Source organism: Triticum urartu, chromosome 7A (assembly GCF_056163025.1).
Source record: "Triticum urartu cultivar PI428250 chromosome 7A, HENAU_Tu73, whole genome shotgun sequence".
Taxonomy (NCBI): Eukaryota; Viridiplantae; Streptophyta; class Magnoliopsida; order Poales; family Poaceae; genus Triticum; species Triticum urartu.
Genome location: NC_141879.1, coordinates 599,054,489 through 599,126,314, shown reverse-complemented (window position 1 = coordinate 599,126,314; position 71,826 = coordinate 599,054,489). Strand labels below are relative to the sequence as shown.

At 46.3% G+C, this 71,826-nt stretch overlaps 3 protein-coding genes and 3 pseudogenes across 9 annotated transcripts; 4 read left to right on the top strand and 2 right to left on the bottom strand.

Moving 5' to 3' along the window:
• The first annotated feature begins 14,656 nt into the window (after window positions 1-14,656).
• LOC125531997 (uncharacterized) lies at window positions 14,657-22,552 on the top strand. Of its 7 annotated transcripts, none has more exons than XM_048696182.2 (9): window positions 14,657-15,653; window positions 16,628-16,711; window positions 16,809-16,915; window positions 17,035-19,472; window positions 19,735-19,846; window positions 20,629-20,911; window positions 21,063-21,814; window positions 21,899-22,051; window positions 22,146-22,552. In XM_048696182.2, exons 4-9 carry the CDS (start codon window positions 19,375-19,377, stop codon window positions 22,323-22,325), a joined length of 1,578 nt encoding a protein of 525 aa, XP_048552139.2. In that variant the 5' UTR covers window positions 14,657-15,653; window positions 16,628-16,711; window positions 16,809-16,915; window positions 17,035-19,374; the 3' UTR covers window positions 22,326-22,552. The 7 variants fall into 7 exon arrangements, with proteins under 7 accessions (XP_048552139.2, XP_087388693.1, XP_087388692.1 ...); XM_087532567.1 differs by adding an exon at window positions 15,944-16,074 and having other exon boundaries at window positions 16,628-16,915; XM_087532566.1 differs by having other exon boundaries at window positions 14,657-16,074; window positions 16,628-16,915; window positions 17,035-17,210; window positions 18,925-19,472.
• On the bottom strand, window positions 21,066-25,704 carry LOC125531999 (receptor-like protein 2; annotated as a pseudogene).
• A 375-nt stretch (window positions 25,705-26,079) lies between these two features.
• On the top strand, window positions 26,080-32,589 carry LOC147960612 (uncharacterized). The gene is made up of 2 exons (XM_087536158.1): window positions 26,080-32,252; window positions 32,349-32,589. Exon 1 carries the CDS (start codon window positions 27,046-27,048, stop codon window positions 28,768-28,770), a length of 1,725 nt encoding a protein of 574 aa, XP_087392284.1. The 5' UTR covers window positions 26,080-27,045; the 3' UTR covers window positions 28,771-32,252; window positions 32,349-32,589.
• Window positions 30,783-31,544, top strand: LOC147960613 (secreted RxLR effector protein 161 pseudogene; annotated as a pseudogene).
• A 5,905-nt stretch (window positions 32,590-38,494) lies between the features above and the next one.
• LOC147960611 (uncharacterized) lies at window positions 38,495-39,144 on the bottom strand (annotated as a pseudogene).
• A 6,469-nt stretch (window positions 39,145-45,613) lies between these two features.
• On the top strand, window positions 45,614-58,051 carry LOC147960610 (histone H4). Its single transcript, XM_087536464.1, has 2 exons — window positions 45,614-45,771; window positions 57,855-58,051. The coding sequence occupies exons 1-2, from the start codon at window positions 45,657-45,659 to the stop codon at window positions 58,049-58,051; spliced, it is 312 nt and encodes a 103-aa protein (XP_087392590.1). The 5' UTR covers window positions 45,614-45,656.
• The last annotated feature ends 13,775 nt before the right edge of the window (window positions 58,052-71,826 follow it).

Sequence of the window (71,826 nt, the reverse complement as noted above, 5' to 3'; positions counted from 1 at the left end):
TCAAGTAGGCCTTTATGCTTTCCAAGAATTCTATATCATTTCCCATTAACAGTATGTCATCCACATACAATATGAGAAATGCTACAGAGCTCCCACTCACTTTCTTGTAAATGCAGGCTTCTCCATAAGTCTGCGTAAACCCAAACGATTTGATCATCTCATCAAAATGAATGTTCCAACTCCGAGATGCTTGCACCAGCCCATAAATCGAGCGTTGGAGCTTGCACACCTTGTCAGCATTCTTAGGATCGACAAAACCTTCCGGCTGCATCATATACAATTCTTCCTTAAGGAAACCATTAAGGAATGCCGTTTTGACGTCCATTTGCCATATCTCATAATCATAGAATGCGGCAATTGCTAACATGATTCGGACGGACTTCAGCTTCGCTACGGGTGAGAAAGTCTCATCGTAGTCGACCCCTTGAACTTGTCGATAACCCTTAGCGACAAGCCGAGCTTTATAGATGGTTACGTTACCATCCGCGTCTGTCTTCTTCTTAAAGATCCATTTATTTTCTATGGCTCGCCGTTCAACGAGCAAGTCAGTTAAAGTCCATACTTCGTTTTCATACATGGATCCTATCTCGGATTTCATGGCTTCCAGCCATTTGTCAGAATCCGGGCCCGCCATCGCTTCTTCATAGTTCGAAGGTTCACCGTTGTCTAACAACATGATTTCCAAGACAGGGTTGCCTTACCACTCTGGTGCGGAACGTGTCCTCGTGGACCTACAAAGTTCAGTAGCAACTTGATCTGAAGTTTCATGATCATCATCATCAACTTCCCCTCTAGTCGGTGCTGGCACCTCAGGAACATTTTCTTGAGCTGCGCCACTTACCGGTTCAAGAGGTAATACTTCATCAAGTTCTACTTTCCTCCCACTTATTTCTTTCGAGAGAAACTCTTTCTCTAGAAAGGACCCATTCTTGGCAACAAAGATCTTGCCTTCGGATCTGAGGTAGAAGGTATACCCAATAGTTTCTTTAGGGTATCTTATGAAGACGCATTTTTCCGATTTGGGTTCGAGCTTTTCAGGTTGAAGTTTCTTGACATAAGTATCGCATCCCCAAACTTTTAGAAACGACAACTTAGGTTTCTTCCCAAACCATAATTCATACGGTGTCATCTCAACGGATTTCGATGGAGCCCTATTTAAAGTGAATGCGGCAGTCTCTAAAGCATAGCCCCAAAATGACAGCGGTAAATCGGTAAGAGACATCATAGATCGCACCATATCCAATAGAGTGCGATTACGACGTTCGGACACACCATTACGCTGAGGTGTTCCAGGCGGCGTGAGTTGTGAAACTATTCCACATTTTCTTGAGTGTGTGCCAAATTCGTGACTCAAGTATTCTCCCCCACGATCTGATCGCAAGAACTTGATTTTCCTGTCACGTTGATTCTCAACCTCACTCTGAAATTCCTTGAACTTTTCAAAGGTCTCAGACTTGTGTTTCATTAAGTAGACATACCCATATCTACTCAAGTCATCAGTGAGGGTGAGAACATAACGATAGCCACCGCGAGCCTCAACACTCATTGGACCGCACACATCAGTATGTATGATTTCCAATAAGTTGGTTGCTCGCTCCATTGTTCCTGAGAACGGAGTCTTGGTCATTTTCCCCATGAGGCATGGTTCGCACGTGTCAAATGATTCGTAATCAAGAGACTCCAAAAGTCCATCTGCATGGAGCTTCTTCATGCGTTTGACACCTATGTGACCAAGCCGGCAGTGCCACAAGTATGTGGGACTATCATTATCAACCTTACATCTTTTGGTATTCACACTATGAATATGTGTAACATTACGCTCGAGATTCATTAAAAATAAATCATTCACCATCGGAGCATGACCATAAAACATATCTCTCATATAAATAGAACAACCATTATTCTCGGATTTAAATGAGTATCCATCTTGAATTAAACGAGATCCTGATACAATGTTCATGCTCAAAGCTGGCACTAAATAACAATTATTGAGGTTTAAAACTAATCCCATAGGTAAATGTAGAGGCAGCGTGCCGACGGCGATCACATCGACCTTGGAACCATTCCCGACGCGCATCGTCACCTCGTCCTTCGCCAGTCTCCGCTTATTCCGCAACTCCTGCTTTGAGTTACAAATGTGAGCAACCGCACCGGTATCAAATACCCAGGAGCTACTACGAGTACTGGTAAGGTACACATCAATTACATGTATATCACATATACCTTTAGTGTTGTCGGCCTTCTTATCCGCCAAGTATTTGGGGAAGTTCCGCTTCCAGTGACCACTTCCCTTGCAATAAAAACACTCAGTCTCGGGCTTGGGTCCATTCTTTGGCTTCTTCCCGGTAGCTTGCTTACCGGGCGCGGCAACTCCCTTGCCGTCCTTCTTGAAGTTCTTCTTACCCTTGCCTTTCTTGAACTTAGTGGTTTTATTCACCATCAACACTTGATGTTCCTTTCTGATTTCCATCTCTGCTGATTTCAGCATTGAATATACCTCAGGAATGGTCTTTTCCATCCCCTGCATATTGAAGTTCATCACAAAGCTCTTATAGCTCGGTGGAAGCGACTGAAGGATTCTATCAATGACCACGTCATCCGGGAGATTAACTCCCAGCTGAGTCAATCGGTTATGCAACCCAGACATTTTGAGTATGTGCTCACTGACAGAACTATTTTCCTCCATCTTACAGCTGAAGAACTTGTCGGAGACTTCATATCTCTCGACCCGGGCATGAGCTTGGAAAACCATTTTCAGATCCTCGAACATCTCATATGCTCCGTGTCTCTAAAAACGCTTTTGGAGCCCCGGTTCTAAGCTGTAAAGCATGCCGCACTGAACGAGGGAGTAATCATCAGCACGTGACTGCCAAGCGTTCATAACGTCTTGGTTCTCTGGGATGGGTGCGTCACCTAGCGGTGCTTCTAGGACATAATCTTTCTTGTTAGCTATGAGGATGATCCTCAGGTTCCGGACCTAGTCCGTATAGTTGCTGCCATCATCTTTCAGCTTGGTTTTCTCTAGGAACGCGTTGAAGTTGAGGACAACGTGGGCCATTTGATCTACAAGACATATTGTAAAGATTTTAGACTAAGTTCATGATAATTAAGTTCATCTAATTACTTAATGAACTCCCACTCAGATAGATATCCCTCTAGTCATCTAAGTGAAACATGATCCGACTTAACTAGGCCGTGTCCGATCATCACGTGAGACGGACTAGCCAACATCGGTGAACATCTTCATGTTGATCGTATCTTCTATACGACTCATGCTCGACCTTTCGGTCTTCTGTGTTCCGAGGCCATGTCTGTACATGCTAGGCTCGTCAAGTCAACCTAAGTGTATTGCGTGTGTAAATCTGGCTTACACCCATTGTATTCGAACGTTAGAATCTATCACACCCGATCATCACGTGGTGCTTCGAAACAACGAACCTTCGCAATGGTGCACAATTAGGGGGAGCACTTTCTTGAAACTATTACGAGGGATCATCTTATTTAAGCTACCGTCGTTCTAAGCAAATAAGATGTAAAACATGATAAACATCACATGCAATCAAATAGTGACATGATATGGCCAATATCATTTGCTCCTTTTGATCTCCATCTTCGGGGCTCCATGATCATCGTTGTCACCGGCATGACACCATGATCTCCATCATCATGATCTCCATCATCGTGTCTTCTTGAAGTTGTCTCGTCATCTATTACTTCTACTACTACAGCTAACGCTTTAGCAATAACATAAAGTAATTACATGACGTTTATGTTGACATGCAGGTCATAAATAAATAAAGACAACTCCTATGGCTCCTGCCGGTTGTCATACTCATCGACATGCAAGTCGTGATTCCTATTACAAGAACATGATCATCTCATACATCACATATATCATTCATCACATCCTTTGGCCATATCACATCACAAAACACTTGCTGCAAAAACAAGTTAGACGTCCTCTAATTGTTGTTGCAAGTTTTTACGTGGCTGCTATAGGTTTCTAGCAAGAATGTTTCTTACCTACGCCAAAACCACAACGTGAATTGCCAATTTCTATTTACCCTTCATAAGGACCCTGCTCATCAAATCCGATCCGACTAAAGTGGGAGAGACAAACACCCGCCAGCCAGCTTATGCAACTAGTGCATGTCAGTCGGTGGAACCAGTCTCACGTAAGCGTACATGTAAGGTCGGTCCGTGCCGCTTCATCCCACAATGCCGCCGAATCAAGATAAGACTAGTAATGGCAAGATAATTGACAATATCGACGCCCACAACTGCTTTGTGTTCTACTCGTGCATAGAAACTAGGCATAGACCTAGCTCATGATGCCACTGTTGGGGAACGTAGCAGAATTTTAAAATTTTCTACGCATCACCAAGATCAATCTATGGAGTCATCTAGCAACGAGGGAGATAGGAGTGCATCTACATACCCTTGTAGATCGTGCGCGGAAGCGTTCAAGAGAACGGGGTTGATGGAGTCGTACTCGTCGTGATCCAAATCACCGATGACCAAGTGCCGAACGGACGGCACCTCCGCGTTCAACACACGTACGGTTGGGAAGACGTCTCCTCCAACTTGATCCAGCAAGGGGGAAGGAGAGGTTGATGAAGATCCAGCAGCACGACGGCGTGGTGGTGGAAGCAACGGTGATCTCGGCAGGGCTTCGCCAAGCGTAGGGAGACAGAGGAGTGTCACGGGAGGGAGAGGGAGAGGCCAGGGGCTTGGGTGCGGCTGCCCTCCCTCCCCCCTATATATAGGGTCCCTAGGGGGGGCGGCGGCCAAGGGGGGTGGCTTGCCCCCCAAGGCAAGGGTGGCGCCCCCCACCCCTAGGGTTTCCAACCCTAGGCGCAGGGGGAGGCCCAAGGGGGGCGCACCAGCCCACTAGGGGCTGGTTCCCCTCCCACTTCAGCCCATGGGGCCCTCCGGGATAGGTGGCCCCACCCGGTGGACCCCCAGGACCCTTCCGATGGTCCCGGTACAAAACCGATTACCCCCGAAACTTTCCCGATGGCCGAAACTTGACTTCCTATATATAAATCTTCACCTCCGGACCATTATGGAACTCCTCATGATGTCCGGGTTCTCATCCGGGACTCCGAACAACTTTTGGGTTACCGTATACTAATATCTCAACAACCCTAGCGTCACCGAACCTTAAGTGTGTAGACCCTACGGGTTCGGGAGACATGCAGACATGACCAAGACGACTCTCCGGTCAATAACCAACAGCGGGATCTGGATACCCATGTTGGCTCCCACATGCTCCTTGATGATCTCATCGGATGAACCATGATGTCGAGGATTCAATCAATCCGTATACAATTCCCTTTGTCAATCGGTACGTTACTTGCTCGAGACTCGATCGTCGGTATCCCAATACCTCGTTCAATCTCGTTACCGGCAAGTCACTTTACTCGTACCGTAATGCATGATCCCGTGATCAACCACTTGATCACGTTGAGCTCATTATGATGATGCATTACCGAGTGGGCCCAGAGATACCTCTCCATCATGCGGAGTGACAAATCCCAGTCTCGATTCATGCCAACCCAACAGACACTTTTGGAGATACCTGTAGTGTACCTTTATAGTCACCCAGTTACGTTGTGACGTTTGGCACACCCAAAGCACTCCTACGGTATCCGGGAGTTGCACAATCTCATGGTCTAAGGAATGATACTTGACATTCGGAAAAGCTACAGCAAATGAACTACACGATCTTTGAGCTATGCTTAGGATTGGGTCTTGTCCATCACATCATTCTCCTAATGATGTGATCCCGTTATCAATGACATCCAATGTCCATAGTCAGGAAACCATGACTATCTTTTGATGAACGAGCTAGTCAACTAGAGGCTCACTAGGGACGTGTTGTGGTCTATGTATTCACACATGTATTACGATTTCCGAATAACACAATTATAGCATGAATAATAGACAATTATCATGAACAAAGAAATATAATAATAACCATTTTATTATTGCCTCTAGGGCATATTTCCAACACTATCTGGTTAATCTCCGGTGTCTACTATGAGTTTCATGTTGGGTGGGAAACAAACAGTAAAGAAGACATTATCTGTATTTTTTAACTGAAGCCATCATATGCCTGCTATTATTGGTTTTGGGTCTATCCACAGGTTGCTACCATCACTCTAGATTTCTGCATGCACTCCTTACATAATCTCACTATGTTTTATTCCTATACATGACAGTTATTGTAAATATTGGAACTGAACATGTAGAGCAAAAGAGACGAGCGTTGTGTGGCAATAAATTTTCATGCAGACGTCGCTCCATGGTAGGCGCAAAGGCAGCCCCCCTCCACGCATTTCAGATTGTAATTGAGAGGAAGATATCTGTTCTGAGGGGGATTCAGAAGGAGAAGACAACTCCTATTTACCCCCTGAGGTCTTCGCTCTAACTTGGCATGCTGATGTTGGTTATATCATGCATATGGTGTCTTGCATTGCTTACTTTATACATCAAATATGTCATCTTCTTAGTTTAGACATCCTTTGTGCGAATGCCATCTGTTTAGTTTATTCATCGTTTATGTGAATTATGCAACGCCATCTTGTTTAGCCAGGCATCATATAAGTGAATTTTGCAATGCCATCCTGCTTAGCCAGTCATCTTATATGTAAATTATATCAGGCCATCCTTTTTTTCGTTACATATTACATTTGTCAACAATGTTATTACATTCAGCTGCTCTTCGTGTGCATCAGCCATTTGACACGGTGAAGGCAAATTCTGGAGTGAAAACAAGGTCTTCAGAGCAGACTATGCTATCTGACGAAGCGCATATCTCGCTGGTTACAGATAGCTCCTCAGAGGAGGATTCAGAGACAGATGACCAGTCCTATTCCCCCCCTCCCCCGAGGTGTATGCTCTAACTTGGCAGGGTTATGTTGCTCATATCGTGCGTATGGTGTCTCGCATTGCTATGTCATTTGATTAGTTTAGACATGCTTTGTGTGAATGCCACATGTTCAGTATCTAATTACCATATATGTGAATTATGCATTGCCATCTTGTTGCAAGACATTATATATGTGAATTATACAATGCTACCTTGTTGCAAAGGCATTATATATGTGAATTATGCAATGTCATGCTGTTTAGCCAATCATCATGTATGTGAATTATATCATGCTATCATTTTTTTGTATTACGTGTTCCATTTGTCGACAACGTTTGTATATTCAACTACTCTTCCTGTGCATCAGCCATTTGAAGCGGTGATGGAAGTATCTGGAGTGAAAACAAGGTATTCAGAGCAGACAATGCTACCTGCTGAAGCAGACATCTTGCTGGTTACAGAGAGCTCCTCAGAGGAGGATTCAGAGACTGATGACCAGTCCTATTTTCCCCTTAAGGTCTATGCTCAAACTTGGCAGGGTTATATTACCCATGTCATACATGTTGTCTTGCATTGCTTAGTTTTTACATCATATATGGATTGCCATCTGCTTACTTGCTTACTATACAAATTATATATTTGAATTATATCATGCCATCATGTTTACATAGTACATACACATCATCTATCTGAATTATGGCATGACAACCCATTTAATAAAGACATCATATAGTTATATCATCTCATCCTGTTTAGTGTTTACAGTCATCATATTTTGAATTATGGCATTCTATCTGTGAATGTATGTGAATTATGGCATGCCAACCTATTTAATAAACGCATTATATAGTTATGTCATGTCATCCTGTTTACATAGTCTCATATTTTGAACTATGTCTTTCCATCTTTTTTAGTTAGCCATCATAATGTGAAATTGTGTCATGCTATCCTGTTTAGTTAGCCATCATATATGTGAAATTGTGTCATGCTATCCTGTTTGGTTAGACAACATAAATATGAATTATTTCATGCCCTCTTTTATTCCCCACTATCCATTGCACCTGTCTATCATACAATGTCTATACTTTCAATTACTTTTCTTGTTTATCAGCCATTTGAATTGGAGAGTGTGATGGCAGTATCTAAGGGAGTAACAACACGGTCTTCAGAAAAGATAGTGCTACCAGTTGATGCAGATAGAACCACAGTTGTACTTGCCCAAGGACCAGATCCACCACACATAACCCAGACTCTCGCAGATTGTACCCCTACCCAGTTGGACAGAGAACTAGCTACACCCCTTCTAACCCCAACCCCGACAGATAGTAACCCAGTTCCAGTTGACACATCACCGTCTCCACCACAGAGCACCCAAACACGAGCAGTTAGTAAGGGAACTGCAGTGCCCAAAGCACGAGGACCACCACTCCGAATCCCAACTCAACGCTTAAAGGAGAAGAAGATTTATTCTCAGGTCAGGTTCTGTAGCTATGGTTCATACTCCTTTGCTCTTGCATGACTGTATTTACTCATACCAACTATTTTCAAATTTGAAGGATGGAATTGAAACTCCAATGGCACAACAGGTATGTTTTAAACCTGTTTCTTTAACTGGTTTGCTGTTGTAACTTGCTCTATGTTGATTTCAATTTCAATTGAATAAACAGTTATGTTCTCATGTCATGCACTACAAGTGTTGTTATTGCTCTATAGTTACCCACACTTATATTCTGTCTATTCTACTTTGTCTTGAACAAATATTATTTGAACTGTGTCTCTATCTTGATTTGGCAACAAAAACTAGAATGATATAGACCATAAAGTGACCATGGTACATAGATATATGTTTGTTTCATGCTGTTATCCTGTCCACTTTACTACTGAACTCATTTACCAAAATGAGTTTCATATACAACATGGTAAACATGTGATGTGTCTGCTTGTTTTTCTTTTAGAATGCGGACAAAATATTGGAGAACAGTACCGCGTTATCCAATTGTGAAGGAAGTAATGCAGATAAGGTTCAAGATAGTGAGACATCCCTGTTGGTCTCCAAGAAAGCTAATAAAAACTATCTTGACGATAGTGAGGGAACCCAAAAGTCCTATCTTGATGTAGTGTTCGAGTTACTGGCCACTACTGCTGGCACAAGCTCTTCGAACTCGCTACCTGAATCAGTTCGTCTTCTTGAGTCTCAACTTCAAGTTCAAAGACATCGATCAGATGTGCTGCGACAGGAAGCTGAAGGACTGAGGAAGTCCCTGCAGAATTCAGATGCATATTTTCTGGTGCAACAGCAAGCGCTGGAGGATTTAAGCGCCAAACAAGAAAAAGTTAATAAGCTTGCTAAGCATCTTGCCAGCATTATGGGTACCCAGGATATTGTTTCTTGATATCTTCTGAAGTGGTTTCAGTTCTAGATTTGTTTTGCTGCGGCGTTTATTTGCACTGGTCGCCAACTTTGACAACTAGTGTATATGATATGTTGCTTTGTTCCCTATATTTGCACTGGTGGCGAACTTTGATGACCAGTGGATGTATTATGTGTAATAGCCGTGATAGCCTAGCGTTAGTTGCTTGCTTATTTATTTCCTTGTTGTCTTGTTTATTTGTTTGCTTGTAGTCATTGCAGTTATTTTTCCGCGGTTAGGTAGTGGCTGCAATAACCTATTTTTTTAAACTAGGCCACAATAACCATGGGCTAATATTTACTGTAGTGACACTGGGCCTCCTACAGGCCGTAGAAACAGTGGGCCTTCTATGGGCCGTAGAAACAATGGGCCTTCTATGGGCCATATAATCAATGGGCCTTATACGGGCTGTATAATCGATTGGCCAAACATGGGCCAAGCAGACCGCATTATGGCCGTAAATGGGCTAGAGTTGGAATTGTCCATTCATGGGCCGACCATAATGGGCCATCGTTAATAGGCCGTATTTGATGACGCTATGAAATCGGCCCAACGTATTAACGGACCACAAACGGGCTGACTGTAACCACGGGCTGAATTTGGCCCACAAGCAGAAAATGATAGTAACGGGCCGTAAGTAAACGAATGCTGGAAATGAGGCCAAGAATAAATGGGCTCTGAGAAGGCTGAAAGATAACATGGGCTGGAAACGGCCCAACAGAATAACAAGCCGTTAATGGGTATAAAGTGATACACTGTTCATTACGGGCCAGTTTCACCATGGGCCGTTAATGGGTGTAAAGTGATATACTGTTCATTACAGGCCAGTTTCACCACGGGCCGTTAGTAGGCCAGGAGTTACATAGGGCCTCATATGAGCCGAAAGACGTCATGGGCCATACATGGGCCAGAAGTGAAAATGGGCTGGAATCATATTGGATGGCCCAGATGACGCTACTGGGCCTAATTCGGATAGGGCGTAACGGGCCTTGGGTTAGCGGGCTGTAAATGGGCTATATTCGAACAGGCCGTTAACAGGCTTTCCATGGGCCGACCCGCCAGCTTTTAACCAAGTCAAATGGGCCGGCCTTTTCACAGGAATGGGCCTCTGTTGGGCCGTGCCACGTGTCGACGTATCATAGGCGCCTTCCGTCCAATGAGTGGTTGACATCTGTCCCAACGATGAGCCGACACGTGTTTCCTCCAGCCAATGATGATTTTACACGTGGAAAATCCCCATTGGTCGGGGCTGTTAACGGGTTATCGGATCCAAAACCCGACCCGATAGCTTAACGGCGTTCCGTTACGGTGGATGCCACGTGTCGGTCACCCTTGACGAAAGCACTTCTGTGACACGCGATTTATCGTCATGGAAGTGGACACTTCCGTGATGATAATTTTGGTAATGTCATGGAACACTTCTACGACAGCACATGTGTGACTATCTTCATTCTGTCATAAATTTGTCATGGATGTACATGCATGACAGAAAACGCGACCTACTGTGACAAACACGTATCATCACGGAAGTGTATTTTTTGTAGTGGTGGCATCAACGTTTAGGACATCCTTCTTCGGTCATAGTTAAGCAAGTAGTCAATAAAGGCAAACTTTCTTTGTCACATAGTCCTGTTAGTGATTCGGTTTGTGAAGCTTGTCAATGTGCCAAGAGTCACCAACTTCCTTATCCTAAGTCTAGTAGTGTTTCTCATGCTCCTTTAGAGCTTATTTTCACTGATGTATGGGGACATGTCCGAGATTCTTTTGGCAGAAAAAAATATTATGTCAGTTTTATCGATGATTACAACAAGTTTACTTGGATTTATTTACTTAAGTATAAATCTGAAGTCTTCTCTATATTCCAAGAGTTTCAAAAACTTGTTGAGAGACACTTTGACAGAAAAATCTTGACAGTCCAAAGTGACTGGGGAGGGGAGTATGAGAAGCTCAACTCCTTCTTTCGTAGTATAGGCATTGCACACCAGGTGTCTTGTCCCCATGCTCATCAACAGAATGGCTCTGCCGAGCGTAAACATCGCCACATTGTTGAAGTTGGCCTCTCTTTACTTGCTCATGCCTCCATGCCTCTTAAATATTGGGATGAAGCTTTCATCACTGCCACATACCTTATTAATCGTTTGCCTAGCAAAGTTATTGGAAATTCTACTCCGTTGGAACATCTTTATCATCCAAATTGCCTATAGCAATCGTTTGCCACATTTCTAGAGATGTTGTTTTTGATGAAAATCTCTTTCCATTTGCCAAGCTTCATCCAAATGCAGGCGCCCTCCTTCGTGCTGAAATAGCCCTTCTTCCTGATCACGAGGTGAATTAACTAAAGCTGATCATGTGAAAAATTCCACAGAAAATTGTTTTTCTGCAGATTCTGGCCGTCATTTTATGTGTGCAGGTCCGGACGAAAAAGGCACAAGATCCAACACTGATTTGGCTGGCAGCAACGCCGAATCCCATGCTGATCCCCGCGTCAGAGCTGCTGCACCTGACGGCGCGCGATCCTAGGAGGATTGCTCTGCCCCACGTGCATCTCCTCGCGCGCCAGTGGCCGACCGGGTGGACTCCGCATGTCCCGATGCGCGGTTGGCTGAGGCCACCAGCCCAAGCGCGGGTGCACGCGCGCGCGTGGCCGACAGCCCCCACCGGGTGGAGCCCACCAGCCCAGGCGCAGGCGGGATTCTATCACCGCGCGCCACTTGTCCGCGGGATGACGAGGCGCGGGACACGATGGTTGATTCGGCTGCACCCGAGCCTGCGCCGACAGGATCAGAAGCAGGTGCAGAATCGTCCTTGGATCTGGTGCTGGGATCTTTCGTGGATAATTCTGCATCTCCAAATGCTTCTGGATCTTCTGTGCCTACATCAGCAGTTTGTTCTCAGGCTCCTTGTCGACACACCCGATCACAGTCAGGTATCGTCAAAAATAAAGAGTACAATGATGGTACAGTACGATATGATCGTGTCAAACGTGCTTTTCTTAGTAGTGTTGGAGAACCAATTAATTTGCATGATGCTCTAGATCATAAAGAATGGAAAGAGGCTATGGATAATGAATATGATGCACTCATGAAAAATAGAACTTGGCACTTAGTACCCTCAAGGAAGGGCATCAATGTCATAGATTGCAAATGGGTCTATAAGATAAGAAGAAAATCTGATGGAAGCATAGACAGATACAAGGCTAGGTTTGTTGCCAAAGGTTTTAAACAGAGATTTGGTACTGATTATGAAGATGCATTTAGTCCTGTTGTTAAGGCAGCTACCATTCGAATTGTATTGTCTATTGCTATTTCCAGAAGTTGGAGTTTATGACAGATAGATGTTCAGAACGCGTTTCTTCATGGTGTTCTTGAGGAAGAAGTGTTCATGCGGCAGCCACCTGGATATGAGAATCAAAGCATGCCACATCATGTCTGTAAGTTGGATAAAGCTCTGTATGGTTTGAAACAGGCCCCGAGAGCTTGGTACTCAAGGTTGAGCACGCAGTTACAACAACTTGGGTTTACACCATCTAAAGCAGATACTTCATTGTTCTTTTATCATAAGGGCAATATCACTATTTTTGTGCTTGTTTATGTTGATGATATAATTGTTGCAAGTTCAAGTTCATATGCTACCACTTGTTTGCTTAAAGATCTCAAGTTGGAGTTTGCTCTCAAAGATTTGGGAGATCTTCACTATTTCCTTGTATAGAGGTCAAGCAGGTTAAGGATGGTATTCTTCTTACTCAGGAAAAGTATACTACTGACATACTCAGAAAAGTAGGACTGCAACATTGTAAGCCTGTAAGTACACCAATTTCAACTTCTGAAAAACTTACACTTGAAAGTGGAGAAGCTCTTGGACCAGAGGATGCAACTAATTACAGAAGTGTTGTGGGTGCTTTGCAATATCTGACTCTTACACGTCCTGATATTTCTTACTCTGTGAATAAGGTATGTCAGTATTTACATGCACCTAGAACAATTCACTGGACTGCAGTCAAAAGGATTTTAAGGTATCTTAAGTTTTCTGAAGGACTTGGACTTCAAATTACCAAGTCTCCATCTTTGCTTGTTACTGCTTACTCTGATGCAGACTGGGCTGGATGTGCTGATGATAGAAGATCCACAGGTGGTTTTGCTGTGTTTCTGGAAACTAATCTTATATCCTGGAGTGCAAGAAAACAGGCTACTGTCTCACGATCAAGTACAAAAGCTGAATATAAAGCTTTGGCAAATGCTACAGCTGAAGTAATGTGGATACAGACTTTGCTCTATGAACTTGGAATCAAAGCTCCACAAGCTGCAAGATTATGGTGTGATAATATTGGCGCGACCTATCTTTCAGCCAATCCTGTTTTTCATGCACGCACTAAACATATTGAAATTGATTTCCACTTTGTCAGAGAAAGGGTAGCTCGAAAACTCTTTGATATTCGGTTTTTACCTACTGGAGATCAACTTGCTGATGGCTTCACAAAACCTCTCACCATGAGGAGATTGGACGAGTTCAAGTACAATCTTAACCTTGCAAAAGTTTCTTGAGGTTTAGATTAAGGGGGAGTGTTGAAGATGTTGTATAGGGATAGGAAAGGTGTTTAACTTGTATCTCTTTCTATCTCTTTTTCTGCTCTATCTCCTCGAACCTCTTGCACCGAACGTGATCGATCTCCTCGATCTATTCTTGTAAGCCACGACACACATCATATATATACAACCGCGACCCGAGCAAAAGGTTCAACGCTTCCATCTAGTTTTACAGCTTCTACAGCAGGATGTTCAGTCTGCCGTGCCCGCCCATCTCCGCCAACCAGAGCAGCTTCAACGCGCAGCGCCGCCTTGCCGGCCACGGCCGCTTGGCTGCAACTCGAGCCCAGTCGCTGCGGTCATCGTGCACAGCGCCGCCTTGCCGGCCACGGCCGCTTGGCTGCAACTTGAGCCCAGTCGCTGCGGTCATCGTGCGCAGCGCAGCCTCGTCGGTCGCGAAGTTCCACAACAACCGAGGTAGCCGAGCAGCGCGACACCCCCCGTGAAGGAGACCGCCATGGAGGCCGGGAGGATGGGCTGCGCCACCAGTTTTCCCACAACTTGTCAGCGGCGGCCGGGGTGGCACTTGACGAAGCTGGTGACTGCTGCCGGCATATGGCTCGTGGTCGACAGAGGGGTTGGGGAACGAGGCAAAGAGCTCCTTCCCCGTGTCCCGGTCAATCATGTGGGGAGGGGCATTCTCGAGATTTAACATGGGACCCACTTGGCAGGGGGCAAAAAATCAAAGTCCAAAATAACAAGTGGCAAAATATCAAAGGCAAAGTAATAAGTGGCAAAAAAAAAACCCGTGCTCCCGACCCCGGAACCCCCCCCCCCCCCCCCCCCCCCCCCTGCTCCCGACCCCGACCCAGCTCTTTTGTCTCGCGCAAACTAGGGTTGAGCGCCGCCGCCGTCTTCCTGGTCGACGGCGAGCTTCCACCTCTCCGCCGGCCGCACCCATCCCCGCTCCCTATCTCTCCACGGGAGCTCGACCCCGTCGCCCTCTCCCTCCGCGGGAGCTCAGCCACAACGACCGTCCGTCGCAGGACACTGGTCCTATCCCATGCTGCCGCCTGGACGCCGCGCGGGAGACTCCCGCGGCCGCCGGGAGCCGGGACGCGTTCCTCCACAACGCCGTGATCCCGGGCTTCGCTGACTCGGGCCTCCCTGGCAGCGCTCTGGCCGCCTACCGCTCCATGCTGGCCGCCGTCGCGCGCCTGACCGCTTCACCTTCCCCGTCCTCCTCAAGTGCTGCGCGCGCCCAGGCTCCTCGATGATGGCCGCGCCGCCGAGTACCAGGCTCGGCATAACTGTCTGATCGCGTTCTACGCCAGGCTAAACACTGTCTCAGCATTGTCGGGGACGCTAAGACGGTGTTCGACGGAATGCCGGCCAGGGACATCGTCATGTGGAAGTCGATCGTGGACGGATTCGTGTCCACTAGGGCACTAGGCTCTCGCGCCGCTGGCCCTGTACTGCTTCAGGGAGATGCACGAGGTGCGGCATGACAGAGTCGGGATTATCCACCACTCTTGCCGTTTGCTTCCTGAAATAGACGTTGATGCAAGGGCATGGGCTGGAGGAAGACGTCAATGTTGGCACCTCTCTTCTTGACATGTACTGCAAGTGTGGTGCCATTGCTTCTGACGAAGGTGGCCGCGATGATTGAGGAGGTAGAGGGGATGCTCGGCATGCCAATGGAGCATCTCTGACGCGCTCCTTGAGCTGGATTATGGTCTGCACAGAGACATCCACTCCAAGCTCAAGATGCTCTTCAGCTACTTCGACAACCTCCCTCTAGTGTAAAGGATGCCATTTCCGATTTTATCCGTTCCGATCTTTATGGTACTTCCAACACTTGTGTTCTTGGATTTTTTGGATGAAACAACATGGTACCGCAAGTGATGTGGGTGTTTGATGAGTTAGTGGGGGTTCTCATTTGCCAAGCCTAAGTAACAGGCCATTAGTGTGATGTACTAAACAATTTATGGTAGTGGATAGTTCACTCTGGATTACTCCGATTTATCCATTGTCGAACTCATCCTTTCAAAGTACAATTAGTAGAAGTTTATCTCTGTTTTTCCTCTATCGCTGAACTTTATTTTCTAGCTACTTTTTTCTTTGTCTTGACTTAGGATCCTTGTGATGCATTCAAAGATAGTCCATCAGTGAGATGATATTTAGCCAAAACATGTATGAGACAAAGAGTAGGGTTGAGAAGCTTGAGAAATTGTATGCAAACATGGCCTTGCAAAAAGAACCGAAGGTGCGCTTTGCCGCTTTCTATGGCAAATTGAAATATTTTTTTCTTGGGTGAAGTCTATAGTATTTTTTGTTACTGAACCATATATGTTATGTTTATTGTGAAAATAATATAACCAGTTCACATTTTGTGAGTAACCAAAATCTCAAGAAATCTAAGTTTGTAATCTTTATATGAACTGGTTAGACTGTTATGAAAGGTTGCCCAAGAGTGTGACTATATATGCTTTTCAGATGCTGTGGTTGACAGGAACTGGTTCTCTTCTACAGCCGCAGTGTAGAAAGATGGAACCCAGGAACCCCATGCCGACAGGAGTTGTGTCTTCCCCACATCAAAATCCTTTTGGTTACTGTTAGTTGTGTGAGAAGTGTTTCAGATCCTGTCAGTTAGTTCCAGCAGCATGATTGTTTCTAACTCATGGACTGTAAATTGTGGGACTATTGTTTATTTTTGTGACTTAGTAGTATACAATTGGAATGTGAGTCTAGATCAGGGAGTTACTGCCTTGATTTCCTAGGACCGGAGAATTCAGACTGCCTTTTTTTCTTATCTGCAGGTGAAGAAGTCCGGCAAGAATGAGAAGGCCGACATGTCAGAGTTCACGGCGCAGTCGGACTCCATTGGGTTTAAGATAGTTGAGGTCACTGTGGATGGCAACTGCTTCCTCAGATTTTGTTCAAATACTCATCATCTTGACAAAATAGTGGGATTTTGTGGCTTTCTATGCTGTCTTTTAGGTCATATATGACTAATCATTGTAGTCACTGGGGCAATGGATGACCAGCTGGAGGGCGACAAGGAATGACAAATGAAGTACTGGGAGATGGTCGTGCAGTACATCATGGTATGCAGTGAAACCCCTTTTTTGTGTAGCAAGTTACTCGCGAATTGTAAATCCCAGTTAGGATTTCATCGAGCATATGTTTGACTAATTAGGCGTGTTGCGAATTGTTGATGGTGCAGGTTGCCCATGGGCTATGGCGCTTGCTAATAATCCTTGCCGTGTGCAAGTTGCAGAAACACTGCAAGGAGTTTGAGCCATTCATCGAGAATGAGATGTTATTGAATACTGTGACCGATGAAGAATGGAGTTGCATCAGGCTTCTCTTGTCACGAGAAGAAACGTTTGCATTCACATGGTAATTTTCTGTACAACGATTTCCTTTCTGTACTAGAGGCAGGGTGCCAAGCCTGCTTGCTCCCGGTACATTGTGACACGAAGCGCCGTGAGGAGGGAGGTGCTGAATACAGCTCGTTGACGAACACCAACCGCGGCTGCGCCACTATCGGGTGCTAGATCTTCCACAAGCAGGACCACAATTGCCATTGCAGTATGCTGCTGCCAAGCCAGGCATACCAACCCCTGTTACTGCTGACAAGCGGGCGTACAACCTCCTTTCTGTAGGCCACGCGACCGCATGCTCGTGATCCCCCGCCCCCCCTCCTCACACACACACAGAAACCATTTTGCAGACAACTGTCAAATTGATTCTTCAAGGTCGGCCAGAGGAACTTTTATCGCTGCTTCTTATGCCTTGCAAAAATATGTAAGCAAGCACATGGAATTGTACTGTACCATTTTAGCTCACAGTGTTTCAGGGTACCATTGTCCTTAAGGAAATGTTGATGAGTAGATATATCAACTTGCCAGACATGTGTAAATAACTTCCCAACTTTTTGACACGACAGAAGTATGACTGGTATATGTGTCTGATCTGATACCCACACACCTGCCCAACATCACTATAAATGATAAAATGTAGGTAGGTAGGTAAAGTCTTGTAGCTAATAGGAGTTATATCCATGAGTGTTTGGCTCATGTTGTAGTGATATGGCGATTCTGTAGTACAAAGTACAAACAACATATTGTTTAGTGTTGGAACTGTCACACAATCATTAACCCACTTACTGGAAACCAACTTGTGTACAGTCTCACCAACTTACTCTAAAAGACAAACTGATGGATGCAGGTTGGGCTTGATCTGAGAAGAGCTCTTGGCTCCCACCTATTACCGTCCACTACTGCATGAGTATATAAATTGCTGCATTTAACTAACACCAGGGTAAGCGTACATACTAAGTCGGTCAAGGATCTTTCCAGTGTGCATGGCTGCATGCCTCAAGATATGCCTAGGGGACCATACAAAAGTATGCCGTGCCTGATCTCACAGTGTCAAGCTAACACTATCCACTAGTAGTGGGAAACTTAACAGTGGGTCCACTTTGATTGCCTATGGCACTGCAGCTCACCCTTATTTTGTCACTGGAGATATCTATACGCTCAGGATAGGCACCACAATCGAGACAATAGTTCAGATACTTGAGCACTCCCTTTGTTTCACTGTAACCATTACATGATTCAAGCATCTTCTTTTCTTAACAATTGTCCATGGAGATAATCATGAGTGTAATCAAATGCAATGTTTCCACTCTCTATTTCTACTTTTAGTGTTTTGGAAGAGCTTAAGTGGTCGTAGCAAGTCATTTTATAGGGGCATGTATCGGTCATTTCTCTTAGGTTAGTACTTCTTGGTCAGTGGGCATGGTGGGATGATGACAAATATAGGGAGGTGAATTTGAATATTACTTTTCAGCTAACCTTTATAATCATTGATATGATCTCTATGAAATAAAGCATCAGATAGAAGTTTTTATAATTAAGTAAAAAGTAAAAGAGTAGTAGTAACTAAATAGTTGTAGGGTTTAACCTTCAAATTTTAAGAAGATGGAAACCCTAAGGAAAGGTCTACTTTGGTGCCTTAACTATTATTGTCTCAGTTTAATTTGCACCGCAGACTCCAAAACCATCTAATGTGCACCCTCAGATATGAACCCTTTCTGATTATATCCCAGGGAAGTATTTGTGCATGGTTTGATGTGGTGTGGCATTCATGTCAAAGTATTTTGCCACCTCATTCCCTGTTAGGTGGTTTTGTGTGACATGGCATCCATGTCAAGCTAGGAACACCAGGAACAAACAGAAGCAGACTGAGGTGGGGGTGGGAGAAAAACCGAGGTTCCATTTCCCCCCAATATTTAATATGTGGGGTCTACTGCTCAGTGGAGAAAGACTTATTGCCAGCCATGCCAAGTAACGCTTGTGAAGCCAAATTTGGAACATCCCGATTATAAGGAAAAGGCGACAAACTAGTGTGAACTGTACGCAATGACCTTTGTAATTTTGCGCTGAGCAATAGCTGTCACTGGCGTTACAACCTTTTGCTATATAATAGTCACATCCATCTCCTTTTGGGACACCGGTCCGGAAGGAAGCCATAGTTCGAAGCTTCGAACCCGGTTGTGATGGAGGTGGTCTTTGATGGAGGAGGAGGTGCTGGCGGTGCCAACAACTGGAGGTCCCAAATCAGGGAAGAGTTTCGCAAGTCTCGTATCTCAGAACTGTGAGCAGTCTCTATCCCCCCCCCCCCCCCCTTCCCTCCCCCTGTTCGTTTGATTTGCTAGTTGTTCGCTATTTCTGTAATTTTGGTTTCTACATGCTACTGAGCGTGATAGATCATAGATGTATGTGGATGTGATGGGTTCAGGTTGCTCACTCGGCTCATATCATATATATTATTATGCTATTTTGGGTGTTACTGTTTGAACTTGAAAGTGCACGAGATGTATCACATATCTCATTACTTTTTAATGTTATCTGTACAGATCAGAGGCTCTGATGCAAGCACTGTCGCCAGACGAACCCGAGACATTGACTGATCTTCTGAATGTTGCTGTCAGATTAGAGAGAATGATTTTCATAGTAGCTGTTAGCGAGGTATATTCCATTTCTGTAACATTTCATTGACTTTTTACGGATCTTGATATGCTGATCGGTATGTTAAAGCTTAGAACAGGAGTACTTCCGGCTACTAGTCTATGAAAGTCTCAAGCTCAGCAGCTTATCATATGATCTGGGCTTCACAGCTTATCCAGGGAAATCTCGGATACCAATAGAGTATACTAGGGCATAACTACCACGAACCAATGGCGATGAGGCATTCTCAGCCTAGTTGGCGGCTTTGGTCCGGGAAGGTCCTGAGGGACACCACACTTGATTGATATTGATGGTTGTGGCAATAATGGAACAACTGCACCTTCAGTGGTTCCCAGCCATTCATCCTCCAGTGCAGACTATCAACGACGATGCATAGGCATGGAGTAGACTGGGGGTGAAAGGGGCGTGCATAGTCCTCCCTGGGGTTTAGTGTGTGCGTGCTACCGCTTGGACGAGCGATCATGTGTGCATTTGTGTGCGCTGATTGTTCTTTATCAACCCTACATAGCAATGAAATGATACACAAGCCTTTTGCATTTATACGAAAAATATTTTGAGTACTCGCCATAAGTACAGCTCATTCTTCAGTCAACTATCATTCCATTATGTCTTGTGAATCATAGTATTTAGTATGTTTGCTGCATACCTTGTGAGTACTGGTATTGTATTTCACAGGATGGGAGGAAGGTTTATTTCTTTTAATGTTCTTTTCCCCTGAGCTTTTGAAGGAATGTCTATTTAGACTTCAAGCTAAAAGATTTGGTGTGTTTTTTTATTCTCAGGTTGATTATAATTATAAGCTGTATACGAGATTGGATCATTTAGAGGATGATCATTTTGAGGACATATCATCAGATAATCATTTTGAGGACATTTCATCAGATGATCATTTTGAGGACATCTCATCGGATGATCATTTTGAGGAAATTTCATCAGATTATCAAATGCTTGAACCCTCAACTGCGACGCTTCTGCGAGGAATTTTTAGTGATCCACAGAATCAAAGCATTCAGGTACAGAGCAACCTCCAGAGGGTGCTATCTGGTGATAATACAAAAGCAACAGGTATGCCCCTTCATGATTTTAGTTGTTGTCATTAGGTCCTTCAAATGCGTTTAAAAAAGGATATTTGTTTCTTGGAGTTGCATGTCGCATCATTCATGCAGCTAATAGCAAACTTGTGATTCACGTCTAATCTACCCTTTTGTTTGACAAGCGCCTATAGGAAATGAAGAGAAGCCTTGCTGTGATGACAATGATAGGATTAGCGTCCTTCATGAGAGCATACTCCATTGTATCATGTCCTTCATGCCAGCACAGGACGTTGTACGCACAAGCATGCTATTCCGAAGATCGCCCCCATTATGGACTTCAGCACCATGCCTTGATATCGATATTGATCACTTTGATATGGACAGAGTAAAGTTCAACAAGTTTGCAAAAAGTTTGTTTGAGCGGCGGGGTAATGCTAATACATTGGACAAACTCCGCCTTCACTCTTTTGCAATTGATGCAGCCAAGTATTGGATCGGTGATGCTATCAGACTTCATGAAGTTAAATCGATTGATTTCACTGAAAATACAAGATGGGAAGCTTTTTACTTAGATCCTAAAGCTATCAACTTTAGCTCTAAATATCTGCGAACTGTGAAGCTCACTAATGTTATAATAGTCGCATCTGTCTTTGATCAGCTCAGCCGTGAATGCACGTCTTTGGAAAATCTGCAGTTGGCAGACAGCACTCTTTATTGTCCTGAGATTTCATCAAGTTCATTGAAGACTCTGGAAATAATAAACTGCTTAGTTTTGAATCATCTTCTGATTCGTACTGGCAAGCTGGTCTCGCTATGCTTCAAGGACACTCGATGCAGGTGCACTCCAAAATACATAGTTCGAACTACATCAGCAGTAATCCTATGTGATCTTTCAAACGCCAAGAGCATAGAACTGCCAACACCAGTGAGACATGTATGGGTGCTTCTTAATTTTTGTACATGTCTGAAATATTTGTTTCTTTAGAATCTGTTCTTATTTTGTTTGACATATGTGAAGGTCGCATTCGATAGAATGACTCCAAGGTGCTCAATGTTCATCAGTCTGACAAGTCTCATTCTTGGTGAATGGTGTCTTTCCAACAAATTTGCTCCTCTAGCCTGCTTCCTCGAGCACTCTCCTATGCTTGAGAATCTTGATCTGAAGCTCAAGGTGGTTGAAGACACTCAGTGTTTGTCCTTGTCTATTTTCTTCGCTGAAGACAGGAATTCCTATTAACATGTTCTACTCTTATATAAAATTTCAGTTTGACTGTGAAGAGCAAAAGCAGCCGCTTCAAATGGCTGAGGGAATATCATTCCAAGCCAAAAGCCTTAAGAAGGTAACGATCCACTGCGCCGAAGAGGAGGACAGGCTTCCCGTGTTGAAGGCTATACTGCTTGCCAATGCAAGATGTGTCAAGCACATCGATGTCAAGACGTACTAGGATGCTGCGCCAAGCGTTCTTCTGCATATGGAATGCATCTTTGCATAGCGCTTTCGCTGTGTGACATGTGTGAGACCCGATGTAGCTAGAGATTTGGTTGTTGAATGTTGTGTTACATGGACCTGTAAACATTTACCGCTGTGCGACTTGTGGGAAACTTGCTTGCTACCATTTATCTAGGTTGATCGATGAACATTACAGCTCATATGATATGTTCCTTTTGTTTTTGTGTTGGGGAAGATTTATTATGTTAGCTGAACTGCAGGGTTGCAGGGTGTTCGTGTTGCAGTTGGAGGAATGTGAGGAATGTGGTTAAGCCAAACCTTTGCTGGCTGTGCATCAGGTAGATGCTTTCCTACAGTTGCCAACTGCCATGATCGCCTCTTGCCTCATAGAGCAGATCTCGGAATCTTTTTTCCAAGGTAATGTGAGTCCTCAGTCGTAAGATGTATGTTGCCAGTATCTTGGAATCTGAGTGCACTGACGGCTTATGGGCCTTTGGATGAGAAAGGGAGGGACATGATTTTGCTACAAGGTATCCGATGGAACATTTACAACCTTGCACTTGATCAGAATCAACCTATCAATCAGCCAAGGACCAAGATCGACACACGCATACACACGAAATTATGACAAAGAAGTTTAAAATGCAGTTTCCGCCGGGTTACCAGGCTGGCTGGTGCTATTTCACCTGTGAGCTGGTTGTTCGACAGATCAAGAATTTGCAGGTTTGTGAGGTTGCAGATTTCTTGTGGTATTTCACCAGTTAAGCTATTGGAGCTTAAATTCAGGATGTCGAGCATTTGTAGCTGACCAATCTCAGGGGGAATTACACCAGTAAAATTATTGTTGTCCAGACACAATTTGCTGGGAAAAGCACCGACCGTCCGGTATTGACGTGATGGCGTCCAAAATACAGGCAACTCAAGGAACCTTGTGTCCAACTTGGCAGCATTTCTCTCTGATAGTAACATTGGCATCTTTGTCAATGCAGCTGGTATATCCCCTGTAAGTTTGTTGCTTGATATATCTAGAAAGAACAGGAAGCCCAGTTCATCAATCCAAGATTGTATTTGTCCAGTGAGTTGATTTAATGATAAATCTAGCATCTCCAATATTGCAAGCTTTGATATCCAAAGAGGTATTTGTCCGGTCAATGGGCAATCATCTATCGTCAATACCTGAAGATTCTCAAAACCATCAAATGTTTCATCATGTGGTATGGTCTCACCCTTGAAATTGGTTCCCATCATCAGGGAGGTGAGATCCTTGCATCTCTTGAGCATCTGAAGTGTATTTGTGATATTTGTAAAAGAGTTGCCGGTAATTGAGAAGGAGAGGGACCTGAGATTTCCAATGCTTTGGTGAGAACTGGCCATGAAATTTATTGAAAGCCAGGCGTAACGCAACTAGGTTGGTGCATGAGTAGATACTTTCAGGAATTGTACCAGTGAAGTTGTTCAATGAAAAATCAGCTGTCCTCAGATCCAACATGGTGAAATTGACTTTGCTAAGATCCCTGGTAAAACTGTTGTTTCTGAGGGTAATGTATCCGAGATTGAGCAGTTACCTAGGGCCGATGGCAGTTCACCAGACATATTGTTGTGATCCAACTAGAGTTTCTTTAATCTTCTTAGCTGGCCGACAGAAGCTGGAATCGTGCCACTGAGACCAGCCGATCCAAGATCAAGGACAGTCAGACTGCTTAATTTGAATATATGGGAACCATCAAGAACTCCTTGCAAATCATTGTTTGCTAAAGAGATGTGCTTGAGGTAACATTGATGAGTCCGTCAGGGAGAGCTCCAGTAAGGTTGTTGTGGCCAACTTTGAGCACTCTCAGCATAGAGCAACTGCCAAGCCCCAGAGAAATATTGCCGCTGAATTGGTTATATGAGAGATCAAGCATGGCAAATGATGGGGCATTGATGCAGATAGAAGATGGTATTTGTCCTGTAAAGCTGTTATTGCTTGCATTAAGAGCAACCAGATTCTTCGTCACCTTCCATGTTGTTAATGGGAACTGTCGTGTGAAGGAATTGCTTGAGATATTCAGTACCTGAAGAGGAAGGCTGGGGTTTGAGGATTGCATCTCTTGTAGATGACCTTTGAGGCGGTTGAAGCTGACTTCGAGGCCAATAATGCTTCTGGAGAAAACTAATTCTATTGGTAGACTGCCTTCGAGCGAATTATGGGACAGGTTTAGGTGCAACAAGCCTGTAAGATTGACGAGGGATGGCGAGATGCCCCCTTTAAGACCTCTGGCGGCCAGCAAGACATCTGTGACTGTCCCATCGCTGCTGCAGATGATGCCTTCCCATTTGCAGCAGTCTGTACCATTCACCCGTGAATCGTTGAGATCACCGTTGCCATCTGGCATGAGCCCATCTAGGAAGTTGATGAGAGAGCTACTCTCCTGCTCCGTGCAGAAGCTGGTAGGAGAGGCAAAGAAGAGTAGGAGGCGAGCAGCAAGTCCAAGGAAAGGCATGGATAAACTTTTCTGTTTCTGGGCGAGGAAGGGTGTTCTCATGAATCTCGCCTGAAAACCATCTGGCTAGTTGTACTGCTCTGAACAATACTAAAAGCCGCCTGAGATTTTTAGTACTGAAGCCATGAGGAAAACAGGAATCGGATGATGGTGTGGTACTCAATGGCTCGGCGCCTTATGTAAACTGGATGAACATGTGCAAATAGGTAGCTAAGATTTCCTCTTGTTTTGAGGAAAGCTATACTTTTGGAAGCTGAAGACTGAAGAGGAGCAGTGACTTAGTCTGAAGCCGTGCAAATGGATGCAATCAACTAATTTGAAATTTCTGCAAGTAGTTGAAACTGGGTGTGTACTGCAAATGATAAAATTATAAGTCAACTCTTGAGAGAAGGGTACCTACAAGAATACGCGGGTTGCTGGGTAAGTATGGTTGGTCATGTTGTATTTATTTTATCCTACCACCAGTATGTATTGAAGTACAAGTTTCTCTGCTGTTATAGCAGTCACTGTCAGAAAATAAACAATTTTGGCCATTTTGATTGGAACCATATGTGGAGAGAGCCCTGGTGATATGGACACACTTCAATCTGGGAATGGGGCGGGTTGAACTGGATGTTTTGGTGTGGGTACATGGTCTCGTTTGGATGGGCTGAAATGGTTGCTAAATTTATAATGGGCTGGAGCGGGGTGGACCGAGAAGTTAAGTGGACTGAATCGGGGCGGTTTGGTTTGAGGAGAAAAAAAAAGGAAAATGGATTGAAACCGTGGGTTCAACCTGCACCAGGCCCACTCGACCACACGATGCTCCACCACCCGAAGGGTTCCAAAGTTCGATGGACGTTGGCACTCCGCCCCGACAATAGGAGAAGTAGTGCGCTTGCTTCTGCGATGTTAACGGGTAAGGGAGGCAATTGAGATTGTGGAGTTCAGAAACTGTCTCTGCCCACGATGCTATATCTTTCATTAATCCTATGATAAACATGTCTTATCTCTAATTGCATAAGTAACTGGAAAACAAACCAGCATGGCCAGCAGTTATTTCACCTTTAAGGCTGTCTCTTATCTGAAACCTTAGTGATATCAACTGAATGTACGCGTCAAAAAAAAAATCAACTGAATGTGTGTACTTTACAACTTTATCCTATATGAACTCTTGAGCTGTTGATCTTTTAATGCTTCTATTCTTTTGCTTGGATTGGATGGTTCATTTTTGTAATGTCTCATCTCTAGAATAATATTTGGACTTGCATCTGTGTGACTAAATGACTTCCTGTCTTTTCACATGCAGGAACAATGAATGCTAGATGAAAACGAGCATCCAAAACATCAAATGAGTGAATGCTAGACTTGAAGGACTGGCCATAGTGGTACCTGTAGTCTGTTGACTTCTTGAGCATGGTGAGATGATATTATTGTCCAAAACTCCAAGTGGAGCTCCTCCAGTCTCCCGAGCTGACCTACAAAACCGGCGATCCTGCCGCAAGCTGAAATTCTCCTATAAAGTTGCTGTGCCAGGCTCTGACTGTTGAGTTAAACCTTGTCTCGGGTAACTTCCATGCAGCGGCAGCAGTGGAAATTACTTAGTCTAGAAGTAAAATGGTACAGTTGCATGTCGGCAGTAGTAACTTAGCTACGAAGTGAAAACAGCAGCAGCATAGCCGTACACAGCTGCAGGTCGGCAAGTCGGTAAGAAGCCGTAGCTTACTAGTTAAGGTAAGTCTGTGACGTAAGTGCTTAGCTAAGAGCTAGCAGATATTTTAGCCCATAGTCGGTTTGTAAGCACTATATAAGAGGCTGCACCCCACCCGGTTGTAGCATTCCATTCCGATCAAATCAAGGAAACAAGCCACTTCAGTTTCCTCCTCTACTCATAAGTGTACCAGCTTCACTACTAGTGTGTGTGTGTGAGCAGCACCGTGTGCTCTGCTAGTTTACACTAGCTGTAGTTTAGACTTGGTTGATCCTCAGACAACTAGCTACTCGCTAGTTCGGGCCAACAATTGGCATCAGAGCCTCAGGTTATGCCGAAGCATATGCCGAAAGGAGGCGTCGCCGACGACAGCTCCAAGACCGCCGAGCATAGCTCGGCTGAGGACACCCGTGCGGCGGACGCGCTCGCGCTGCGAGGCAGGCCGGGAGGTGAGCTGGGTGCACCATGCTCCGTGCGTGACGTGGGCATGTCCAGCCTCCTTCCCTCTCCTCACGCGGACCAACTACCCCAGTTGGTCGGTCATGATGGAAGTCATCATGGAGGTGCGGCATGTGTGGAAAGCTGTGGAAACCGGCGATGTCAAGTATGAGGAGGACCGGCTGGCGATGGAGGCGATCTTGCGCTCCGTCCCAGAGGAGATGGTGCTCACTCTTGGCGCCAAGGAGACGGCCAAGGAAGCATGTGACACCATCAAGACTCTGCGCATCGGCGTGGAGCGCGTACGGGAGTCGAAGGCCCAGACCTTGCGCCTCCAGTACGAGGAGATCCGGTTCAAGGCCGGTGAACAAGTCGACGACTTCGTCTTGCGACTGCAAAGTCTCGTCAACGAGCTCGCAACGCTCGGAGATCCCATCGACAACAAGATGGTGATTCTCAAGTTTCTCCGCGTCGTCCCCAGGCAGTACAAGCAACTGGCCTGGTCCATTGAGAACTTGGTGGATCTCTCCACCATGACGACCGAGGAGCTGGTAGGGCGGCTGAAGGTCGTCGAGGAGCGCGGCGACGAAGCTGACAACCATGCTGGCGGCGAACTACTGCTCACCAGGGAGCAGTGGGACACGCAGCTTCAGCAGCGCGGCCGCGATGGCTCTTCCGGCAGTGGGGGAGGCGCCCCCACGGGAAGCAGAGGTCGCGGCAGAGGCGGAGGCCGCGCCCAGAGCGGCGGCGGCAACCGCGGTCGCAAGCCAAGCCAGGCAGGGCAAGGCGCTGGCAACGGTGGCAAGTGCCGCTACTGCAACATGCCGGGTCACTGGATCCGGGATTGCCGCAGGAGGAAAGCCGACGAGGCAGCCACGGCAACGACAAACCTCGTCCAACCTGACGTGGACGGTGGGTCGGCGATGATGCTGGCAAGAGTCGAGCCCGTGCAGGAGAGCACATCATCTCTCGCGACCACGGCTCCGACAACCACCCATTCCGTGCAGGAGGCACGGAACCTGTCCACGGGAACCATCACTCCAGTGACAGGCCACACCTCGACAACGACGTTCTCGGGGCCTGTCGACTGGGAGGCGATGAAGGCTCGGGTGTGGGGGAGCCACACCCCAGCGACGGCGTCCCCAAACTCGGGACCCGATAAGGTCGCGCAAGTTGGCGCGGCAACGACGCATATGGCGGACCATGCTCCGACCATGATGCTGGCGACCATCGACTCCGTGCAGGAGCGCACGGAGACTCAAGTCAGCCACACCCCGACAACAAAGTGTTCGGGGTCCACCGTGTTGACGGGAGATGGCTCCCTGACAACGGCATGTGGGTGCGGCTATGTCTTCCTCAACGAGGAGAGAGCCGTGACCACACCCACGCTTGCAGGCGGCAAGCAAAGTGAGGGTTGGTTCCTCAACACCGGCGCCACGAACCACATGACTGGTTCGGTCAACGCGTTCGCGGAGCTGGACCGCTCAATCACCGGGAAGGTGCGGTTCGTGGACGGATCCGTGGTGGAGATCCATGGGCGCGGGACCGTCGTCTTCGCCGACAAAGGGGGTGATCACAGGGCGTTCACGGACGTCTACTTCATCCCGGCGCTCAAGAGCAGCGTCGTGAGTGTTGGACAGCTCGACAAGGGCTGGTTCGACATCGGCATCCGGCGCGGTGTTCTCACCGTGCGCGACCAGCAGAAGAGGCTGCTCATCGAGGTAACCCGCTCGGCAAACCGCCTCTACAAGCTCTTCTTCGACCCGTGCATCCTGTGTGCCTTACCGTGGGCCATGTCTCCGACGCGTGGCGTTGGCATGCCCGGCTAGGACACCAGCACTTCGACGGGTTGCGGAAGATGGCGCGAGGAAACCTCGTTCATGGGCTACCTCACATCGAGCATGCCGACGAGTTGTGCGATGCGTGTCTTGCCGAGAAGCAGCGGCGCCTGCCCTTTCCAGAAAAGGCACGCTATCGGGCGCAGAAACCCCTGGAGCTGGTTCACGGGGACCTCTGCGGCCCAATCACCCCGGCAACGCCAGGAGGGCGTCGCTACATCCTGCTGCTCGTCGACGACTATAGCAGGTTCATGTGAGTGCTGCTCCTCGCCTCCAAGGATGAGGCGGAGCAAGCCATCGTCAAGCAGCAAGCAGCGGCAGAGGTCGAGTGTGGCCAAAAGCTGCGCGTGCTGCGCACGGACCGTGGCGGCGAGTTCATGTCGGCCACGTTCTACAAGCACTGCGACGAGAAAGGGGTGCAACGTCACCTCACAGCCCCTTACTCGCCGCAGCAGAATGGCATCGTCGAGCGGAGGAACCAGACGGTGCTCGGGATGGCACGCTGCATGCTCAAGGCAAAGCAGGTGCCGAGCACGTATTGGGGGGATGCCGTGCTCACGGCCGTCTTCATCCTCAACCGCTCCTTCACAAGGAGCGTCGATGGAAAAACGCCTTACGAGGCGTGGTATGGGAGGAAGCCCGATGTACGCTTCCTCCGCACCTTTGGCTGCGTCGAGCACGTCAAGATGACGCGCCCACAACTGAAGAAGCTCGACGACAGTAGCATCCCAATGGTGTTCATGGGCTACGAGACGGGCTCTAAGGCGTACAGGATGTACGACCCCGTCTCAAAGCGTGTGCATGTCTCGCGCGACGTCATCTTCGACGAAGATGCGCGATGGACTTGGGAGGCGTCGGGGGAGGCCCCGGCAAGCAGCTCCTTCACCGTGGAGTACCCGATGTACTCTAGGACCCCGGGAAGCAAGACCCCGGGAAGTTCCACCCCGGGAAGCCCGGGAGGTGTGGATCCGGGAACCACAACCCCGAGAACACTGTCCCCGGGTACGGTGTCCTCGGACACCCCGACGTCAAGCAAGGTGGATCCCGGGAGGCAGTTCGTAACCCCGCCAACGGCGAGGTCGGAGCTGTTCGACGTCGACGACAGCATTGGCGCCCCCCACAGGTTTCGGCGCATGGGGGATCTCCTCGGCGAGGCTGCGGCAACACAGCAATAGCCCGAGGAAGAGGACGTTGATGACGACAACGTCTTGCATCTGATGGCCGGTGAGGAGCCGGCCACATTCGCGGAGGCCGAGCAAGAGGACTGCTGGCGCCATGCGATGCTGGACGAGCTGGCGTTGATCAACAACAACGCCACTTGGACACTCACCACACTGCCTGCTGGGCACCGAGCCATCGGGCTCAAGTGGGTGTTCAAGGTGAAGAAGGATGAGCACGACGCCATTGTCAAGCACAAGGCGCGCCTCGTCGCCAAGGGCTACGTGCAGCGTGAAGGAGTGGACTTCGAGGAAGTCTTCGCTCCGGTGGAAAGGCTGGAGTCCGTGCGGCTCATCCTTGCCGTGGCTGCTCACCGCGGGTGGGAGGTACACCACATGGACGTCAAGTCGGCGTTTCTCAACGGCGACCTGAACGAGGTGTACGTCTCCCAGCCACCCGGGTTCGTTGCCAAGGGCCACGAGCAGGGCGTGTATCGACTACACAAGGCCCTGTATGGTCCCCGGCAAGCCCCAAGGGCGTGGAACGCCAAGCTCGATGCAAGCCTCGCATCTCTTGGGTTCTCACGCAGCGCTTCTGAGCACGGCGTGTACTCGCGTGGCACCGCGAACACGCTGCTCATCGTCGGCATCTACGTCGATGACCTGGTCATCGCCGGGGCAGAGCCCGAAGAGGTTCGACGCTTCAAGGGAGAGATGCATCATCTCTTCAGCATGAGCGACCTCGGGCTGCTCCGGTACTACCTCGGGCTGGAGGTGAACCAGGAGGGTGGTCGCATCACGATCACGTAGACGGCCTACGCCACCAAGATGCTCGAGCGGGCAGGCATGAAGGACTGCCATGCCGTGCACGCTCCAATGGAGGCACGGCTGAAGCTCAGCAAGGATAGCTCCGAGAAGGCGGTGGATGCTACACTCTACCGCAGCATCATCAGGAGCCTCAGGTACCTCGTGCACACCCGACCGGACATCACGTTCGTTGTCGGGTACCTGAGTAGGTTCATGGAAGCCCCGGCAAGCAATCATCTCGCTGTCGTCAAGCACCTGCTTCGGTACATCGCGGGTACGCTCACGCATGGATGCGTGTATCGTCGTGGCGACGGCGAGAGCTTGGTCGGGTACAGCAACTCCGACCATGCTGGTGACGTGGACTCCCGAAAGAGCACCTCGGGCATACCGTTCCTTCTCGGGAACAGTCCCGTCAGCTGGCAATCGATGAGGCAGAAAGTTGTCGCCGTATCTTCATGCGAGGCGGAGTACATCGCGGCAGCTACAGCGGCTTGTCAAGGCATTTGGCTTGCTCGCCTTCTCGGCGAGATGCTGAATCAGGACACCGTCCCTGCGCTCATCTTCGTCGACAACAAGTCGGCGATTTCCCTCTGCAAGAATCCAGTGCTTCACGACCGCAGCAAGCACATCGATCTCCGCTATCACTTCATACGTGACTGCGTCGAGAAAGGCACGGTGATCGTGGAGTTCATCCGGACTGGTGAGCAGAAGGCAGACATCCTGACGAAGGCACTTGGCCGCGTCCGATTCCAGGATCTGCGCGACAAGGTCGGGATCATCGACACGAAGCTCCTTCGATAAGGTTGAGGGGGAGATTGTTGAGTTAAACCTTGTCTCGGGTAACTTCCATGCAGCGGCAGCAGTAGAAATTACTTAGCCTAGAAGTAAAATGGTACAGTTGCATGTCGGCAGTAGTAACTTAGCTACGAAGTGAAAACAGCAGCAGCATAGCCGTACACAGCTGCAGGTCGGCAAGTCGGTAAGAAGCCCTAGCTTACTAGTTAAGGTAAGTCTGTGACGTAAGTGCTTAGCTAAGAGCTAGCAGATATTTTAGCCCATAGTCGGTTTGTAAGCACTATATAAGAGGCTGCACCCCACCCGGTTGTAGCATTCCATTCCGATCAAATCAAGGAAACAAGCCACTTCAGTTTCCTCCTCTACTCATAAGTGTACCAGCTTCACTACTAGTGTGTGTGAGCAGCACCGTGTGCTCTCCTAGTTTACACTAGCTATAGTTTAGACTTGGTTGATCCTCCGACAACTAGCTACTCGCTAGTTTGGGCCAACACTAACCGTGACCGGATTGTTCATCACCTCCCACGTTGTACAGGGAAGTTACTCCATAGCCTCTAAAGAAGGTACTCCCGGTTTGACGTGCAGTGTGCGGGCTGTCATAGGGTAAGAACTATTATCAGTAGCGTCACACCGACCGCGATGGCTAGTATTTTGAATGTCTTGCTAGAAGTTTTGAAGTATTGATCGGCAAAATGCAATGGATAAAAACCATGGGTAAGCCCTTTCTCTTTTGTTTCAATTATTGATTCTTCTCCTCCGTGCCACTTTGAAGTATTGATTATTCTCCTCCTTGGTCATGTCATTTCCCAGCGTGTCAAAAATGGGCACTCCTGATTTCGCTGCAGGAGGAAAAAAGCCGCGGATGACGCTTGAAGGTGCCGAGGAAGAGGAAGAACTGCAACACCTGTGAATGTTGCCAAAATTTCCCCTTGTAATTGATTGAAGCTGTTACTATAATTTCAGATTATGTATTAGGCATTGTAAATTCCCTTCTAATCCAGTGGGTTTATGTCAGTGAATATGTGAATTCAGATATTGCCATTGTCGTCAAGTATGCATTTCCTCTGTGACGTGACATGTGGTTTGATTTGATACTGGCACCATTTGTGTGGAACGAAATTTGCCAAATTTGGCAAGTATACATGAGTTGCGGCAAGTATTGATTTGCTCTGCAGTGTGACATGAAACTGTTCTGGCATATACAGCAATTGTACTGAACGAAATTTGCAGCAGTTGCAAAATTCAGACAGCAAGTATACATGAGCTGTTGGTAACAGTGATGCATGTATGATTCAGGAAACATGCATTTTGGCGCCTTCTTGATGCGACAAATAAATTGTGCATTGTTGAGGTGTGTACTTTTCTCAAGGGAGTAGAGCACACATATCTGTTCCTCTCCTGAAATACAGTCACTTGGAATAGTTCACAAAAGAATTTCTTGGTGGAATCGTGTGCATGCTATTATTCATGATAATGTTAATAGGAGGAACATACATCAGATGGAAACATAGAAAGAGATCCAATGGCAAATGCTTGCATACATCAGACTGATCAGATCCAATGTTTTTACATGAAACAAAACCCTTGCATTAATTGATCAATTGTGATCATAATGAACACTAATTGATGGCCAAACTAAGAATCTCACTCGCACTACTGAAAAACATGCCAGTGAAATACTCACACTTGCAACCAAGACTACACTAGCACTAGCACTAGCGAGTCTGCTTCCTCTGCTTTGCTCCGCTAAGCAACACTAGCACTGCAGAGTGCAGACTCTGCTTCATCTGCGTTGCTCAGCTATGTAAGACTACCAACAAGGCTGCACCGCTGATGATTTCTTGCTCTAATTCGATCACTTGGCACACATTGTTAGACTGTATAGTCTCTGTAGTTGTATACGTACACATACGTATGATGTAACTTGTACCCCTTCATTATATATATAGTAACTTGTACCCCTTCATTATATATATATGAGATAGGCCACCCCTAGAGGGTTGAGCCGGTTCCCCCAATTCTATTGTCTTACATGGTATCAGCCTAGGTAAACACGCTTCCGCCTAAAACCCTAACCTAGCCGCCGCGGTTCCTGTCATCTGCGCTGCGCCGCCGCTGTCCTTCAGATCACGCCGCCGCCATGTCATGTTGCGGAGAAGAGCATGATACTCCTGCTCCATAGCCTCTCGCCAATGAGGTATACTCAGAGCAGCCTGATATGTACGAGGCTCAGAGGAAGGATCCGCACGAGCAGCAGCCATACAGGCAGCCAACCAAGCAACAGTCCCATCAAGTTGTCGGCAGACAACTACATCTTCTGGCGTGCGCAGGTTCTCCCGCTTCTCGGGAGTCATTATCTCCTGGGCTACGTCGATGGTTCTCTCCCCTGTCCCCCTGCGCTGGTGGATAGCGTGCACGGCCCGGTCTACAATCCGGCACACCGTGTTTGGACAGGGCAGGACCAGGCGAACCTCTCCTCCATCCAGGGGTCGCTCACTTCGGCTGTTGCCGGACTTGTTGTCTTCACCAAGACGTCTCATGAGGCATGGACCATCCTCGAGCGCTCGTTTGCGGTGCAGTCACAGGCTCGTGTCTCCGCGCTTCGTCGCCAGCTTGGTGAGTGTCAAAAGCTGGATTCCACGGCCACCGAGTTCTACAACAAGGTCAAGGGCCTTGCCGACACGTTGGCCTCCATCGGATAGCCCCTCACCGACTCCGAGTTTAACTTGTTCATTGTCAATGGTCTCGATGAGGAGTACGACGCCTTGGTCGAGATCATGAACGAGCGGGGCAACTCGAACCCCATGATGGCGCATGAGGTCTTTTCCCGCCTCCTTCTCACGGAACAGCGGGTCGAGTCGCGCTGCTCCAGGGGCAGTGGGGGCTCCCTCTCGGCCAACGCCGCCACCAAGGGTGGCCGCCCTTCTTCATCATCGAGGACTACTTCGGGGCTGCCATCGCCGCCTACCTCGGCCCCCCTACTACCGCGACATTACCGGGGGCTGGTGGTAAGCGCGTGTGCCGACTATGTGGCGTTGAGGGGAACTGGTCCTCTAAGTGCCACAAACGCTTTCAGAAGAGCTTTCTGGGTCTTGGCAATGATGGCAAGGACACGCGCAACTTTGCGCGTCAGGTGGCCATGGCGGATCGCCCAGTGTCCACCAAGCAGCAAGGGCACACTCAGTCCTACTCTGTTGATCCCCACTAGTACATGGACTCTGGGGCCACGGAGCATCTGACGAGTGAGATGGGCAAGCTCCATACTCGCGAACCCTACCATGGCTCTGACAAAATCCACACTGCAAATGGAGCAGGTATGCATATATCTCATATTGGTCAAGCATCTCTTCTCACTAGGCATGCAAATAGGAGTCTTCAACTTCGTAATGTGCTTAGAGTTCCCTCTGTGACACGTAATCTTCTTTATGTTCCTAAACTTACACGTGATAATAATGTGCTTTGTGAATTTCATCCTTTTGATCTTTTTATTAAGGATCGGGGCACGAGGGACATTCTTCTTAGCGGGCGGTTGTGCCAGGGACTCTATCGTCTGGAGCATCCTGCAGTCGCTCGCGTGTTCAGTGGAGTTTGGGTATCTTCGTCACAGTGGCATGCTCGTCTTGGTCACCCGGCCACACCTATCGTTCGTCATGTTTTGCGTCGTCATGAGCTTCCTAGTGTGTCTAGTAATAAAGATGTAGCAGTGTGTGATGCTTGTCAGCAGGGGAAGAGTCATCAACTTCCTTTTTCGGAGTCTAGTCGTGAGGTGAAACATCCTTTAGAACTTGTGTTTTCAGATGTGTGGGGTCCTGCTCAGACTTCTGTCAGTGGTCACAATTATTATATCAGTTTCGTTGATGCTTATAGTCGCTTTACCTGGCTTTATCTTATTAAACGCAAATCTGATGTGTTTGACATTGTTGTTCAGTTTCAAAAACATGTTGAACGTCTTCTCAAGCACAAAATTGTTCATGTTCAGTCCGATTGGGGAGGGGGGTGAATATTGCAACCTCAACTCCTTCTTTCAGTCGCTTGGGATAGTTCACCGTTTAGCATGCCCACATACACATCAACAGAATGGTTCTGTCGAACGTAAGCATCGTCACATCGTTGAAATTGGTCTTACTCTTTTGGCCCATGCATCGGTTCCGTTTCAGTTCTGGAGTGATGCTTTCACCACTGCATGTTTTCTCATAAACCGTACTCCCACTCGTGTTTTGAATATGAAGACTCCCATTGAGGTTCTCCTTAATGAACAACCTGATTATACCTTTTTAAGGTCTTTGGGTGCGCTTGCTGGCCACATCTCCGCCCGTATAACAAGCGCAAGCTTGAGTTTCGCTCCAAAAAGTGTGTCTTTCTGGGCTATAGCTCTCTTCATAAAGGATACAAATGTCTTCATGTTCCCACCAATCGTGTCTATATATCTCGGGATGTCGTGTTTGATGAGCATGTTTTTCCCTTTGCCAAGCTTCCTGTGTCCACTGTTGAACCACCCTCTTTGCATTCATCCTCTGTTGCAGCTGACCAATTTGATGATGTTGCATACTCTCCTATATTGTTGCCTAACCATGGTGCAGGCACTAGACGTGGGGCTCGTTTGGAAATTTTAGAGGCGTCGTCGCCTCCTTCATCGGCATCACCAGCGGCTCATGACGATCATGTTGAGCCTTTGCATGGCCTCGGCTCTCGTGCCCATGCACGTCCGGTCGATACCCCAGCAACGCATGCTTCTACGCCCCTGGCCTCTGGGCTGGTCTCGCTGCTTCGGCCCGCCATGACTCCCTTGCCAGTGGAGTCTGGGCCGGCATTGCCCGGGCTGGTTCCCTCGCCATGCAGCCCGGCGCTGCATGGCTCCGGCTCGTCGATGCGCCTGGCTCCGCTGGCCTCGGTGCCCCTGGCTCCTGAGCCGGCCTCGCCACTTCGCTCGGCCACGCCAGTCTCATCGCCTCCTCGGCCTTCCTCGCCGGTTTCGCCTGGGCCGAGCACACCGGCTTCCGGTGTGCTCTCACCGGTCCTCTCTGAGGCCTCACCGTCGCCAACCGAGTCGTCCTCGCCCTCGCCGCCTTCATCACCAGAGTCCTCTCCGGCTCCTGTGCCTACTGTGGTCCCTCAACGACCACATACACGGAGTCGCAGTGGTGTTTTCCAGCCCAAACAGCGACATGATGGGACTGTTGCTTGGTTGGCTGCCTGTATGGCTGCTGCTCGTGCGGATCCTTCCTCTGAGCCTCGTACGTATCAGGCTGCTCTGAGTATACCTCATTGGCGAGAGGCTATGGAGCAGGAGTATCATGCTCTTCTCCGCAAGAAGACATGGACTCTTGTTCCGCCACCACCCCGTGTGAATGTCATTGATTCCAAATGGGTTTTCAAAGTGAAGAAGCATTCAGATGGTTCTATTGAGCGCTACAAGGCGCGGCTGGTTGCTAGCGGTTTTCGGCAGCGTTATGGTCTTGATTATAAAGACACCTTCAGTCCAGTGGTTAAACCTACTACTATCAGGCTTCTTCTTTCTCTTGCAGTTACTCGGAGTTGGTCTCTTCGTCAGTTGGATGTGCAGAATGCTTTTCTCCATGGTGTTCTGGAAGAGGAGGTATATATGCGGCAGCCTCCAGGGTTTTCTGATCCTGATCATCCTGATTATCTGTGTCGGCTCACTAAAGCACTCTATGGTCTGAAGCAAGCTCCTCGTGCTTGGCATGCTCGTCTTGCGACGGCCCTTCGTGCTCATGGATTTGCATCATCAGCTGCTGACTCCTCGTTATTTCTTCTCCAGAGGCCTGAAGTCACCATGTATCTGCTTGTTTATGTGGATGATATTATCCTTGTCAGTTCCTCTCAGTCGGCTGCTGCTGCTCTTGTTCGGTCTCTTGGTGCTAATTTTGCGGTCAAAGATCTTGGGCAGCTTCACTACTTCCTTGGTGTCGAGGTTGCTTCTGTTTCCAGTGGTCTTGTTATGACACAAAAGAAGTACTCTTTGGATCTGTTGCAGTGGGCTGGGATGCTTAAGTGCAAACCGACTACTACTCCTATGTCTACTACTGACAGGATTACTGCTGTCGATGGTGACCTCCTGCCTTCTACTGATGCGACACAGTACATGAGTATTGTTGGTGGATTGCAGTACCTGACGATCACACGTCCTGATATCTCTTTTGCTGTCAACAGAGTATGTCAGTATCTTCAGGCACCTCGTGACACTCATTGGTCTGCGGTGAAGCGCATCTTGCGCTACATTCGTTTCACGTTGTCCTATGGTTTGCACATTCAACCGAATCCCTCTGGGGTCATCTCGGCGTATTCTGATGCGGATTGGGCTGGCAGTCCGGATGACAGGCGATCCACGGGGGGCTATGCTGTGTTCTTTGGTTCTACCTTGATCGCCTGGAGTGCTCGGAAACAGGCTACTGTTTCACGTAGCAGTACTGAAGCTGAGTATAAGGCTGTGGCTAATGCAACTGCAGAAGTTATCTGGATACAGTCTTTGCTTCAGGAGTTGGGAATATCTCAATCACAGCCTCCTATTCTTTGGTGTGATAACATCGGTGCTACATACCTATCTGCTAATCCGGTATTCCATGCCCGAGCGAAACACATTGAAGTGGACTATCATTTTGTACGGGAACGGGTATCTCAGAAGCAACTACAGATCAAGTTCATCTCTTCCAAGGATCAACTTGCAGACATCTTCACCAAGCCATTACCTCTTCCACAGTTCGAGACTTGTAGGCGCAATCTTACTCTTCTAGATTCTTTAGGAAGTGGCTAAGATTAAGGAAGGGTGTTAAACTGTATAGTCTCTGTAGTTGTATACGTACACATATGTATGATGTAACTTGTACCCCTTCATTATATATATATGAGATAGGCCACCCCTAGAGGGTTGAGCCGGTTCCCCCAATTCTATTGTCTTACACACATTGGTGGATTTACATCGCTTGAGCATAGCCCCGTCAACGAGCCATCTCGATGAGGTGAGCTTGATAACGCCATGCTTGCTGTCTTGCTTGGAGAAGCTCCTCAGGGGACTTGGTCACGTCGAAGTGATGGATTCAGGGGTCGTTGAATTGCACGATGTCCGCCATCTGCTCCACCTTTCGTCGGGCCTCCGCTCTGCTGCGCTGGATCTCGCGCCGACGGGTGGCCTCTTCTTGGGAGGCAGAGCGAGCCTTGTCGAGGAGAGCCATGGTGAGGCGAGCTTTCTCGATCAGTTCTCGCATGCTGATCTGCGGCTTCGATTGCGTTGCGCTCGCCGGAGATTCGGCGACCTGGTTCTTGATCCCGGAAGGGTGGAGGCACGTCGGACTCTTTGGATCCTTGCCGCTGCTGGGACACGGAAGCTTGCTGCTCTTGATGTTGGCGGTGGCGGTGACCGCGGCATGGAGCTCGCCTCCCGAGCAGGCACCACGTACGCGCTTCGCCCGCGGTTGCTCGTCGCGCACGGATCCGGGGCGCTTTGGCTTCTTGGCAGCCGCGGGGTTCGCCATCAAGGCGGGATGCACGCGCACGCGGGAGGAGTAGGAGTGCAGGTCGGCGGCGGCGGCGGCGCTACGGCGCGGGAGCATAGACGACGGGAGCACCATGGTGCCGCCCATGGTCGCGGCCGTGCAATCGCGAGAGCAACGATCCGGCGTTGGGAGGGAGAGGAAGATGGATGGAGGGAGGCTGACCGGAGGGCGACGTGAGATGGATCGGGATTTGGGGAAACGGGGGCGAGCAAGAAAAGAAAACAGGGACGCGGAAGACAGAGAGGTGGCGGCAAGGAATTTGAATCCGAGTCGGCCCAGGAAGAGCTAAAACGCGCACTTTCGTTTTTGAATCCGAGTCCAAGACCAGGTTGTCTAACATGACATGTTGGAATCTCAGGGATAATGGCTTCCGATTACTACGTGTAGTCGCTCGCTCTGTTAACTTTCTACCTTCAATTCAGAGTTTTTTTTTAGGGAAAAGCCTTGTGGCATTTTATTTAATTTGGAAAAGTGTTACATCAAAGATTACATGAGGTAATAAGAAAGAAGGCATCTCATCTAACCACTCTTCACATATTTTTGAATCATAGCATCGCCTAGCTAGAAAGTGTGCAACTCTGTTTGCTTCTCTCGGACAATGAGCAAAAGAAATATTCGGGATGTCATGGGCAGATGAAAACACTCAGCAAGGGTAGCTGAGTAGGGGCTTCAAATTTCTGTCTCTCCATTATATGCATGTACCAGTTCTTCACAGTCTGATTCTACTTCAACATTCCTGCACCCCACTGCATAAACCAGTCGTAGCCCCAAGCGAAGAGCAATTGCTTCAGGTGATTGTGCACTAAGAGTGTTATGCCTTCAATTCAGAGCTAAGCATCTTAACCAGTAGGGCGCGACATACTTGAGACGAAACGGTTTTCCTTTTTCCGGGTTTTTTTTTGTTTTCCTAAACCGGGTTTTGTTCTGTTTTATTATAATTTTTTCCTTGTTTCTTTTTCCTTTTTTCTGTTTTTTCAAATGCGTGAACTTTTCACAATAAAAAAACAAATTCGTGGAATTTATCTTGAATTTGAGAATCTTTTTCAATTTCTCAAACTATTGTTGTAGCTTTTTCATGAATATTTTTTAAAAATGTGCGAAAATTTTCAAATCCATGAACATATTTTTTTCAAAACCGATAAACTTTTTTTAGTCTGTGAACACTTGGGCCGGCCCCATAGGCGCCCGCCATGAGCGATGTTGTCGCCTAATTCAGGCAAAGCCTAAGCATTTTTTTTATTTTCTATTGTTTTGTTTTTCTTCTCTTTTTTTGTTAATTCATTTTTCTCCTTTTTAAAATTTATTATTATTTTTTAAACCTGTTCAAAAAATTGAAATAATTATTTGGAATACCAAAAAATGTTCTTGTTTTCAAATATTGTTTATAATTTAAAAAATATTCTAGAATTTCATAAATGTTCCTGTTTCCATTTTTTTCCCACCAAGCCGAGGAATGTTTCATTTATAACATTATTTTTAATGTACATTGTTTGCTATTTTTGTTTGAAATTTTCATGGATTGATGAGAATTTGTTAGCAATTTTGAAAAGAATGTTCAAGTTTGTAAAATTTGCATACACAATTTTAAAGAAAACATCGACAAATTTCAAAAAACGGTTAGGACATAAGAAAATGTTCATGTTGATTGATAATGACAAAAATTACAAATAACAGAAGCATTCAAATTAGGAAAAACTACATGCTCACATATGCACATGTCTAGCACACTCTTCTCAACTGGTGTTTTTTTTTTGGACTATGAATAAATAAATGACCCCAACTTCTTGCAATAGTCTGGCACGAACATATCATCCATGACAGATTTAAACAACTTCCGACAACGTTTATACATTGTGGCATGCCCGACCGTTTATCTGCCCCTTTTCACCAAAAAAACCACATACAATGCAAAACTTGTCAAAAATCTAAACAACTTAGTATGATGTCTTGAAGTGGTCATATAAGCTGGTGGAAAAAACCGAAGGCCATCTAACAGATGTCGAAAAACAACTAGTTTTGAAGCGGACCCTTCTGGCCTAACGGAACACCCTCTGTTAAACATGGTATATTTTTGGACATTCTTGAAATGACTTCAACTTTTGCAAGTAGGTTTGGACGACTTTCGACACTGTTAAATTTAGTGTCAGATGTGTGCATTAATCAGGTCCAATGCTATTAAATTTACCAAAATCCCTTGCATCAAAGGATCAACTGTTATTAGGAGGGAACATACAACAGATGAAAACATAGAAATAGAGCTGGTGGCAGATGCTTGCATACATCAGATCCAATGCTTTTACTATCGGAGAACACCCCCCGCGTCGCCCCGCTCGGGCGACTCGGGCGGGATCGCAACCCTAGCCGCCGGGGGCTCCCCGTCCTTCCATTCCTCCCTCCGCCGCCATCAAAGGACGCCGCCGACCTATAGCCTGGGGGCTGACGGTGGTGGCGGGGGCCTTCCCTCTCTCTTGCGCCATGGGGGTGGTGCGGAGCCCCACGACATGTGGTGGAACGGCCAATCTAGCCTTGGCGTGGCATGGCGGGCCTGCTTTCCAGCGGCGGCCGCCTTGGCCTAGGGCGGCGATGGTGGCGGGTGCGACAGCCGGCCCTGCTTCGGGCAACAGCCTTGGCTGCGTTCGGCGGCGGTGGCAGGGTCTGCGGCGACAGACCATCTGACCTCGGATTGGCGGTGGCGGCATGGAGGGCCTGGTGGTTGGGTCGGCATCATGCGTGGTTTGCCCTCCAGACAGATCTGATCTGGCCGGTGCAGCCTGCTCGATGTGCGGCGGCTCAGATCGGCGGCGACCCGTGCACACGATGCTTGATGGAGGTTCTTCGAGCAGATCCGGGTGAAAACCTCGTTCTCGGCTTGATGCCAATACCGACGTTGGCGGCACTCTTTTGTGTATTACCTTCTTGAAGGCATCGCCGTGGAGAAGCTCCAGACCTCTATCCGCTACCTCCGGGGGAAACCCTAGATCAGTAGATCGGATGACGGCGGCATGTTGGTGTCGCTTCCTCCTTGGGGGCGTCATTCTTGGAGGCGTACACGGGATAGAGGGACCAGTGGGCGGCTTTTTTGGTGGAGCGGTGCTTCATCCTACACATTGATGACGACGGATCTCGGCGGTGTGGCGCAGTGGAGACTCGGCGCCCGATGTGCAGTGATGGACTCGCGCAGGAGGAGGTAGTTGTCTGGCGTCATGGTGGCGTCGATGGCAGAGTGGCCTGACAAGGCACAAGCATGAATGTCTGCTCTGAAGACGGACCTGTGAAAGATGGCGGCGACGACATACGTGAGTGCGTCAAACCAGTTTATGCCCCAGACCCGGTATGTGGCTCGGGTGGGGATTCTGGCTTTTGATGATAGGCTATGGTGAGTGGTCTGGGTATTTGGCCCAGCTATAAGAGTAGTGGCATATGTTGTCAAGACGACGAATTCAGACATATTGTTGTAATACTTTGTAAGGTCCTCGAGAATAATCAATAAAGTGACCGCATGCATCTCCCAGATGTAGAGGTCGGGGGTCATCCTCCTTTTCTAAAAAAAATGCTTTTACTATCTAAAACGGTCCCTTGCATTAATTGATCAATTGTGATCATAATGCACACTAATTAATGGCCAAATTCAGAATCTTACTCGCACTACTGGAGAACTTGTAGCTACACACTTGCGACTAGATTACATAGTTGACAACTTGTATCTTATCCATCCCTTCCTTTGCTTCCTCTGATTTTCTCAGCTACTGGAAAACCGTTGACTCTGCTTCCTCTGATGTAAGACTACCACCAAGAAGCTTGCACTGCTGATGATTTCTTCCTCTGCTTCGATCACCTGAGCACTCATCCATGGAATTTGCATCCGTGGATCTGTCCAGTAGTACAACGTATTCGTTCCGATGGACGGGAAAGGTTTCCCCTTCTCGGCGGCTGCCATGCGTCATTGGTTGGGGGGCTCCCGGTTCTTCTCTTCAGTGGTCGATGTGTCTGCCTCATCTCTCCTCTATCTTTTTGTTGGCGTGCCGCCCCGTACCTTGCAGCTATACCCGGTGGCTTTCCCGCTACGCTCTGGTGTCCAATATCTTTGGCGATGTGGTCGAGTTGGCATGCTCTCTTTGTCAAGGTGATCGCTCTCTAGGGCTACTCCGGGTCTTCAACACCTCTCTTTCTCTCAGGTGAGCATTCCTCATGTCTGACGGTTCGGCGCCTTTTGAGCCAAAGCGAGAGGGTAGGGTCCGTATGCGACATGAGTACATAAAGGTGTCGCCGATCTTCTTTTTCCGGATGTCACCCTGATCAATACCGCATCTATGTTTCCTAGGCAATGCTTCTTCGTGCCTCCTTTGCTCAAATTTCTCGTGCCAAGTGTAGCAGTCTTCGCTTTGCTAGTAGTGATTTTATTCCTTTTATGTTTAGTGCTAGTTTTAGTGTAGATTTAGAGCAACTCCAATCGGGCGACCCATTTCGTCCGCCCATGTCTGTTTGGGTCACCACGGACAAAAACGATGGCCCAACGCGCCGACCCATTCCCAAAACCCATCCGCTTCGCGTACCTGTGGACCCATTTCCAGCCCAAATTTGGGCTTGAAATGCGTCGGCACGGACCACTCGTCCCCTCGTTGTCCATCGCGGCCCCACATGTCGGCCGACCAACAACCCCAAGTGGTCATAATTAATGCGACCACCTACCGAGGGCCCACCTGGCAGTGTGTGGAAGTGTCATATGCCCGTCCTTTTTAATGGTCGTGTGCGGCGGGGCCGGCCTCATACACTCCCCGTCCACATCTAGCCACCTTTGCTCCCTTGCCGGCGACCAAAAAACCCTAGCCAGCTAGCCAGCCAAAAACCCTAGCAAAGCCATGGGCATTTTCAGCGGGAAGGGAGGCAGGAAGGGGATGTTCAAAGCTAGAGCGAGCTCTTCCCACGGGCTCCCTCCTCCACCTCCGCGCGGCTAGAAGTGGCACGCCACCGCGGGAGCGAGAGCGGTTGTACATCCCAGTCCACCAGGCGCTGGCACTAGGAGTACCGCCAACCCCTACCGTATCCGGATGTGAACTTGCCGCACGGCTGGCATCTGGACCCGCGTCACATCCCCATCCCGGCGGCTCCGCGGTCTACGCGGGCACACATAGAGGAGGTTTCCTGGTGGCGCAAGCTCCTTACGCCAGAGCAGCGCGCCATGCATGCCTACACGCCAGACTCTCCCAACTGGGAGCGCTGGTTTGCGCTAGAGCACGATGAGGAGCGCCGCCTCGGTGCCAACATCGACCACGGCGTTCCACCACCGCGAGTAAAGCCAGAGGAAGAGCAGGCGGAGGTGGAGTACCAAGCCGCCCTTGAGCAGGACCAGCAGCACGCGCTGGAGGTGAGCCGGCTTGAGGAGGATGCCCATTGGGATGGGCTAGAGCAAGCCCTTGCTTTGTCCGCGACGGGGGACTCCATGCACACACCCCTGTTCGTGCCGCCACCGCTGCCGGCGCTGCCCCTCGTCGAGCCCAAGGTCAAGCCGGAGCCGAAGCCGAAGCGCGAGCCAACGCCCACACAGAAGCGGTCGCCGCCGCCCCCCACTTGGCCCGAGGAGTCCTACTCGTGGACCAGCGAGCTCCGCGAGTGGGTGAGCGTGCCTCCCTACTACTTCACCTCCACAGCGGCCCACCTTGAGCGTGGGAAGGTGCATTGGATCGTGAAGGAGGGGCCCGACGCCGAGCAGTAGATGTGCCAGGAGCAGCAGCTGCGCCGCGAGGAGGAGAAGGAGCGCACCCGCCTCGCCGCAATGCCGCCGCCGCAACAGACGCCGGAGGAGGCTTCCCTGGAGGCCTATCAAGCCGCGTTCGATTGGGCTGGGCCGCCTCCCGTCTTCATTGACCTCACCGGTGGCTACGATGATGACAAGGGCAAGGGCAAGGGTAATGCGGTATACTAGGGCAGCGTGCGGGCGTTTATTAGAGTTTTTAAATGTTTACTTATGCTGAAATGGACTTTAGCCGGCGTTTGACCGACCATTTATGTATAATTATGCTTAATTAAAGTCAGTTTTGTCGACGTCGACAAAAATGGGCATGCCTCCCATTAGGTGCACCTACCAACCCAAATGGAAAACACACGTTCACCTGGCCGATCCAAACAGAAGAAAAGCGGACAAAGCGTGCGTCTGTTTGGGTCAGCGCGCTAGAGTTGCTCTTATAAGCTTCTCAGGGTGTCCTCTTGTATCCTTCGACTGTTTGTTGTCTTTTTCAGTGCTTGTAATGATGGCTTTCGGTGATCTCTGACGGGTTGATGGTTTCATTAATTCAAAGCCATGCTTTTCTTTACCTTATTTGTAAAAGAAAGGAAAACACACCTCCTCCCGCCAAGTCCCATCACCCTGCCATGCCACCAATCCACGCCACCCATCCTCCCCACTCACAGCCATTCATCTCCCATCTGACGGCTCACGTTCGCATCACGCGGATGACGCCCCTCTTCTCCCCGGAAACCTCGCAGCCATAAATCCCCCACAAGCCACCACCATCGACAACACCACACGACCGCATCAGCCACCGCCAGACCAACAACGTGCACACACACACCAGCCAAGCGAAGCTCGCCGGAGAGAGAAGCGTCGAAGATGTTTGACCGCGGCAAGGGAGGGAAGGGTCCGGGCAAGGGCGGCGCCAAGCGCCACCGGAAGGTGCTGCGCGACAACATCCAGGGCATCACCAAGCCGGCCATCCGCCGTATGGCTCGCTGATAATCCCCAAGTGCAGGGAATCATCACAGCAATTTCCAAAGGTGGAAGTGATAAGTATGGAGTGTCGAACCCACAAGGAGCTAAAGGTAAGATCAATATTCTCTCAAGCCCTATCTGCCACTAATACGACTCTACGTACACCGAACGTTTGCTTCCAACTAGCAACGAGAAATAAAACTATGTTGTGGGTATGAAGTGGATAACTTTGCATGATATCGGAGAGCTAAAATATGAAACTAGGTGCTGTTATCATAAAGTTAGAATATATTACAAAATATTTTAAATAGCGAGAGTGGAATAATGGTGGATCGGTGTGCGGAATTGTCTTAGGCAATTGTTAACAAGACTGGTAGTCGTCATTGCAATTTCATATGAGGGAGAGGCATAAGCTAACATACTTTCTCTTCTTGGATCATATACACTTATGATTGGAACTCTAGCAAGCATCCGCAACTACTAAAGATCATTAAGGTAAAAACCAACCATAGCATTAAAGCATCAAGTCCCCTTTATCCCATACGCAACAATCCCCTTATTCGGGTTTATGCTTCTGTCACTCACGCAACCCACTATAAGCGAATCATGAACGTATTGCAACACCCTACAACGGGAATCCCTCACGCTTGCGCGACACGGAGGGCACAATAGGACAGCACCAAAATAAAACATACAACTCGTACCAATCTAGATCATCAATCAACCCAAAGACAAAGGATATCTACTCAAAACATCATAGGATGGCAACACATCATTGGATCATAATATGTGGCATAAAGCACCATGTTCAAGTAGGGATTACAGCGGGGTGCGGGAGAGTGGACCGCGTAAAAGAGATGAGGATGGTGACGATGATGGTCATGTTTGATGAAGACGATCACCGCAGCAATGATTCCCCTCCCGATGGCACTCCGGTGCCACCGAGAAAGAGGAGGAGAGGTTCTCCCCCTTGTGCTTCCTCCTCCATGGCCTCCCCCTGGATGGGGAGAGGTTCTCCCTCTGGTCCTTGGCCTTCATGACGATAATGGCCCCCTCCGGGATCTTCTTTCATGCCCTCCGGTGATAATGGACCCCTCCGGCAGGGTGCCAGAGAGGGCCTAGATTGATTTCTCATGGCTACAGAGGCTTGCGGCGGCGGAACTTCCGATCTAGGTTAATTTTCGAAGGTTTCTGTATTTATAGGAGAAGTTGGCGTTGATTTCACGTCAGGGGGCCCTCGGGGAGTCCACGAGGCAGGGGGGCGCGCCCCCACCCTCGTGGGGTCCCCATGACTCCCCTCCGGTAGATTTTCGTTCCAGTATTTTTCATATTTTCCAGAAAAAATCTCCGTTGATTTTCATCGCATTCCGAGAACTTTTATTTCTGCATAAAAACAATACTCCCTCCGTTCCTTGATATATGGTGTATAGATTTTTGAGAAAAACCCGAAATATAAGGTGTATTGCGTTGCACCACAAGTTTGGATAATTTTTTTAGGGATTTGATTACATTTCCTTATATTAGGCAACCTCCTCTATTTTCTCATGCCAATTAGTCAGGTGTAATCTCGCCCAAAACTTGTGAAATTTTTCCTCCATGTGCGTTCTTTAATTTCCGTGCCAAAAACTATACACCCTATATATAGGAACGGAGGGAGTACCACGGTAGTTCTGCTTAAAACAACGTCAGTCCGGGTTAGTTCTAATCAAATCATATACCAAAATCATATAAAATATTGTAAACATGGCATGACTACTTCATAAATTATAGATACGTTGGAGACGTATCAGCATCCCCAAGCTTAATTCCTGCTCGTCCTCGAGTAGGTAAATGGTAAAAGAAATAATTTATGAAGTGTGAATGCTAGCAAGTGCATAAGTTTCATCAATGATAGTTCCAATCACTTTTTATAGCATCATTATATATCATAACAGTAGTTCATCCTCATAAAACTTTTCATGATCAAGTAACAAGCTATTCACATGTTAAAGTATAGATCATAAACTTTCTTGAAACTAACAAACTACATTCTCAGTCATCAAACAATTGCAATTCATCTTATTTTCAGGAAGGGTCTATGTCAGAGCTTTGATTTAGCAAACTCCACATACTCAACTATCATTTAACCTTTTACAATTGCTGACACTCACGTGATATTTATGGGTTCAAAGTTTTAATCGGACACGGAGAAAGATTGGGGCTTATAGATTCGCCTCCCAACCTTTTACCTCAAGGGTAATGTCAACAATCATAGTTCATGATAACTTACATCCAATTGGATATATATAGGACAACACTATTCTAATCATGGTATTAGAATAACTATTCTGATCATAGCAGCCCTATATAGGGCCCGACAGGCCCTCCCGAACTTTCCCGTTCGCACTCGTCTCTAACCTCCCCCGATTACAGCCGCCGCTTCCTCCCTCGCCCCATCACCAACCTCCACCCACGCCCCATCGTTGACCCACGCTTCCTCCCTCACCGTCGCGGTGTTTCCTCCCCCGCCGCCCGGTGCTTCCTTCCCCGCCGCTATGGCCCTTCCTCCCCCGCACCCCCACCATCGCGGCATCCTCGCTGCCCTGCACCACCATCGCTGCGGCAACCACAACAGATCCCTACCGCCGCCACGGCGCACCCCACCTCCTCCACCCTCCTCAGAGTTCCACCTCCCCAGCCACCAAAGCGCCACTTCCCAAGGCGCCTTTCTCCTCCAGCCCTGACGCGCGCGACCCACTGGGCACCGCACCTGCATCTTCGCTGCTCCGCTCCCCAGATGCCGGCGAGCCATCCGCCACACTTCCCCGACACCAGCGAGCCATCCGCCCCGGCCCGGTCCCCAGTCGAAACCCAGGACCCCCCGTTTCTCCTCCCTCCATTCGGCCTTCCATCTGCTCGTGGCCGGGCGCCTCTGTCCTCCTGTCCGGCTGCTGTAGGTGAGAAAAACAGGGTTATCTTCTTATCTCCTCCCCGACGGCTGTAGAGAAGCAGAGAAACACATTCTTTCTATCTACCTCTCTTAATTTTATTGGGACGTTCGGATAGTACTCATCAGGCAGGCCAAACAAAATACTCGTGGAAGGTCCAACAAGGTGGTTGGAATTCCTCTTGCTTTTTAAGAACAGCTCCAGTTTGATCATATGTGTGCGTGCTCATGTGTGTTCGTATGTGTGTGTGCACCCGCCTGCTCCGCTTGCAGAGGCATGCATATCCTCATCCTCCCGCTGCAGTCCAGATTTGGGTGCAAGCACCGTCCAAGTAAGAACATTATTGCAAACTCTATTATTCAGTGCTTTGTAATTACCATATGGCCATAATCCTGGGTTTTGATCAGATTATTTCTCTAGTATGTTTATTTTGATGATATGCAGTACAAGTGATGTGGTCGCTTATTCCTTGTGCTTCTCTTCCAGACAAATACTATATTGGTACCATGTGGCATGTGCTGATCATTGCACCAGAGCTAAAATGGTCACATTAGTCTGGAAGAAATTGATGGTTTTGCTCTCTCTTGCCCTTTCCTCAAAAAGCTACAACTTACCAAAAAAATCCGGTTCGAGGAGTTTCTGAAATGCATGAAACTTGATGGTAGCTAGCTATATGGTGAGCACTAGTTTTTCTTAGCCTTTTCAATTATGTACTGGGAATTACCTGAAGCTCATCCGCATGATACATTGGGTTGTACATGAGAGCCGCTGATTTTATCGAACTACTGGTTTCAATATTTCTTCTTAGTGGCCACGTATTGTGTTTCTTTTTGTAAAAGTGTGTATTCCAAATATTAAAAAAGTAGAGCAGTTTGATGGTGGAGGGGTGCGCCTCCCCTTTCCTCCACATGCTCCTCTCTCTCTCAGCTCATTCTCCTGTCCTCAAGAGAGGTGCAGAGATACAGAGAGATCGGTGTTGAGAATAAGATCCTGATGGATGCCAAGTTCGACCAGAGCGACTGTTGCAGTTCCCCGTACTTAACAAAAGGCGTTTAAAGGAGATGATGTTGTGTAGTCAATGTTTTCTTTGTTGTTATACTCCACCAGTACTAGCTTGAATCTGAAAAATTTCATACAAAATGGTCATTTGCAAGTTACCGAGCATGTCGTTCTCTCCTCGTGCCCATGCTGCAGTCCCTATACTTTTTTGGATGAGTTTGGTGATAATTTCTGCAGCTACATACACGACGCTTCCGTGACCTGCTGCACACCTGGAGTTGTATCTAGTAACGTCTCCGGCAGTCATGCTCGCTAGCACACGGAGGTGCTACTGCATGTTAGTGCTACAAGCACACAACGTGAAGGCTATGGGAAAATTAGAAAACAACAAAGCTTCCCTATTCTTTCTCCATGTGCGACCTTCCCTGGCTCCTCTCTCTGACCTTCCACCAAGCCTTTCCGGCAGCCACGCTTGGCGGCTTCCCTGGAACCTGCAGTTCTGTTGTGCTTGTACTAATGCTTGATTTATTTGGCTTAAAAAATTTGTTTTTGCGAAGGTCAAGATGTTATGTTGCAGAAGGTCAGGTGTGTATTGTGTGTGTGTGTGTGTGTTTTATTAAAAATGCATACCTTCATTGCAAAACAATATGTTCATTCTTTGATGTGAGGATGGTTCCCGTGCTGAATCAGATAGGTAAACTTCTACAGCTGATGTCTCTTCTTCAATTTCCGTCGTCCGAGAGGATCTGTAGGCAGCGGTGTCCTTATCAGTGACACCACCTGATTGCAAAATGAAAAATCTCATCAGTTTCATTTAAAAAGAGCAGCCCTTCCTATTATGTCGAGCAATTCACTAGTTGTCAAAATTTTGTATCCATATTTTGGGGCCTCATGATGCCCAGTAGTTTGCATTATTCATTGATGCACCGCTCTTCTTTGGAGCAGAAAGACAGAAGTTCATCTTGACAACCTATATGGTTCAATGTGTATATTAAATGAAGGAAAAAAGCAATAGTAGGTGTCCAGCAGCATCAGTGTGTGGCTGCCTACAATTCTTCTATGTGCGCATGCATGCTGTGCACATGACCTATAATTCTTCTATGTGCGGACGCATGCTGTGCACATGAGCATTAGTATGAGGAAAATGCAGACCGGTCAGCGCAATAAGTTCAAAAAAAATGAGCAAGAAGTTCACATAAAAAAGTACTTCAAAACCATTATAAAAATGGATTTTCATCATTTGTAAAAAAACGGAGAAGTCCAAATTAAAAAGAGGAACATTTCAAAAGAATTTATGAAAAAAATCCCCATTATAAAAAACTAGAAGTTCAAATTAGAATAAAAGGAAGAAGTAAAAAAGTTTTAAAAAAATCCCGTTTCTTAAAAAACTAGAAGTTCAGATTTAAGTAACGGAGCAGGAAAGTTGTGTGTTTTCAACAACTTATTCATGTGCAGCAGAAGTTCAAGTCAAATTAATGGGGTGATTCAGCGATTATTCTTGAGAAAGTGGAGAAAATTATACATACTCTGTAGGTCAAAAGTTTGGCTTTAATTTATGTTTTGCGAAGGTCAAAATGTTGTGTTCGAGAAGGTCAAGTGTGTTATCTCAGCAAGTTCAAAATAAATTTAAACATGCAAGGTAAAACATGCAAGAAAACAAAAAGGGAGAAGTTCAATTTCTAAAGATGACGCGGTTCAACGTGTAAACCAATGTTGAAAGAAAATGAGAAGTTCAATTTCTAAAGATGAAGCGGTTCGACGTGCAACCCAATGTTGAAAGAAAACAAAAAGAAAGGAGAAGTTCAATTTCTAAAGATGACATGGTTCGATGTGCTAAACAATGTTGGAAGAAAATAAAAAGAAAAGGAGAAGTTCAATTTCTAACGATCACGCGGTTTGATGTGCAAACCAATGCAAAAACACAGACAAAAATGTTGTTTTGGTTTCTTAAAATATTTTTATTCATAAAAAATGATTAAGAAATAAAACCAAGAAGGCCATATTAAAAAGATGGAGAGGTTCGATGATTATATAAAACTCAGATTTTCCTCGTTATTAAAAATACGTCAGAGTGAAAACAGCAAGAAGTTCAACGTGAAAACAGCAGGAAGTTCAATTACAACACTGAATGAATTTCAGATGAAAAACTTTTAAAACCGCCGCGAGTATGAAAAAATGATCAACACGGGAAAGTTGCATGTTTATAGCAGCTTTCCATCGGTATATCACTTGCTCAATTCCGGTGAGTGGATGGAGAGTTACGAGCAGTGGATGGAGACCTACGAGCAAAAAAATCACGTGAAAACAGAGTGAAGTTCATGTACACGCGCCGATAAGTTCAGGTTCTTCACGCGGTGCATTTTCGAAGAATATGTTTCGCGATAAAGGCAGAACGCATGATCCCGTCGTTTTCGAAATTACTTGAAAACGGCTAGGAATCAGAGAAAACCATCAACATGAAAAAGATTCGCATTTTCCGTAGCTTTTCAGTGGTATATTATTTGCCCCATTCCGATAAAGTTTGTAGAAATTACGGCGAAGATATGTTTTTGCCATTTTCGAAACTGACTTAAAACCGTAAAGAATTGGGAGAAACAATACATACCAAAAAGTTTCGCATTTGTTCAAGCTTTCCAACGCCATATCATTTGCTGCATTTGGAGGAACGGTTAAAAAATTAGCTCGAAAATACAAACTCGGTAGGACTTGGACCATTTTCTAAATTACTCTTAAACCATTCAAAATTAGAAAAAAAACTTTCAAGATGAAAAAGTAGCGCATTTTCATAAGCTTTCCAACGCCGTATCATATGCCTCCATTGGATTAGCCGTTTAGAAATGACATCGTAAAAACGAACTCAGCTGTTCGGTTTACGAATTTTTTTTGTTTTTTCAAATTACTCTTTAACCATAGGGAATTAGAGAAGACATTCAGCATGTGTAAGGAACAGTTTTGCAGCAGCTTTCCAACGCCATATTATATGCCTCATTCCGATAAACGGTTTAGAAATGTGATCGAAAATACGATTCATGTTTTTTGTGCGAAGAAAAAATGGTTTTCAAAACTGCTCTTAAACCGCTTATATTTTGCCAAAAATTTAAGGTGGGTCATGATATTGGTGTCCATAGCTTTCCAACGGTATATGGCAAGCCCCATTTGGGCAATGTTGGCGGAAGTTTAACCTAGTTCACAGGGAAGTTCAACGTACTACTAGCGGGGCAGGTCAGGTTGTGATCAGAATATTATTCTGATCCCGTATATATATCGGGATCTTTCCAACATAATGTGCTTGCCAAAGGATAAAATGTAAAAAGGAAAGGTGAAGATCATCATGACTCTTGCATAAGGGTAGAAGATAAAAGTAAAAGATAGGCCCTTCGTAGAGGGAAGCAGAGGTTGTCATGCGCTTTTATGGTTGGATGTACAAAATCTTAATGCAAAAGAATGTCACTTTATATTGCCACTTGTGATATGGACCTTTATTATGCAGCCCGTCGCTTTTATTTCTTCCACATCACAAGATCGTATAAAGCTTATTTTCTCCACATTAATAGATCATACATATTTAGAGGGCAATTTTTATTGCATGCACCAATGACAACTTACTTGAAGGATCTTACTCAATCCATAGGTAGGTATGGTGGACTCTCATGGAAAAACTAGTTTAAGGAATGTTTGGAAGCACAAGTAGTATCTCTACTTGGTGCAAAGAATTTGGCTAGCATGAGGGGGAAAAGCAAGCTCAACATGTTGGATGATTCAAGACAATATACTTTATTTTAGATATAAGAAAACATAACCCATTACATTGTCTTCCCTGTCCGACATCAACCTTTTAGCATGCCATATTTTAATGAGCACTAACAATTACAAAAGATGTCCAAGATAGTATATTTATATGTGAAATCTCTCTTCCTTCAATATTCTTTCATGAATTGTTCAAGTGACCAATTCTACGTTTGCTAACTTTCAATAAGTTTACTACCTATACTTATTCTGTGTGAAGTCATTACTCCCCATGGTATAAGCATATGAAACATATATAAATTCATATTTATGATATTCAATTCATTCAACCATTTACTCATAGGATATATGTGAAGCACGTGAGTAAATGACAAACTACTCCAAAAAGATATAAGTGAAGGACACTGAGTAGTCAAATAATTAACTAGCCATGGGAGGATTCTTTTTCATTCAAGATTTCAGATCCAATGATTATATTCAAACATCAAGTAAAATTGAAAATATTCTCCAAGCAAAACACATATCATGTGACGAATAAAAATATAGCTCCGAGTAAGGTATACCGATAATTTTGAAGACGAAAGAGGGGATGCCTTCCGGGGCATCCCTAAGCTTAGGCGCTTGAGTCTTCCTTGAATATTAACTTGGGGTGCCTTGGGCATCCCCAAGCTTAGGGTCTCTCCACTCCTTATTCTCTTCATATCGATATCTCACCCAAAGCTTGAAAACTTCAATCACACAAAACTTAACGAAACTTCGTGAGATAGGTTAGTATGATAAAGAGTAAACCATTCACTTTGGTACTGTCAAATACAAGACTCATAATTCTTATCACACAATTCCTACTGTACCATATCATTTCTACAATTTATATTGAGAAATATAAGCCATAGAAACTTGAAAACAAGCAAACTATGCAATGAAAACAGAATCTGTCAGAAACAGAACAGTCTGTAATGATCTGAACACCAACCATACTTCTGCTACTCCAAAACTTCTGAAATAAATTGTTGGACGTGAGGAATTTGTATATTAATCTTCTGAAAAAAGAATCAACTCAATCGCACTCTTCTGTAAAAAATGGCAGCTAATCTCGTGAGCGCAAAGTTTCTGTTTTTTACAGCAAGATCACATTAACTTTCACCCAAGTCTTCCCAAAGGTCTTACTTGGCACTTTATTGAAACAAAAGCTATAAAACATGATTAATACAGTAGCTTAATCACGAGAACACACAAGAACATTAAGGGTAAATACTGGCTTGTCTCCCAACAAGCGCTTTTCTTTAATGCCTTTTAGCTAGGCATGATGATTTCAATGATGCTCACATAAAAGATAAGAATTGAAACATAAAGAGAGCATCATGAAGAATATGACTAGCACATTTCAACCTAACCGGCTTCCTATGCCTAGGGATTTTGTGAGCACACAATTTATGGGAACAAGAATCAACTAGCATAGGAAGGCAAAACAAGTATAACTTCAAAACTTTAAGCACATAGAGAGGAAACTTGATATTATTGCAACTCCTACAAGCATGTATTCCTCCCTCATAATAGTTTTCAGTAGCATCATGAATTAGTTCAACAATATTACCATCACATAAAGCATTCTTTTCATGATCTACGAGCATAGAAATTTTACTGCTCTCCACATAAGCAAAATTCTCCTCATTCGGAATGGTGGGATCACTAGTTCCTAAAGTTGACACTCTTCCAAACCGCTTTAGATGATAGTATTATTCATACTCCAAAAGATATAAGTGAAGTTCATGGAGCATTCTTCAATTAATATAGACTAACCAATATCCAAGCTCAAAATGTATAAGTGAAGCACACGAAGCATTCTATAAAGCCATACTCAAAAAATTTAAGTGAAGCACAAAGAGCAATTCTATAAGATCATACTTAAAAGATATAAGTGAAGCACATGAAGCATTCTATAAATAAATGAAGGGCTATATCATACTAGCATGGTTCTTAAAGAAAAAGAAAAACACAAAGGACACAAATCATGTGAACAAAACAAAAACCAAGGTATACCGATAATTGTTGAAGAAGAAAGATGGGATGCCAACCGGGGCATCCCCAAGCTTAGATGCTTGAGTATCCTTAGAATATTTACTTGGGGTGCCTCGGGCATCCCCAAGCTTGAGCTCTTGCCTCTCTTTATTCTTCTCACATCGGTAACTCCTCGTTCTTCGAACACTTCATCCACACAAAACTTTAACCAAAACTTTGTGAGATCCGTTAGTATAATAAAGCAAATCACTACCTTTAGGTACTGTTTCAAACTCATTCCAATTTCATATTAGAACTATATATACTGTATTCCAACTTCTCTATGGTTCCATACCCTCCGATACTAGCCATAGATGCATCAAAATAAGCAAACAAAACACGAAAAACAGAATCTGTCTAAAACAGGACAGTCTCTAGTAATCTGGAGGTTTAGTAAACTTCTATAACTCCAAAAATTATGAAATAAATTTGAAAATTTGAAAAATTTGTACAGAAGTAAAGTTAAAAAAGTTTCAGACCCATTTTACTTTCCAGTAAAAAATGTAAAATCACGCGCTACAGCCAAAGTTTATGTTTTTTGTTCTGCACATAGTAAACAAGCAATCTAATCATCCTAAAACCAAAGCTTGGCACATTATTTTTATAATACAATGGATATATGTAAGGGTATAATTATTTACAGAGAAACTTCCATGAAAAATTCTACATTGTTTCCCTAAGCATGAACACGAGTGCTCAAGGTCGACCGTCACTTCTTCAATGCATAACTTTCCAATCACTTCTCTTTTTGAAAAACTTTTTAGGCATGAGAGGCAAGTAATTTTTTTTGTATTTTCATTCTTTTAATTTTTTTGTATGTTTCACCCACAACTAAACAGAAACAAAAAAGGAAAAACAAAATCTACTTAGTGAAGAAAGCAAACAAGCACACACAAGAATATCAACCCCACACTATTGCTCCCCGGCAACGGCGCCAGAAAAGAGCTTGATAATCCCCAAGTGCAGGGAATCATCATAGCAATTTACAAAGGTGGAAGTGATAATTATGGAGTGTCGAACCCACAAGGAGCTAAAGGTAAGATCAATATTCTCTCAAGCCCTATCTGCCACTGATACGACTCTACGTACACCGAACGTTTGCTTCCAACTAGCAACGAGAAATAAAACTATGTTGTGGGTATGAAGTGGATAACTTTGCATGATATCGGAGAGCTAAAATATGAAAGTAGGTGCTGTTATCATAAAGTTAGAATATATTACTAAATATTTTAAATAGCGAGTGTGGAATAATGGTGGATCGGTGTGCAGAATTGTCTTAGGCAATTGTTAATAAGACCGATAGTCGTCATTGCAATTTCATATGAGGGAGAGGCATAAGCTAACATACTTTATCTTCTTGGATCATATGCACTTATGATTGAAACTCTAGCAAGCATCTGCAACTACTAAATATCATTAAGGCAAAACCCAACCATAGCATTAAAGTATCAAGTCCCCTTTATCCCGTACACAACAATCCCCTTACTCGATTTTATGCTTCTGTCACTCACGCAACCCACTATAAGCGAATCATGAACGTATTGCAACACCCTACAGTGGAAATCCCTCATGCTTGCGCGACACAGAGGGCACAATAGGACAACACCAAAATAAAACATACAACTCATACCAATCTAGATCATCAATCAACCAAAGACAAAGGATATCTACTCAAAACATCATAGGATGACAACACATCATTGGATCATAATATGTGGCATAAAGCACCATGTTCAAGTAGGGATTACAGAAGGGTGCGGGAGAGTGGACCGCGTAAAAGAGATGAGGATGGTGACGATGATGGTGATGTTTGATGAAGATGATCAGCGCGGCGATGATTCCCCTCCCGATGGCGCTCTGGTGCCACCGAGAGAGAGAGAGAGAGGATAATGGCCCCTCCGGGATCCTCTTCCATGCCCTCCGGTGATGATGGCCCCCTCCAGCAGGGTGCCAGAGAGGGCCTAGATTGATTTCTCATGGCTACAGAGGCTTGCGGCGGCGGAGCTTCCGATCTAGGTTAATTTTGGAGGTTTCTGTATTTATAGGAGAAGTTGGTGTTGATTTCACGTCAGGGGGCCCTTGGGGAGTCCACGAGGCAGGGGCGCGCCCCCACCCTCGTGGGGCCCCCGTGAGTCCCCTCCGGTAGATTTTCATTCCAGTATTTTTCATATTTTCCAGAAAAAATCTCCGTTGATTTTCATCGCATTCCGAGAACTTTTATTTCTGCACAAAAACAACACCACGGTAGTTCTGCTGAAAACAGCGTCAGTCCGGGTTAGTTCTAATCAAATCATACCAAAATCATATAAAAATATTGTAAACATGACATGAATACTTCATAAATTATAGATACGTTGGAGACGTATCACTCGCAGGGGCGGCGTGAAGCGCATCTCGGGGCTCCTCTACGAGGAGACCCGCAGCATGCTCAAGATCTTTCTCAAGAATGTCATCCGCGATGCCGTCACCTACACCGAGCACGCCTGCCGCAAGACCGTCATCGCCATGGACATCGTCTACGCGCTCAAGCGCCAGGGCCGCACCCTCTACGGCTTCGGCGGCTAGGCCGCGCCGGTCCTCTCGAATCCACCTCCACCTTGCGCCGCCAGATTCATAGTATAGCTAGCTATGGTTGTTTAGTGTTCAATTTCACTGTTGTTGTTCAGTATTTGGATGTACTATGATAGAATGGAAATCGCAGCATTTTACCCTCGAATTCTTCTGCAATATCTTGCTCTGTTTTTCGTTTGTGAGAAATCTTGCTCTCTTGTTGTGTGCTTGTGCGCTTTGTTAAAACTTATCAGTGTGTTCGCCCATTTCCATTCCGTGGCTGTAGTTTTCTGCCCCCAATCGATCGAGTTGGCTTCAGTGTGCAGTAGATTCCAACCATCCCTACATTTTTGTCTGTGCAGTGTGATGAACACAGCGATGATTTATCAAGCATGATGGTTCATATAAGACACGCTTCAATTTTACAACCAATTATTATAGATCGCCCATCAAACTACTTCAATTAAAACTTTTCCAATGTATACTACTATCTGCAGATGTTCAATATGCCAGTATATACACGTATAATAATACAGTCCAGATGGACTATGGAAGTAGTATAAATGAACATTAGGAAACACCCTGCATGAGCATAACCTTTTTACTTCGAGTGGATCAACATTGTCAAGACTCATGAGTGTCTTTGCTTTGAGTGCCAAGGGAGTGTACAGAGCTAACCTTTATTAGTAGTAAGATTCAAAGAAACGAACTAATGGCCTTTATTACCGAGTAGGAGTATTTAAAAAGAGCAACAAAAACATGTACAGAGCTAACCTTTCCATTTGAGTGTCAAAGTGCCTACTCCTGGTTTTCCCCTCTCCATCTCCGGTTCATGATCTATCTCACTTAATATGTGAATTCATCAACCAAAAAATAATAATATGTGTATTCGATGAAGTAAACACCATTGTTCTCAAGTATTGATTGTCTCTGCAATGTGACATGAAATTGGTCTGATATCGACACCAATTGTATTGAATGAATATTGCAGCAGTTGCAAAATTCAGAGAGCAAGTGCACATGTGCTGATATGACAAAAAATTCTGCATTGTTGAGATGTAAACCTTTTCTTCTGAAAAACAAGAGTCTCTTGGAACAGTTCGAGCGCAAAAGCAATCTTGGTGTAATCGTGTGCCTGATATTATTCATGAAAAAATGTTAATAGGAGGGAGAATACATCAAATGAAAACATAGAAAGAGATCTAGTGGCAGATGTGCATTAATCAGATCCAACGCTTTTACATTTACCAATAACCCTTGTATTGATGGATCAATTGTGAGGATAATCCCCTAATACTCCCTCCGTTTCTACCTACCAAAGAATTCTGGTTCAAAAAAACTCCAGCGTTGCACGAACGAAGTCAAAGCCTGGTTTTATGCACTGGTCAGTTCCTTGTCCCGTGAATTTCACCTGAATTTTGTTGAAATTGCGGGGGAAACATACAGTTCAGTTTTGGGGAGGATCGGGAAGACCGAGTCAACTTGCGCAACAGCTCGTGTTCCTTCGGCCATCTTCACTTTCCAAGTAGTAGCGCGGCAACTAAGGGCATCCACAATGTAGTTTTTTTCCTCACAACATTTCAAGCAGCTCTCCTAAAAGTCTTATTTTAGAAGAAAAAAAGTTTTGAGGAATTAAGTCCTACCCAACATATGCTCTATATTGTATATCCCCTTAAAATATACCCCCCGCTAAACTAGTTGTTCTGGCTAGATTTACTACTCCCTCCGTCCCATAATGTAAGACGTTTTTTGACATTAGTGTAGTGTCAAAAAACGTCTTACATTATGAGACGGAGAAGTAGTCTAGATTATACCTAGCCAAACCTTGGGCTGGGCTTAGCCAAGCCCGAGGCAGAAAACCCAGGCCCGAGCCCGACCCGGCCATCGGGCCTGGTTTTTAGGCCTGAGCCTGGCCCAAACACGTAAAAGCCCGGCGGGCCTCAGGCCGGGCCCCTTCAGGAAATCACAAAAACGACGGGCCTGACTTGACCCGACCATCGGACTCAAAATCTAGGCCCGAGCTTGGCCCGGGAGCAGCGTCGGGCCGGGCCAGGTCAGGCTTTTTCTGGTCGGGCTTCCCATGGGCAGGACTAGTCTAGATGTATTCCACCCAACTTACTGTGCCGACCTGACCCTCGCCACAGTCGCCTTCGTTGACTCCCTATCGACGAAATTGACCGGCGCCACCATCCAGCAGCACTACCGGACTCTCTATTCAGGTTAAATTCATCGGGTGGCCTCCTAGACTAATTTGTGATTAGTCAGAGGGTCGAGTCATTTCGGGACTTCTGATTCTAATCCATCAAATGGTTGCCTGTAATGGATAGCATCCAGTTGGGAAGAGCGAATGTGTACGAATACCTATAATGGGTCAGTGGTGCCTCCCTGCAGGGTTAAATTTTTCGGAAAGCCATGTCCGCGCTTATGGACGACTTGGAGCTTCAGTAACAGTCCATAGAACAACTTTAAGGGCATCTCCAACGGTGACCCGTAAACTTACTCCCGCATCCATCCGCGAACAGGGGGACCAGTCCACGGACATGGATGTCGGAGGATGCCATCCAATACATTTCAAGCCGGGTTTCGACTTAGCGGACGAAATTCATACAAACTTGCTGATATTCATCAAAGTTCAAAAAGAAAATAACACAAATCATCCACACATAGCATGTGAATAAGTCTAGTGTCTCAAATTCCATGTCCAACAAGTTTTTTAAAGGATCATGTCGTCCCACACATACCGCCCCTTCAGCTTCATCCAACGGTGTGTGTGTGTATGTAAATGGTTGTCCCTCTGTCCTGTGCTACATCATGGCAGCGCGCACAGGCCACACAATGCGTAGAGCAACACTGAGTGAATGAATGATGCAATCAACAAGTTGAGGAAGAAGAAGCAAAACTTATGATCTCCTCCTCTGTCGTGTGCAATGGCCACCTTGCCTCCAACTGAGCAACTACATGACAAAACTTGGTGACGATGGTCTGGATGGCCTACCATCGATATGATAGCATCCTCACATTGCTATCATGGATGATGTGCATGTTGTAGGGCGCAATGTGCTTTCGTGTGTGAAAGGATTCATGCACTTACTGCTGGAATACCCCATCTACTCCTGCATATGAAATCTGCGGATACGACCAACCACGCATCGCACAACAACTCATCCTCCATGGCCGAGTATCCCGCCATCCTTCTTACTCTAAAAAATGACATGGCGTCCGAAAATAAGCCCAATGGCATTTGACCGAACACCTGCCGGGCGTGGTGGCCGCCATGGAGGTCGTCGACAGGGTGGCGGAGTGTACCTAGTTACAAACGGCCCCAGGATGGACAGCGACATGGTAAAAGGCGAGCGGGCGTGTCGGTGCTGGTTGCGAACATCCGGCAATGCATGTGTGGCGACCAGAGATGTGATGGCCTGGCTTATTAGGGATGATAGACTACTTATATCAATAAGGAATTCCTTCTTTTCTGGTAGCCCATTCGGACAGAACTCCAAAGTTAAGCGTGCTTAGCTTGGAGTAGTGTCAGGATGGGTGACCGACCGGGAAGTTGCTCTCGGGTGCGCATGAGTGAGGACAAAGTGCGTAGAAAAGACTAGTATTAATCTGTGGGGCCAGTCTAGATCCCGCCAGGAGTAACGACCATCGGCGGGTGTGTCTAAGGCGTTACAAGAGAGGTACATCAGCGACGGTGGAGGTGGAGGTTGCGGGTGCAAAGCAAGGGGAAGAAATTACGAAGTGGAAGAAAATGGAACCAGGAGGGCGGATTTAGTGGGCCTGGGGTGTCGGGGTCAAATGTGACTGCTGTCCGGACTCCCTTAACCCCTTCCCCACTTTGTCTCCACTTTGTGGGAGAAAGTGCGTCCGGACCGCCGAGCGGGCACCATGCTCCAAAAAATGCATCTAAAATAGATAGCTTGACTGATTTTTTTAGAGGAATAGGGGAAGAATACCTCAAGCAACCTGGGGATGGTCGATGCACGAGTTTTGTTGGCCAGAATCTTCGATGTGGGAGGAATTTGGTGGAGAAGGAGAGAGGGGTGATCCCCTGTTTGTCTCCTGGTGGCTAGGGAAGATGCCCCATAGGGCTGCGAGTCGGCCTGGGGTGTCGGGGTCCAATGTGACTGCTGTCCGGACTCCCTTAACCCCTTCCCCACTTTGTCTCCACTTTGCGGGAGAAAGTGCGTCCGGACCGCCGAGCGGGCACCATGCTCCAAAAAATGCATCTAAAATAGATAGCTTGACTGATTTTTTTAGAGGAATAGGGGAAGAATACCTCAAGCAACCTGGGGATGGTCGATGCACGAGTTTTGTTGGCCAGAATCTTCGATGTGGGAGGAATTTGGTGGAGAAGGAGAGAGGGGTGATCCCCTGTTTGTCTCCTGGTGGCTAGGGAAGATGCCCCATAGGGATGCGAGTCGGCTGAGTCCCACCCACGGCCCCGCGACCACTTATTAATCCAAGATAGAAACGCCACACCCTTGGCGTTTCTAGCAATGCATCGCGGTTTGGTGTGTCTACCAACCATGTCGGCGCAGCAACGCTAGAAAGCCAGAAGATGGGCCAGGCCAGCAATGCCTTAGTGTTTGGCGTTTCTTAGAGTCTGGCATTTCTATGTTGTTCAGAAATGCCACAGCTTATGGTGTGTCTGAAAAGGGTCAAGTCATGAAATAATTTTAGGAGGGTCATTTTGTGGAACGAGATCCTCTGACGTAAAGCCAACTACTGTCAAGGGACGCAGTACGCCATCGCCGTTCATCTAGCATCCGACGGAGCGTGCTGCAAACCGGAACCATCGCCGTCTTTCCCTCACGTGGACAAGAAAACTAGCCAACCCATGCGGCCTAGTGTGCCTAGCACTCCTCGCTCTCGCGTAACTCGGCTCGCTTTGGCCTCACTGTAGGGTTCACCCTGCCACCGGGGAAGAGCATCTGCTGATCCACCGTCAGAGCGTGATGACTCCTAGGCGCTCCCCGTATCCGAGGCGCAAGAGTCGTCAGACATTTGTCGAGGCCATGAAACCCACATGGTTGTTTTCGTAAGGTTGCTATGCTCCTAGACATGGAGGCGCCAAGCCAGCCGCTGCCCCGTGACACCCCAGAGCAAGGGTCGACGATGCTATCGAGGTGTCAAGGCCACAAAGCCAATGCCACCGTCTGCTCAGTTGATTGACTTGCATTGTTTTCTCTGTACTGTCTTGCCTCGCACTAGTTTTAGTTTCAGTTGGACAGAACCAGGAGAGAAGCGATGGTAGCAATAGCAAGGCAAATGTCAGCTCGAGATTGTAATTGATGTGAATCAAGAGTACAATACGGTGAATATTGTGACTGAGTTTAAGTTTCACATTGTAATATGATTTGATAGTGGAGTTGAGTGAATAGTTCGACTGAATGTGTAGGAACGAAGTATGTCTACTAGGGGGGTGAACGAGAGTTTTAAAATTTCTTCCTGAAACTTCGAAACTCTCAGAACCCAGCAGTGTAAAGAAGGATAACAGATAACAGTAAGTGAAAGTAAACTATCAAACTAAAACTAAGCACAGAATTCAAAGAAAATCCCATGGTGGCAAACATACATGAAGGGTAATTAGAAAGGAATAGTGCGAAGAAAAAACTAGTGAAGCTCGATGGAGACATCCTTCTGCATAAGGACTACGTCTGGTTGGTGGGGTTCTGCTTTAACATAGAAGATAAACTCTCTTCGCCCTATTCTCCTCGACAATTGGTTCATCAACCAATGTCGATCACTTGTGGTAGATACTTGAGGTGATCCCCAAACCTTTAGAAACTTCTTCTTCGAGAACCACAACCACTCTTGGTCTCTAAAGAAAATGACACCTAACCATATAGAGAGTTTGCAGCTCTCAAGGGTAATAACACTACAAAAAAAGACACTTCCGTGATGACACGTGTTTGACACAGTAGGTCACGTTTTCTGTCATGCATGTACATCCATGACAAATTTATGACAGAATCAAGATAGTCATACCTATGCTATCGTAGAAGTGTTCCATGTCATTACCAAAATTATCATCACGGAAGTGTCCACTTCCATGACGACAAATCACGCGTCATGGAAGTGCTTTCGTCAAGGGTGACCGACACGTGGCATCCACCATAACGGAACACCGTTAAGCTATCGGGTCTGGTTTTGGATCCGATAACCCGCTAATAACCCGGACCAATGAGGATTTTCCATGTGTAAAATTCTCATTGGCTGGAGGAAACACGTGTTCGCTCACCGTTGGGACAGATGTCATCCATTCATTGGACATGAGGCGCCTATGATATGTCGACATGTGGCACGGCCCAACAGAGGCCCATTCCGGTGAAAAGGCTGGCCCGTTTGACTTGGTCAAAAGGTAACGGGCCGGCCCGTGGAAAGCCTGTTAACGGCCTATTCGTATATAGCCCATTTACGGCCCGCTAACTCACGGCCCGTTACGGCCTATCCAAATTAAGCCCAGTAGCTTCATCTGGGCCTTCCAATATGATTCCAGCCTGTTGTAACTTCCGGCCCATGTATGGCCCATGATGTCTTCCGGCCCAAACGAGACCATTTGTTACTCTTGGCCCATTAGTGGCCCGTGGTGAATCTGGCCCGCAATGAACAGTGTACCCCTTTATACCCATTAACGGCCCATTATTCCATTGGGCTGTTTCCAACCCATGTTATCTTTTGGCCTTCTCAGGGCCCACTTATTCTTGGGCTTATTTCCAGCATTTGGTTACTTACGACCCGTCATTGGCCTTTTCTGCCTATGGGCCAAATTCAGCCCGCGGTTACAATCGGCCCCTTTGCGGCCCGTTACTCCATTGGGCCGTTTTCATAATGTCATCAAATATGGCCGATTAACAACGGCCTATTATTGTCGTCCCATGAATGGACGATTCCAAATCTAGCCCGTTTACGGCCCATAATGCGGTCTGTTATTGTCCCATGTTTGGCCTATCGATCATACGTCACGTAGAAGGCCCATTGATACTACGGCCCGTAGAAGGCCCATTCTTTCTATGACCCTAAGAAGGCCCATTGTCTCTACGTCCCATAGGAGGCCCATGGTAACTACAGTAAATATGTAGCCCATGGTTATTGTGGCCTAGTTTTAAAAAAATAGGTTATTTCGGCCACTAGCAAACCGCGGAAAAAGAACTGCACTGACTACAAGCAAACAAATAAACAAGACAACAAGGAAATAAATAAGCAAGCAACTTACGCTAGGCTATCACGGCTATTACACATATTACATCCATTGGGCATCAAAGTTCGGCACCAGTGCAAATATAGGGAACAAAGCAGCATATCATATACACTAGTTGTCAAAGTTGGCGACCAGTGCAAATAAACGCCGCAGCAAAACAAGTCCAGAACTGAAACCACTTCAGAAGATCTCAATAAACAATATCCTGGGTACCCATAATGCTGGCAAGATGATTAGCAAGCTTATTAACTTTCTCTTGTTTGGCGCTTAAATCCTCTAGCGCTTGCTGTTGCACCAGAAAGTATGCATCTGAATTATGCAGGGACTTCCTCAGTCCTTCAGCTTCCTGTTGCAGCACATCTGATCAATGTCTTTCAACTTGAAGTTGAGACTCAAGAAGACGAACTGATTCAGGCAGCGAGTTCGAAGAGCTTGTGCCAGTAGTAGCGGCCAGTAACTCGAACACTACATCAAGACAAGACTTTTGGGTTCTCTCACTGTTGTCAAGGTAGTTTTTATCAGCTTTCTTGGAGACCAACAGAGATGTCTCACTATCTTGAACCTTATCTGCATTACTTCCTTCACCATTGCATAACGGGGTACTATTCTCCAATATTTTGTCCGCATTCTAAAAGAGAAACAACCAGACACATCACAGGTTTACCATGTTGTATATGAAACTCATTTTGGTAAATCAGTTCAGTAGTAAAGTGCATAGGATAACAACATGAAACAAACATATATCTATGTACCATGGTCACTTTATGGTCTATATCATTCTAGTTTTTGTTGCCAAATCAAGATAGAGACACATTTCAAATAATATTTGTTCAAGACAAGGCAGAATAGACAGAATATAAGTGTGGGAAACTATAGAGCAATAACAACACTTGTAATGTGCATGACATGAGAACATAACTGTTTATTCAATTGAAACTGAAATCAACATAGAGCAAGTTACAACAGCAAACTAGTTAAAGAAACAGGTTTAAAACATACCTGTTGCACCATTGGAGTTTCAATTCCATCCTTCAAATTTGGAAATAGTTGGTCTGAGTAAATACAGTGATGCAAGAGCAAAGGAGTATGAACCATAGCTACAGAACCTGACCTGAGAACAATTCTTCTTCTCCTTTAAGCGTTGAGTTGGGATTCGGAGTGGTGGTCCTCGTGCTTTGGGCACTGCAGTTCCCTTACTAACTACTCGTGTTTGGGTGCTCTGTGGTGGAGACAGTTCCATGTCAACTAGAACTGGGTTACTATCTGCTGGGGTTGGGGTTAGAAGGGGTGTAGCTGGTTCTCTATCCAATTGGGTAGGGGTACAGTCTGCGAGAGTCTGGGTTATGTGTGGTGGGGCTGGTTCTTGGTCAAGTACAACCGTGGTTCTATCTGCATCAACTGGTAGCACTATCTTTTCTGAAGACCGTGCTGTTACTCCCTTAGATACTGCCATCACCCTCTCCAATTCAAATGGCTGATAAACAAGAAAAGTAATTGAATGTACAGACATTGTATGATAGACAGGTGCAATGGATAGTGGGGAATAAAAGAGGGCATGAAATAATTCACATTTATTTTGTCTAACCAAACATGATAGCATGACACAATTTCACATATATGATGGCTAACTAAACAGGATAGCATGACACAATTTCACATTATGATGGCTAACTAAAAAAGATGGAAAGACATAGTTCAAAATATGATGACTATGTAAATAGGATGACATGATATAACTATATAATGTGTTTATTAAATAGGTTGGCATGCCATAATTCACATACATGCCGCCTATGGAAACATGACAGCGTGATATAATTCCTGGATAGAATGACATAATTCAAAATATGATGACTGTAAACACTAAACAGGATGAGATGATATAACTATATGATGTCTTTATTAAATGGGTTGCCATGCCATAATTCAGATAGATGTTGTGTATGTAAACATGATGGCATGATATAATTCAAATATATGATTTATTAGTAAGCAAGTAAGCAGATGACAATCCATATATGATGTAAAAACTAAGCAATGCAAGACAACATGCATGACATGGGTAATATAACCCTGCCAAGTTTGAGCATAGACCTCAGGGGGGAAATAGGACTGGTCATCAGTCTCTGAATCCTCCTCTGAGGAGCTCTCTGTATCCAGCAAGATGTCTTCTTCAGCAGGTAGCATTGTCTGCTCTGAATACCTTGTTTTCACTCCAGATACTTCCATCACCGCTTCAAATGGCTGATGCATAGGAAGAGTAGTTGAATATACAAACATTGTCGACAAATGGAACACGTAATACAAAAAATGATAGCATGATATAATTCACATACATGATGATTGGCTCAACAACATGGCATTGCATAATTCACATATATAATGCCTTCGCAACAAGATAGCATTGCATAGTTCATATATATAATGTCTTGCAAAAAGATGGCAATGCATAATCGCATATATGGTAATTAGACACTAAACAGGTGGCATTCACACAAAGCATGTCTAAACTAATCAAATGACATAGCAATGCAAGACACCATACGCACGATATGAGCAACATAATCCTGGCAAGTTAGAGCATACACCTCGGGGGGGGGGGGGATAGGACTGGTCATTTGTCTCTGAATCCTCCTCTGAGGAGCTATCCGTAACCAGCGAGATATGCGCTTCATCAGATAGCATAGTCTTCTCTGAAGACCTTGTTTTCACTCCAGAATTTTCCATCACCATGTCAAATGGCTGATGCACACGAAGAGTAGTTGAATGTACTAACATTGTTGACAAATGTAATATGTAACGGAAAAAAGGATGGCCTGATATAATTCACATATAAGATGACTGGCTAAGCAGGATGACATTGCAAAGTTCACATATATGACGCCTGGCTAAACAATAAGGCGTTGCGTAATTCACATAAACGATGAATAAACTGAACAGATGTCATTCACACAAAGCATGTCTAAACTAAGCAGTTGACATATCTGATGTATAAAGTAAGCAATGCAAGGCACCATATGCATGATATAACAAACATCAGCATGCCAAGTTAGAGCGAAGACCTCAGGGGGTAAATAGGAGTGGTCTTTTCCTTCTGAATCCCCCTCAGAACAGATATCTTCCTCTCGATTACAATCCCAAATGGGTGGAGGGGGGGCTGCCTTTGCGCCTACCATGGTCTGGCATCTGCATGAAATTTTATTGCCACGCAAGGCTAGTCTCTTTTGCTCTACATGTTCAGTTCCATTGTGTACAATAACTGACATGCATAGGAATAAAACATAGTGAGATTATGTAAGGAGTGCATGCAGAAATCTAGAGTGATGGTAGCAACCTGTGGATAGACCCAAAACCAATGATAGCAGGTAGATAATGGCTTAGTTAAAAAATATAGATAATGGCTTCTTTACTGTTTGTTCCCACCCAACATGAAACTCATAGTAGACGCCAGAGATTAACCAGATAGTAGATAGATACTATTGATTGCGATCCCGATATGTACCCCACAACCATTTAAAAATTCAAGTTTGACCATTAGTTTGGAGCCGAGTCTAATCGATGAATAGGATGATAAAGTAGCATGTAATATTAAGCGATGCATAACGTAAGAAGACACGAAAGAGTGCGACCTCTCTTGCGGACCCATGTAGTCCTCGAAGTCATCTGCTCGGTTGATGATGGTAATGCAGTTGTCATGGCTACCGACGGCGGGGAAGAAGATCTGAGGCGGCGAAAGACAGTCTGGAGGCTGGATCCCTGCTGTGCCGGACCCTTCTGTCATTGGAGCAGCTGAGCTTGGGTGGACGATGGCGCAACAGGAGCGGGACAAACCACACAAGGTTTTCTTTGACAACTATCTGTAAGAGAAGTAATTCTGTAAGGGCTCATTTGAATTGGAGGATTCTAACAACACAGGGATAGGAAATACACAGTAATAGGATAGGAATGCACGTGCAAAACAGAGAATTTAAAAACACAAGATTTCTGCCAATTTGGGTGTTTGGTTCACAAGAATAGGAAGATCACTGGATGCAAAGAAACATGGTGAGATTAAGTCAAACCACAAGAAAATGTACGGTTATAATGCTATTATGCTACTATCTCTTAGTCTTGTCCTTCATGAATAGGAATTTGAAAAGGAGGACAAGTAGAAATTAAAATCCGTACGTTTTTTCTTTCAAGGAGACACTAAAGGAACAAATCCTACAGTTTTCCTTTTCTCCATTCCTTTGAACCAAATGCATGAATAGTAGAACCATAGGAAACTTTCCAATTTCTATGTTTTTCCTTCACTTTTCCTTTCAAGCACTGGTGATTCTAGTAGGCAGGCTTGAGCAAGGAAAAGCTACAATCAAAAAATGTTTTTGTGCTACTTGCCTACTTCTACTACTTTGGACCCAGGCCACTACCGTACTAGCTCAACTCCCAGGCCCATCGACAAACGCATAGCTCAAACACGCAGAGATAAATAATGGTGGCGTTCAAGAGAGTCCATCACATATAGCTAAGTTGCCTGGTACCTCACTGCTTGTCATATAGTAGGAGAAACTAATCGTATTTCATGTTACTGCGTGTGCTCAGTGGACAATATATATAACATGTAGAGTAAAAAGAGATGCAACAAGTGTACAACCTCTTTGGCGAACATGTCGATCTCAGCGTGATTGGGTTGGTCGGTGAGGATGATCCGACTGACTTGGCTATTGGAGGAGGGGAAGAAGATCTTAGGCGTCTGGAGATGGATCCCAGGGTACTGCTCCGCTGTGATGGAGGGTTTTGTCGTTGGAGCAGCTCCGGTGAGTTGTACGACGCTGAGGCTGAAGCAGGACAAGAGAGACAATGTTAACATGAGTGGAATTCTAATAGCATGTCCAATAGATGATGTAAAATACATAACCACAAAGTGCTAGATGTAAAATACATCAGCTGCTCATCTCTGAACTTAACTGTTGAAACTGAATTTAACTGTCAAAACTGAACTTAACTGTCAAAACTGAATTTTACTGTCGAAACTGATTTTTACTGTCAAAGCTGAACGCACTAGCTAGTACCAGAAAAACAGTAGCAGCAGCAGCAGCGCGTGCGGGAGCCGGGATAGCTGGTCATGTAGCAACATCAGGTGAGGATACCCTGAGTCGCCAGCCACCACCAGCCGAACAGCTGCCCCCCGCCGCCCCGCTCCGCCCGCCCCGAAACCACTCCCCGCCGCCAGTCCGCCGCCGCCCCGGCCATCCCTCTAGGCCCCCCGTGCCGAGCTTTTTCTCTGGCGATCCCACGCCACCGCCCCACCACCGCCGGCGACCACCGCCCCCACCCTGAACCCTAAGATAGATAGTGGGGTACCTCTCCGACGAGCCCTCTCCCTGCTACAGCTGGTTCTTCCTTAACTTCGCGACCTCGCCCTTGAAAATCGACTGACCCAAAAGTCAATTCAGTCGACCGAAGTGTAGCTAAATCAGAGCAGCATCGCAAGCAAGAGCAAGAGAGAGAGCAGCAGCAAGAGCAAGAGCAGACCAAGCAGGGGGCCGAGAGCAAGAGCAGAGCAGCATCGCGAGCAAGAGCTAAAGCAGCAGCAACTCCTACTGATGTGGACGTCGCCGCCGAGGGAGCGATGCTGTGGAGGAAGTGGCCGGTGACGCCGCCGTGGATGGAGCCGCGCCGTGTCGGCTCGGTACCGAGCGCCGGCAGCACCATGGGATCGAATCAAGAAGAAAATGCGGTGATTAGTGTACAAGCTCTTTGGTGGCGCCGATTAGGCCTCAGCTTCATACAGTGATGATGATGCTCATCCGGTGGTGCAAGTGAAACGGCAGTTGATACATCTCCATCGTATCTACTTTTCCAAACACTTTTGCCCTTGTTTTGGACTCTAACTTGTATGATTTGAATGGAACTAACCTGGACTGACGCTGTTTTCAGCAGAATTATCTTGGTGTTGTTTTATGTGCAGAAAGCAAATATTCTCGGAAAGTCCTGAAACTCCACGGAATACCTTAGAAAAAATAATAAAAAATCCTCGCCAAAGATGAATACCAGGGGGGCCACACCCTGTCCACGAGGGTGGGGGGCGCGCCCCCCCTCCTGGGCGCGCCCCCTACCTCGTGGGCCCCTTGGAAACCCTCCGATGCCAATTCCAACTCTATAGATTCGCTTTTGGGGAGAAAAAAATCAAAGAGAAGAAATCATCGCGTTTTACGATACGGAGCCGCCGCCAAGCCCTAAAACCTCTCGGGAGGGCTGATCTGGAGTCCGTTCGGGGCTCCGAAGAGTGGGATTCGTCGCCGTCGTCATCATCAACCATCCTCCATCACCAATTTCATGATGCTCACCGCCGTGCGTGAGTAATTCCATCGTAGGCTTGCTGGACGGTTATGGGTTGGATGATATTTATCATGTAATCGAGTTAGTTTTGTTAGGGTTTGATCCCTAGTATCCACTATGTTCTGAGATTGATGTTGCTATGACTTTGCTATGCTTAGTGCTTGTCACTAGGGCCCGAGTGCCATGATTTCAAATCTGAACCTATTATGTTTTCATGAATATATGTGAGTTCTTGATCCTATCTTGCAAGTCTATAGTCACCTAC

Coding starts and splice junctions, on each gene's coding strand:
- LOC125531997 (XM_048696182.2), top strand. CDS start 19,375: ATGGAGGTGGTCTTTGATGGAGGAGGAGGTGCTGGCGGTGCCAACAAC. Junction 19,847..20,628: donor TCATAGTAGCTGTTAGCGAG/GTATATTCCATT, acceptor TTTTATTCTCAG/GTTGATTATAATTATAAGCT. Junction 20,912..21,062: donor TGATAATACAAAAGCAACAG/GTATGCCCCTTC, acceptor TTGTTTGACAAG/CGCCTATAGGAAATGAAGAG.
- LOC147960612 (XM_087536158.1), top strand. CDS start 27,046: ATGATGGAAGTCATCATGGAGGTGCGGCATGTGTGGAAAGCTGTGGAA.
- LOC147960610 (XM_087536464.1), top strand. CDS start 45,657: ATGTTTGACCGCGGCAAGGGAGGGAAGGGTCCGGGCAAGGGCGGCGCC. Junction 45,772..57,854: donor GCCGGCCATCCGCCGTATGG/CTCGCTGATAAT, acceptor GGAGACGTATCA/CTCGCAGGGGCGGCGTGAAG.